The 72,089-nt window shown below is 41.8% G+C and overlaps 2 protein-coding genes across 4 annotated transcripts; one reads left to right on the top strand and one right to left on the bottom strand.

Moving 5' to 3' along the window:
- The first annotated feature begins 29,074 nt into the window (after nucleotides 1–29,074).
- On the top strand, nucleotides 29,075–36,981 carry LOC123445260. Of its 2 annotated transcripts, XM_045122225.1 has the most exons (11): nucleotides 29,075–29,276; nucleotides 29,366–29,476; nucleotides 29,847–29,912; nucleotides 31,397–31,767; nucleotides 33,201–33,337; nucleotides 33,465–33,594; nucleotides 33,683–33,980; nucleotides 34,077–34,198; nucleotides 35,495–35,567; nucleotides 35,653–35,750; nucleotides 36,625–36,981. In XM_045122225.1, the coding sequence occupies exons 3-8, from the start codon at nucleotides 29,865–29,867 to the stop codon at nucleotides 34,191–34,193; spliced, it is 1,101 nt and encodes a 366-aa protein (XP_044978160.1). In that variant the 5' UTR covers nucleotides 29,075–29,276; nucleotides 29,366–29,476; nucleotides 29,847–29,864; the 3' UTR covers nucleotides 34,194–34,198; nucleotides 35,495–35,567; nucleotides 35,653–35,750; nucleotides 36,625–36,981. The 2 variants fall into 2 exon arrangements, with proteins under 2 accessions (XP_044978160.1, XP_044978161.1); XM_045122226.1 differs by having other exon boundaries at nucleotides 29,075–29,476; nucleotides 35,678–35,750.
- Nucleotides 36,982–56,881: 19,900 nt separating this feature from the next.
- Nucleotides 56,882–62,625, bottom strand: LOC123440715. Of its 2 annotated transcripts, none has more exons than XM_045117265.1 (4): nucleotides 62,389–62,614; nucleotides 58,196–58,287; nucleotides 57,429–57,541; nucleotides 56,882–57,213 (listed from the first exon to the last, which is right to left on the bottom strand). In XM_045117265.1, exons 1-4 carry the CDS (start codon nucleotides 62,558–62,560, stop codon nucleotides 57,039–57,041), a joined length of 552 nt encoding a protein of 183 aa, XP_044973200.1. In that variant the 5' UTR covers nucleotides 62,561–62,614; the 3' UTR covers nucleotides 56,882–57,038. The 2 variants fall into 2 exon arrangements, 1 of the variants encoding a protein (XP_044973200.1); XR_006630352.1 differs by having other exon boundaries at nucleotides 58,196–62,296; nucleotides 62,389–62,625.
- Between the last annotated feature and the right edge of the window lie 9,464 nt (nucleotides 62,626–72,089).

The raw sequence follows: 72,089 nt of genomic DNA, 5'->3' as shown, positions 1-72,089 counted from the left end.
CCTAATCTTGGGGATGCCCCGGGAAGGCATCCCCTCTCTCGTCTTCAATCCATCGGTAACGTTACTTGGGGCTATATTTTTATTCACCACATATGTTATGTGTTTTTGCTTGGAGCGTCTTGTATCGTAGGAGTCTTTTATTTTGTTGTGTCACAATCATCCTTGTTGCACACCTAGATAGAGAGACATGCACACATCGTCATTTTGTCGAGCTTCACTTATATCTTTTGGTAGACAATTCAGCTCACATGTGCTTCACTTATATCTTTTGAGATAGATACTTTTGCTCTCTGTGCTTCACTTATATCTTTTAGAGCGCAGCGGTGCATGGCTTGGTAGTTGATCTATGCTTTGAAAGTAGTCTCAAAAGGGGTAGTTATCCAAAGGGATACGAAAACTTCCACCTTCATGTGCATTGAATAGTTAGAGAAGTTTGATTCATCTCAATTAGTTTTGAGTTGTGGTTATGGTAATATTGAAGTCATGCTAGTAAGGTGTTGTGGATCTAGAAATACTTGTGTTGAAGTTAGTGTTTCCCGTAGCATGCACGTATGGTGAACCGCTATGTGATGAAATCTGAGCATGATTAGTCTATTGATTGTCATCCTTTGCGTGGCGGTCGGGATCACGCGATGGTTTATACCTACCAACCCTTCCCCTAGGAGTATGCGTTGAATGCTTTGTTTCGGTTACTAATAAAACTTTTGCAACAAGTATATGAGTTCTTCATGACTAATGTTGAGTCCATGGTTTAGATGCACTTTCACCTTCCACCATCACTATCTTCTTAGTGACGCGCAACTTTCGCTGGTGCACAAAACCCACCATTAGCCTCCCTCAAAACAGCCACCATACCTACCTATTATGGCTTTTGCAAAGTCATTCCGAGATATATTGCCATGAAACTACCACCATGACATGTGCCACCATGTCTACATTGCCTTTGCATGATCGTAAGATAGCTAGCATGATGTTTCCATTGATGTCTATGCCATGCTAGATTATTGCCATGGTACACTACCAAAGGCATTCCATATAGTCATAATTGCTCTAAGTTTTGAGTTGAAAGTGTGATGATCATCATTATTGGAGCATTGTCCCATGTGAGGAAATAAAAGAGGCCAAATAAGCCCATAAAAAAGAGGCCAAAGAGCCCACCAAAATAAATAAAAAAATGAGAGAAAAAGAGAGAAGGGACAATGCTACCACTTTTTCCACACTTGTGCATATTGAGCACCATGATCTTCATGATTGAGAGTCTCTCGTCTTGTCACCACCATAAAGCTAGTGGGAAATTCTCATTATATAACTTGGCTTGTATATTCCAATGATAGGCTTCCTCAAAATTGCCTTAGGTCTTCGTGAGCAAGCAAGTTGGATGCACACCCACTAGTTTTCTTTAAGAGCTTTCACATACTTGTAGCTCTAGTGCATCATTTGTATGGCAATCTCTACTCATTCACATTGATATCTATTGATGAGAATCTCCACAGCTCATTGATATGCCTAGTTAATGTGACTATCTTCACCTTTTTGTCTTGCAAACTCCGCCACATTCCACACCATCTATAGTGCTATAACCATGGCTCACGCTCATGTATTGCGTGAGAGTTGAAAATGTTTGAGAAAGTAAAGGTGTGAAACAATTACTTGGCCAATACCGGGGTTGTGCATGATTTAAATTCGTTGTGCAATGATGATAGAGCATAGCCAGACTATATGCTTTTGTAGGGATAACTTTCTTTTGGCCTTGTTATTTTGAAAGTTCATGATTACTTTGCTAGTTTGCTTGAATTATTATTGTTTCCACGTCAATAGCAAACTATTGTTTTGAATCTAATGGATCTGAACATTCACGTCACATAAGAGGAATTACAAAGGACACCTATGCTAGGTAGCATGAAAGCATCAAAAATTCATTCTTATCACTTCCCTACTCGAGGACGAGCAGGAGTTAAGCTTGGGGATGCTTGATACGTCTCAAACGTATCTATAGTTTTTGATGGTTTCACGTTGTTATCTTGCCTTCTTTGTATGTTTTATGTACCCTTTTATATCTTTTTGGGACTAACTTATTAATTCAGTGCCAAGTGCCAGTTCCTATTTTTTCCGTGTTTTTGACTCTTTTCAGATCTGATTTTGGAGCGGAGTCCAAACGGAAGAAAAACCCCGAAATATTTTTTTCCCGAACGGAAGAAGTCCAGGGGGCTTTTGGGCCAAGCCAGGTGGGCTCGAGGGAGCCCACAAGCCCCCACTCCGCCACCAGGGGAGGCGGCGGTGGGCAGGCTTGTGGCCTCCCTAGCCGCCCCCTGACCTAGATCTTTGGCCTATAAATTCTCAAATATTCCGCAAAAAACCAGAGGAGCCTCGAAAATACTTTTCCGCCGCCGCAAGCTTCCGTTTACGCGAGATCTCATCTGGAGACCCTTCCCGGCACCCTGCCGGAGGGGACTTTGGAGCTGGAGGGCTTCTTCATCATCATCATCGCCCCTCCAATGACTCGTGAGTAGTTCACTTCAAACCTACGGGTCCGTAGCTAGTAACTAGATGGCTTCTTCTCTCTCTTGGATATTCAATACAAAGTTCTCCATGATCTTCATGGAGATCTATCCGATGTAATCTTCTTTTGCGGTGTGTTTGTCGAGATCCGATGAATTGTGGATTTATGATCAGATTATCTATGAATCTTATTTGAGTTTCTTCTGATCTCTCTTATGCATGATTTCATATCCTTGTAATTCTCTTCGAGTTGTGGGTTTTGTTTGGCCAACTAGATCTATGATTCTTGCAATGGGAGAAGTGCTTGGTTTTGGGTTCATACCGTGCGGTGACCTCACCCAGTGACAAAAGGGGTAGCGAGGCACGTATCGTGTTGTTGCCATCAAGGGTAAAAAGATGGGGTTTTCATCATTGGTTTGAGATTATCCCTCTACATCATGTCATCTTGCTTAAGGCGTTACTCTGTTCGTCATGAACACAATACACTAGATGCATGCTGGATAGCGGTCGATGTGTGGAGTAATAGTAGTAGATGCAGAAAGTATCGATCTACTTGTCTCGGACGTGATGCCTATATGTATGATCATTGCCTTAGATATCGTCATGACTTTGCGCGGTTCTATCAATTGCTCGACGGTAATTTGTTCACCCACCGTGATACTTGCTATTTTGAGAGAAGCCTCTAGTGAACAGTATGGCCCCCAGGGTCTACTCCACACCATATTTTCAGCCTTACACTTTTTACTTCGTTGCACTTTCCGCCTTCAGATCTCACTTTGCAAACAATCTTGAAGGGATTGACAACCCCTTTGAAGCGTTGGGTGCAAGCTTGTTTGTGTTTGCGCAGGTACTCTGGACTTAACGAGATCCTCCTTCTGGATCGATACCTTGGTTCTCAAACTGAGGGAAATAGTTACTGCTCCTGTGCTGCATCACCCTTTCCTCTTCAAGGGAAAAACCAACGCAAGCCCAGCCTCTGTCAACGTGTCAATTTCTGGCGCTGTTGTCTGTGGGATAGCAATTATCCTTTTATATTATGTTCCTTATTGATTCATGCATGTTCTCCGTTGCTATTTATTTCTTTGGCCGAGTAGTAGATTGTAACTCCAAGAGGGAGCGTTATGCATGATTGTGGGTTCATGCCCCTCGATGTCTAGCTTGAGTGACAGAAACATGAGACTAGGGGATGTGATGTTGCTACCAGGGAGAAAACAACGGTGCTTGTGACCACGGTTGCAAGGATTGTTTACCTTACGCATAGTTCGTTAATGCAGTTGTCCGTTGCTTTGAGTTTACACTTTGGGTGGGGCTCGCAACTTAATACCGGAGAGATGTTCTAGATAGATATCTCAAGGTGGATGATTAGTAAGTAGATGCTGATGAATAAACGGCCTACGTGTCTTGGCGTACTGCCCATTACTATTGGACCTCTAACTATCAAGTAGCATAATTAGCATTGCGGTGCATTCATAATTCTGTCAATTTCCCAACTGTGATTTGTTTACCCAAGCATAGTTGTTTATCATCTTTTGGGAGAGAGACATTACTAGTGAACATCATGTGACTCCGGTCCATATCACCATCATTGTTTACACCTCCATCATTTACCGCTTTCATTTACTTTCCCGTTGCAATCACTATTACCTTCCTGCTTGTGTTTTGATCCTTTGCAAACTACAAGGCCGGAGAGATTGACAACCTCTCTGTACTCGTTGCGGGCAAAGTTATTTGTTATGCATGTAGGTCCACGTCTTCTGCTAGCGCTAGGGTGGAAGACACCTACTTGTTTATCCTAGGATTCCTACTGGTTCGATAAACCTTACAGTCTTCGTGTGAGGGAAAACTTGCTGCTGACTACATCTCAACCTTCCACTTGGGGTAACCAACGAGGTGCGAGAAGTATGTACATCATCTCGTCATCACACCTAGGACAGGGGCACCAGGTTGTTGTCTAGCCATTTGCAAATGCGTCTTTCACAAACTCCTTTGTTTTCGTTAACCATTCTTTGGTCATCTCTTTTTGACTAGTGTGACTGATGTACATCCATGCATAATCACTCATATTGCCTAGCTACTAAACACACAAGAAATATATATATAATTCAGCACATATATTCATTAGTTAATCAAGTTTGTCACTTTTATTTTGTCCATGCAACCTACATGCTAATAGGTAAAGATAGGTTCTAATCCCACCCGAGTATATGTAGATCGGGTTCCTTTTCCCATGCTCTGCTCCGGATCCGACGCAAAATTTTGGCAGCACCTCCCCGCTATTCTCCTGATACATGTCTCAACAATAAACAGAGAGGATGTGTACCCGGAGAACAACAGGGAGGCACTGACAAAATTATGCATCGGATCCGGAGCAGAGCATATGGGAAAATGAACCCAATCTACACATACTCGGGCTATCAATGGATAATGTTGCACAATTTAGAAGAATCATGGTTATAAATATATGCAAATGCATGCATATTTATAATTGTAACCCTTTCGAATGGGAGACACATATTGGTCACGCATACTGGTGATTTAATGTACCTATATCTAGCAAGTTCCGTTGGCATGAAGACCGGAACAGAGCAAATGAAGGGGGAGGAGATGTCATTTGTGCTCACCCATGAATGCAAGGGCGGAGCTCGTTGAACCCACGGGGAGGTCATCAAACACACGACCCTCGCAGTGATGAAACAACTGCACATGTAAATCCACCCGATCAACACAATTATTTTGTTTTGTATAACAAAATCGGAAAATATATGAGCTAACTCATAATTTACAAAACTATGACCCCGTCGGCCTCTAGAAGAGGACCTTTTCGGTTAATAGGAGGTCGAAGCGATGTCGGGGGTCACGAGTGAGTGGCGTCAGGGGCAGCGTATTAACAGTTGTGCGGGGCATTGTAATGGCGATCAATCAGTGACATCTTTCAGTCGCCAAACGCATATGCAGGTGCCTGGTGTCGTGTTGGGGTGTTGGGGTGTCATGCCAGGGTGTCATGTCAGGGTGTCGGGGTGTCGGGGCGTCATGTCGGGGTGTCGGAGCGTCGTGTCAGGGCGTCATGTCAGGGTGTCGGGGTGTCGTGTAAAGGTGTCGGGGTGTCGTGTCAGGGTATCGGGGTGTCGTTTTCTTCTTCTTCATATTCTTCTTTTTTCCCTTCTCCTTTTCTTCTTCATCATCTTCTTTCTCTTCTTCCTTTTCTTCTTCTTCTTGCTCTTGTTCCTTTTTTTTCCTTTTCTTCTTCTTCTTCTTCTTCTTCTTCTTCTTCTTCTTCTTCTTCTTCCTTTTCTTCTTTTTTCCTATTCTTCTTCTTCATCTTCTTCCTTTTCTTGTTTTTTTCCTATTCTTCTTCTTCTTCTTCTTCTTCTTCTTTCTTCTCCTCCTCCTCCTCCTCCTCTTCTTCTTCATTTTTTTCCTTTTTCCTCTTCTTCTTCGCCTCCTCTCCTCTTTTTCTTCTAATCGTTCTTCTTCTTATTATTATTTTTTCTTATCCTCCTTCTCTTTTTCTTATTCTTCTACTTCTCATCTTCTCTTTTTTCTTCTTCTTCTTCTTCTTTTCATTTTTCCTCTTCTTCTCCTCCTCTCCTCTTTTTTCTTCTTCTTCTTCTTCTTCTTTTCCATTTTCCTCTTCCTCTCCTCCTCTCCTCTTTCTTCTTCTTCTTCTTCTTCTTATTCTTATTCTTCTTCTTCTTTTCTCTCCTCCTCCACCTCCTCCTCCTCTTCTTATTCTTCTTCTTCTTCTTCTTCTTCTTCTTCTGCTTCTTCTTCTCCTTCTTATTCTCATTCTTCTTTTCCTTCTTCTTCTTTTCCTTCTTCTACTTCTTATTCTTTTCTTCTTCTCATTTCCCTTTTTCCTTTTTCCTTCTTTTTTCTTCTTTTTCTTCTAACCTAACTAACTATCCTAATAAACTAACCTAATAAACTAACCTAACTAATTTGACAAAGAAAACAAAACAAAAAGGGGTGGTCGGCGGGGGTACTCACCAGCAGGGGCGGCGGCGGGTGGCGGGAATGATGGGGCGGTGGGCTGTTGGGGGCGGCGGGCCGTTGGGGGCACCGGGGCAGCGGGGCAACGGGGACGACGGGCACAACGGAGGTGATGGGGTGGCGACACGACGGGGGCGGTGGGTACGACGGGTCAGCGAGGCGGCCGCGCGACGACGACGGTGGTCGCGGCGGTGGCGGCGGCGGTGGGCATCGGGGAGAGAGGGAGTGAGAGAGAGGGGGGATGGGGCAGGGCGTCGGGGAGAGAGGGAGTGTGTGTGAGAGAGAGTGGTGGGGGCGGGGCATCGGTGAGAGAGGGAGTGAGAGAGAGAGGGGGTGGGGACGGGGCTGCCGTTAGTTAGGTTAGGTTAGGCTCTTTCTCGACTGGTGGCGGATGGCAAAGAGGCTAGCCTTCGATGAATTAGCAGGGCCGATAGAAGGAGGAAACAATAATGAACATGCGTTTGGAGGAGGAAATGATGAAATGCCACCCGAACATAAAGAGGACCATATCACCCACGATATGTCATTGGCTGAAATGTTGCAGGATCCCCATGTTAAAGAACTGCTTGAGAAGAAGGCAACAAGTGAGAGGGATATTAATGGACAAAAGTTATCTTATGGTGAGCCAAGTACTAGGAAATCAGTATTATATTTTACTTTTCCAAAAAAGACTTCAACATCTCTAACAATCCCAAATGGTCTGATGGTGTCTCTATTAGCAAGTTCAATAGTAACATCTATGTCTTCTATTTCAGCGGGTGCTATCTCATGCATAATTTCTTGATATAAGGTAAAAGGAATAACACTAACACTCGCACCCATATCACATAAACAATGATAACAATGATCTCCAACTTTGACTAAGACGACACACATTCCAACAGCAAGTTTATTTTTATCTTTAGTATCAGGTTTGGCAATTCCAGCAGCTTCATCATAGAAATAAATAACATGCCCATCAATATTATCGACCAAGAGATCTTTAACCATAGTAATACCATGTTCTACCTTGATTTTCTCAGATGGTTGGGTTGTTCTAACCTAACTTTTGTTAACCACAGTAGAATATTTAGCATGTTCCTTTATCCTAACATGAAAAGGTGGTTTCTCAACATAAGCAGTAGGCACAACTGGGTCAACATTGTAAATGATAGTTTCATCCTCAACTTTAATTGGTTCTTCAACTTTTTATTTAATAGGTGGATGATATTTAAACCATTTATCGTTAGGAAATCAACATGAGTAGCAAAGGTTTCACAAAATAAGGCTACTATCTCAGAGTCAAGTCCATATTTAGTGCTAAAATCATTGAAAGCATCAATATTCATAAAAGATTTAACACAATCAATCTCAAGTTTTATACCCTACTCTTTACCTTCATCGAGTTCCCAATCTTCAGAATTGTGTTTAATTATTTCCAAAAGATCCCACCAAAGTTCAATATCTTCTTCATAAAAGAACTAGAACAACAAGAATCGAGCATGTTTGATTATTACGAGAAAGCTGAGCATAAAAATTCTGAACAATAATTTCCCTCAGAAGTTCATGATTGGGACATGAATATAAAATTGACTTAAGCCTCACCCAAGCTAGAGCAATACTTTATCCTTCACGAGGCCAAAAATTATAGATAAAATTCCGATCACGATGAACAAGATGCATATGATATTTTTTTTGGTGAAACTCCAATTGCAATCAATTCCAGTTCCAAGATCTTGTATCATCACATAGAAAATATCATGTCAATGCATAGGATAAAACCTTATTCTTGACTTCATTTACGGATAAACCCTGAAGCTTAAATAATCCACAAACTTCATCCACATAGATTAGGTGCATATAGGGATGTTTTGTTCCATCTCTTGCATAAAGATTAGCTAGCAGTTTCTCTATCATACCCGAAGAAATTTCATAATAAATATTTTCAGTAGGTTCAGTAGGTTTGGGGACAAATCTTGGTGATTTCGGCGAGGTGAAGATACCCCGAACAAACCCCTCAAAGAATTACTTTCCATAGTGACAAGTGACACTAAATTTAAGCATGTAATACAATTTTTCCTTACCAAAGGAGCTTAACTCCCCGGAAACGGCGCCGAAAAAGAATCTTGATGACCCACAAGTATAGGGTATCAATCCTAGTCCTTTCGGTAAGTAAAAGTATCGAACCCAACGAGGATCAGAAGGAAATGACAAGCGGCTTTCATCAAGGTAATTTCTGCAAGCACTGAAATAGCGATAACAAGTTGTTTGATAGCAAGATATATAATTGTAACAAGTAACAAGTGGCAATAGTAACAATCTGTCCAGTAAGGTAGCCCAATCCTTTTGTAGCAAAGGACAGGCCGGAACAATTTCTTATAATAGGCAAAACATTCTTGAGGGCACATGGGAATTTCATCTAGTTACTTTCGTCATGTCGGGTTAATTCGCGTTCTGTACTTTGATAATTTTATATGTAGGTGGACCGGTGTTTTGTTCTTACTTGAACAAGCCTCCCACTTATGACTAACCCACGTGCAAGCATCCGCAACTATGAGAAAAGTATTAAGAATAAATTCTAACCATAGCATTAAACATAGGGATCGAAATCAGCCCCTTACGAAATAGCTCATAAACTGGGGTTTAAGTTTCTACACTCTTGCGACCCATCATCTAATAACTACTCTACAATGCATTCCCTTAAGCCCAAAGATGGTGAAGTGTTATGTAGTCAACGTTCACATAACACCATAAGGCAATCACAACATTTGTATCATCATAATATCGAACGAATATCAACTTCACATGACCACTTGCAACATGACTTCTCCCGTGGCCTCAAGAACAAAAGTAACTACTCACAAGTGATGAAGATGCTCAAGATCAGAAGGGTATTAGATAGCATATTGGATCTGAACATATGATCTTCCACCAAATAAACCATAAAGCATCAACTATAAGATGTAATCAACACTACTGGTCACCCCGAGGTACCAATCTGAGGTTGTGATACAAGATTGAGCACAAGAGATGAACTAGGGTTTTGAGAGGAGATGGTGTTGTTGAAGATATTGATGAAGATTGGCCTCCCCAAGATGAGAGGGTTGTCGATGATGACGATAGCCTTGATTTCCCCCTCCGGGAGGGAAGTTCCCCTCGCGAAATCGCTTCGCGGAGGGCAAAAGTGCTCGTGCCCAAGTTTTGTCTCGAGATGGCGGCGCTTCGTCCTGAAAGTACTCTCCTTTTTTCTAGCTCAAACGTGTATATATACCAGAAGATGGTCGCCAGAAGTGGGCTGGTTGGCCCACTACTACCACGGCGCCCCTGGCACACATTGGTACCTAGTGGACACCTGGCAGCCCCCTCTGGTACTTCTTTCTTACAATATTTTTTATTTATTCCATAAAAATTCTCCATGGAGTTTCAACCCATTTGGAGATGTGCATAATAGGTATCTCTGGCGTAGATTTTTCACGTCCAGAATTCCATCTGCCAGCATTCTCCCTCTTGGTGTAAACCTTTCATATTATGAGAAAAAAGGCATTAGAATTACTCCATAAAGTGGTATAATGCATAAAAATACAATAAATAGCAGTAGAAAATCATGATGCAAAATGGATGTATCAACTCCCGTAAGCTTAGACCTCGCTTTCCTCAAGTGAAAGCCGATAACGAAAATCATGACCACATGCTTTGAGAGAGAGGTGTTAATAAAAACAAAATACGGACATAGCAACATCATGCTCATTATTATAACAGCAAATAAACTTTATAAAATACTTTATCACATCATTTTCATCATATAACTTTCATCATAAAAACTTCTCATGAACAAGTAACAAATAATCACAACATGGAATTATGAAGCATAAACTCTATTGAAAACTAACAAACTATGTTTTCGGTCAACTTTGCAACACAATTCATCACATTTTCAGGAAGGGTCACATATCGGAGCTTTTAACCAAGTTTACATGATCAACCATCATTTAGTATTATATGATTGCTAACACTCATCGCATACATATGAGCAAAAGGTTTGAATCGGACACATAGAAAGATAGGGGCTTAAAGTGTCGCCTCCCAATGTATTCACCTCAAGGGTGATGTCAACAAGAATAACTCATGACCACCCACATTCAACTGGATATATATGCCTAGATCTTTCCCCGCCACATGATGCTTGCAAAAGAGAAAATAAAAAGGAGTAGAGAGGAATACTTTGACTCTTGCATAAATGTAAATACATAAAAGTAAAAGATAGGCCCTTCGTAGAGGGAGGCAGAGGTTGTCATGCACTTTTTGGTTGTATGCCAAATCCCTTAGTGTAAAGGAAGGTACTTTATATTGCCCCTTATGATAGAAACCTTTATTATGTGGTTTATCACTTTTATTATCGCCATCACAAGTTTGTATAACACTTAATTTCCCTTACACTAAATGATCGAACACGTTTAGAAGCGATTTTTATTGCCTTTTGCAACGATGACAACTTACTTGAAGGAACTTACTAAATCGAGAGGTAGGTATGGTGGACTCTTAAAACATGGGTTTGGGTTTAAGGTTTTGGATGCACAAGTAGTATCTCTTCTTAGTGCAGAGTCTTGGCTAGCAAAGATATTGGGCAAGCACCACATGTTAGAGCATCTATAACAATATAACTTCTATGTGAATGTGAACAAACATAAATCATTATGTCGTCTTCCTTGTCCAACGTCAACAGTTTTGGCATACTATAATTAATGGGGGCTCACAATCATAAAAGATGTCAAGGATAGTGTATTTTCATGTAAATCTTCTCTTCCCTTGTTAATTCTTTCATGTGTTGCATCACCGACCAATGTTGTGTTTGTCAACCTTCAACAAATTTTACCACTTATATTTTCCTTATGTGGTGTCACTACTTACTGTAAGATCATCATATGATATTTTAATTATTTTCCTTTATTTTAGATACAACAAGAAAGTAAAGAAGCAAAAACTCAAACTAAACTTTATTATATAACTCTCACTCGATTACATAGATAGATAGATCACGAAACTAACAATCAAAAAGATGGATTGAACTAAACTTTTATTTGACTAAATCACAAAATAATTAAAGATCGAACTAAGATGGATAAAGATAATAAGAGTGATGGTGATACGATACCAGGGCACCTCCCCCAAGCTCGGCACAAGCCAATGGGAGTGCCCATACCCGTGTACTCAAGTCTCCTTTGGTGATGAAGATGAAGGTGGTGGTGTATTTTTCTTCTCCAACTTGCATCTCAGGCTAAAATTATCCTCCCTCAGATCCTCATTCTCCAACTCCAACTTTAATTTCTTTTCACAAAATGTCGATTGGCTCTCGAGCAGAAAACGGGAAGGGATAAATTGGACCTTAGGCTTGTACTTGTTAGGGACACTTGACTTCTTGAATTCCACGTGCATATCTCTGGGTTGAGGCAGTGGATCTCCCTCTTCCTCGGAGCTATCCTCCTTTGCTTCCTTCATGTATTCGTCTTCCTATTCCTCTGTAGTCCACCCGTAGTGATCCACCTCTCCGTAGACCTTAGGGTTTGCGATGAAATCAGCGACATAGCTCTCTCCTTTCGAATCTTGAGACGACATAATTTCAGATCTGCAAGGAAAACAACATGAAACAAGAGCAAAGGATTTCTCTATGGTACTGGGGTCAAATCATTGTGGGATATATATAAAGAACTTTTATACAGGGAAATACTTGTCCTACAATAAAACGGAGTCGGGAAGGTGCCCGAGGGGCCCACTACCCACCAGGGTGGGCACCACGTTTGCCTTCCCATGTGTTTATCAATTTCCTAATTTTTGTAATATTCCAAAACTGACAAAAAATATTTTTGTGGATTTTTTGGAGTCCGTTTACTTACTGTATCACATACCTCTTCCTTTCAAGGGTGCTTGACTGTTCTGGAAGGTCTCCTTTATGTATTCCTCCGGTGTCATGGTTTGAATAATATTTGTTTCAACATTAATAGGTGTACCTGAAATATAGTGCTTTATTCTTTGTCCATTGACCACCTTTTGGTTAGTGCTTTCGGGATTATTGATCTTAATGGCTCCGGACCAATAAACTTCTTCGATGATATATGGTCCTTCCCGTTTGGAAAGAAGTTTTCCTGAAAAAATCTAAGACAAGAATTGTACAATAGTACATATTCACCAACTTTAAATTCTCACTTTTGGATTCTTTTGTCATGCCATATTTTAACCTTTTCTTTAAATAATTTGGCACTTTCATAAGCCTGGGTTCTCCATTCATCTAATGAGCTAATATCCAATAACCTCTTTTCACTAGCAAGTTTGAAAGCATAGTTGAGTTCTTTAATTGCCCATTAAGCTTTGTGTTCTAACTCAAGAGGTAAATGACATGCTTTCACTTAAACCATTTTATAAGGAGACATACCCATAGGATTTTTATAAGCTGTTTTGTAGGCCCACAATGCATCGTCTAATTTCTTAGACCAATTCTTCTGGGACCTGTTGACATTCTTTTGCAATATTAATTTTATTTCTCTATTGGTTAATTCTACTTGACCACTAGATTGAGGATGATAGGGAGGTGCAATTGTATGGTTAACATCATATCTAGCAAGCAACTTACGAAAAGCACCATGAATAAAATGTGAACCACCATCGGTCATTAAATATCTATGGACTCCAAAATGTGGGAAAATAGCTTCCTTAAGCATTTTAATAGAGGTGTTATGATCAGCACTACTGGATGGAATAGTTTCTACCCACTTAGTGACATAATCAACACCAACCAAAATATGTGTATACCCATTAGAGGAAGGAAAAGGTCCCATATAATCAAATCCCCAAACATCAAATGGTTCAATAACAAGTGAGTATTCATAGGTATTTCTTGGTGTCTACTAATATTACCAATTCTTTGACATTCATAACAAGAGAGTACAAACCTACGAGCATCTTTGAAAAGAGTAGGCCAATAAAATCCAGACTGTAATACCTTTTGCGCAGTTCTATCTCCCGCATGGTGTCCTCCATAAGCCTCGGAGTGGCACTTCTGAAGGATTTGTTCCTGTTCATGCTCAGGTATACAATGTATAATAATACCATCTACTCCCTTCTTGTAAATATGTGGGTCATCCCAAAAGTAATGTCTTAAATCAAAGAAGATTTTTTTTCTTTTGCTGATAGGTGAAACTAGGTGGTATGTAATTAGCATAATCAGCAAACAATGGTGTGTTATGAGAAACATTGACCAGAGCTAGTTGTTCATCAGGGAAGTTATCATCAATAGGTAGTGGGTCATCAAGAATATTTTATAACCTAGACAAGTTGTCACCTACGAGGTTCTCAGCTCCTTTCCTATCAATGATATGCAAATCAAGTTCTTGTAGCAAAACAACTCACCTAATAAGTCTAGGTTTAGCATCTTTATTTTCCATAAGATATTTAATAGCAGCATGGTCAGTGTGAATAGTTACTTTAGAATCAACAATGTAAGATCTGAATTTACCACAAGCAAATACAACTAGTAAGAATTCTTTTTTAGTGGTAGCATAATTTCTGTGGGTACTGTCTAGAGTTTTACTAGCATAATGGATAACATTTAATTTATTCTCAACTCTTTCTCCTAGAACAACACCAACATCATAATCACTAGCATCACACATAATTTCAAAAGGCAAGTTCCAATCAGGTGGTTGAAGAATAGGTGCAGAAGTTAAGGCTTTCTTAAGTATTTCAAAGGCTTCTACACAATCATCGTCAAAAACGAAAGGAACATCCTTCTGTAATAAATTGGTAGGAGGTCTAGAAATTTTAGAGAAGTCTTTAATAAACCTCCTATAGAAACCAACATGACCAAGGAAACTATGGATACCTTTAATATATTTAGGACAAGGCATCTTCTCAATTGCATCAACTTTAGCCTTATCCACCTCAATACCTCATTCAGAAATTTTATGACACAAGACAATACCTTCATTTACCATAAAGTCGCACTCCTCCCAATTCAAGACAAGATTAGTTTGGTCACATCTCTGCAAAACTCGATCAAGATTTCTTAAGAAATCAACAAAACCTCAACAATCTTTTCACAAAAATCAGAGAATATAGGAGTCATACATCTTTGAAAGGTAGTAGGTGCATTGCATAATCCAAAAGTCATACGTTTATAAGCATAGGTTCCAAAAGAACAAGTAAAGGTGGTTCTCTCTTTATCAGGTTGTGACACAGGTATTTGAGAAAACTCATAATAACCATCTAGAAAGCAAAATGTGTGTTCTTCAATAATCTTTCTATCATTTGGTCTATGAAAGTCAAAGGATAATGATATTTTCTAGTAGCTTTGTTTAATTTTGTAAAATCAATTACCATTCTATAGCCAGTCACAATTCTTTGTGGAATGAGTTCATTTTTATCATTAGGAACAACTGTAATACCTCCTTTCTTAGGAAGACAATGAACGGAACTTGCCCATCTACTATCATCTATGGGATAAATTATACGTGCTTCTAGAAGCTTTAATAATTCATTTCTTACCACTTCTTTCATTTTGGGATTCAGTCTTCATTGGTGATCAACAACGGGTTTAGCATCTAGTTCCATATTAATCTTGTGCTCACAGAGAGTGAGACTAATGCCCTTAAGATCATCAAGAGTATACCCAATAGCATCTCGGTGCTTCCTTAAAGTGTCTAACAATCTTTCTTCTTCATGCTCTGTAAGGTTAACATTGATAATAACAGGATATATCTTCTTTTCATCAATATAAGAATATTTCAAATGTTAGGTAATTGCTTTAATTCAAACACAGGATCACCCTTTGGTGGAGGACCTCCTAGAGTTTCAACAGGCAAGTTTTGTTTAAGGACAGGTTGTTGCTCAAAGAACATTTTATCTATTTCATTTGTTTCAAGCATATGCATATCATTTTCATGGTCTGGCAAATATTGTTCTAATGTATCAGTAGGAGGAATGGTAATAGAAGCAAGACCAATTATTTCATCATTAATAGACAATTCTATATGATGGGGTTTCTTATTAAACTTGGAGAAATTAAACTCATGAGGCATACCACCAAAATTAACACTAACAGTTTCCTTTTTGCAATCTATTTGAGCATTGACAATATTCAAGGAGGGTCTACCAAATATTATGGGACAAAAATCATCTTGTGGTGAGCCAAGTACTAGGAAATCAGTAGAATATTTTACCTTTCCACAAAAGACTTCAACATCTCTAACAATCCCAAGTGGTGTGATGGTGTCTCTATTAGCAAGTTCAATAGTAACATTTATGTCTTCTATTTCAGTGGGTGCTATCTCATACATAATTTATTGATATAAGGTAAAAGTAATAACACTAACACTAGCACCCATACCACATAAACCATGATAACAACCATCTCCTATTTTGACTGAGACGACACGCATGCCAACAACAGGTTTATTTTTATCTTTAGTATCAGGTTTGGCAATTCTAGCAGCTTCATCATAGAAATAAATAACATGCCCATCAATATTATCGACCAAGAGATTTTTAACCATAGCAATACCAGGTTCTATCTTGATTTTCTCAGAGGGTTGGGTTGTTCTAATATAACTTTTCTTAACCATGGTAGAATATTTAGCATGTTCTTTTATCCTAATAAGAAAAGGTGGTTTCTCAATATAAGCAGTAGGCACAATTGGGTCACCATTGTAAATGATAGTTTCATCCCCAACTTTAATTTGTTATTCAACTTTTTCATTAATAGGTGGATGATATTTAACCATTTATCTTTAGGGAGATCAACATGAGTAGCAAAGGTTTCATAAAAAAGGCTACTATCTCACAGTCAATTCCATATTTAGTGCAAAAATCATTGAAAGCATCAGTATTCATAAAAGATTTAACACAAGCAAACTCAAGTTTTATACCCGACTCTTTACCTTCATAGAGTTCACAATCTTCGGAGTTGCCTTTAATTCTTTCCAAAAGATCCAACCTAAGTTTAGTAGTCTTCTTCATAAAGGAACTAGAACAAGAAGTGCCAAGCATGGTTTGATCATTACGAGAAAGCCGAGCATAAAAATTCTGAATAATAATTTCTCTTAGGAGGTCATGATTGGGGCATGAATATAACATTGAATTAAGCCTTCCCCAAGCTAGAGCGATACTTTCTCCTTCATGAGGCCAGAAACTATAGATAAAATTCCGATCACGATGAACAAGATGCATATGCTAAATTTTTTGGTGATACTCCAATTGCAACCGATTCTAGTTCCAAGATCTTGTATCATCACATAGCCTATACCATGTCAATGCTTAGGGTAAAACCTTCCTCTTGACTTCATCTACGGATAAACCTGCAAGCTTAAATAATCCACAAACTTCATCCACATAGATTAGGTGCATATCGGGATGTTCTTTTCCATCTCCTTCATAAGGATTAGCTAGCAGTTTCTCTATCATACCCTAAGGAATTTCATAATAAATATTTTCAGTAGGTTCAGTAGGTCGAGGGAGAAATCTTGGTGTTTCCGGAGAGGTGACAAGTGACAAACCCCTCAAAGGATTATTTTCCATAGTGACAAGTGACAATAAATTTCAGCATGTAATATAAATTTCCCCTTACCAAATTCCGCTTACCAAAGGCACTTCACTCCCTCACAACGATGCCAGAAAAGAGTCTTGATGACCCACAAGTATAGGGGATCAATCATATTACTTTTGATAAGTAAGAGTGTCGAGCCCAACGAGGATTAGAAGGAAATGACAAGCAATTTTCAGCAAGGTAATTTCTGCAAGCACTGAAATAGCGATAACAAGTTGTTTGATAGCAAGATAATTGTAACAAGTAACAAGTAGCAATAGTAAAAATAAGTCCAGAAAGGTAACCCAATCCTTTTGTGGCAAAGGACAGGACATAATAGTTTCTTATAGTAGGCAAAGTGTTCTTGAGGGCATATGGGAATTTCAGCTAGTCACTTCGTCATGTCGGGTTAATTCGCATTCGGTACTTTGATAATTTAATATATGGGTACCGATGCATGGGTTCTGTTCTTACTTGAACAAGTCTCCCACTTATGATTAACCTTCATGCAAGCATCCGCAACTATGAGAAAAGTACTAAGAATAAATCCTAACCATAAGATTAAACATAGGGATCCAAATCAGCCCCTTACGAAATAGCGCATAAACAGGGGTTTAAGTTTCTGTCACTCTCGTGACCCATCATCTAATAACCACTCCACAATGCATTCCCTTAAGCCCAAAGATGGTGAAGTGTTATGTAGTCGACGTTCACATAACACCACTAAGGCAATCACAACATTCGTATCATCAAAATATCGAACGAATATCAACTTCACATGACTACTTGCAACATGACTTCTCTCGTGGCTTCAAGAAAAAAACTAATTACTCACAAGTGATGAACATGCTCAAGATCATAGGGGTATTAAATATTATATTGGATCGGAACATATGATCTTCCACTAAATAAACCATAAAGCATCAACTATAAGATGTAATCAACACTACTAGTCACCCCTAGATACCAATTTGATGTTTCGATACAAGATTGAGCACAAGAGATGAACTAGGGTTTTGAGAGGAGATGGTGTTGTTGAAGATATTGATGAAGATTGGCCTCCCCAAGATGAGAGGGTTGTTGGTGATGATGATGGCCTCAATTTCCCCTTCGGGAGGGAAGTTCCCCCGAAGGAATCGCTCCGCCAGAGGGCAGAAGTGCTCATGCCCAAGTTCCGCCTCGATGCGGCGGCGCTCCATCACAAAAGTCCTCTCCTTTTTTTCAAGGTCAAACGTGAATACATACCAGAAGATTGTCGCCAGAGTGGGCTGGGTGGCCCACTACCCATTAGGGCGCGCCAGCCCCCCCACACTTCTTTCTTCCAATTTTTAATTTATTCCATAAAAATTCTCCATGGAGTTTCAGCCCATTTGGAGATGTGCGGAATAGGTATCTCTGACGTAGCTTTTTTAGGTCCAGAATTCCATTTACCAGCATACTCCCTCTTGGTGAAAACCTTGCATATTTTGAGAGAAAAGGCATTAGAATTACTCCATAAAGTGGTATAATGCATAAAAACACTATAATTAATTGTATAAAATCATGATGCAAAATGGACGTATCAGGTACCTTTCATTGATTCCACGCATGGAGCGTTATTTTGGTGACGCGAAGGAAGCAAAGAACATGACTTGGCACAAGACGAGAAAATCCAAAAATGATGGTATTGTGAGACATATTGTAGATGGTTGTCAGTGGAAAGCACTCGACTACATGGAACCAGAATTCGCATCAGAACCAAGAAACCCAAGGCTGGGTGTGAGTAGTGATGGACTAAATCCATTTGGCAACCAAAGTAGCACACATCATACATGGCCCGTGTTTGTTTGGATGTACAACCTCCCGGCTTCAAAAGTACATACACATGGTAATGGTAATTCAAGGGCCGGTCCAACCAGGCAACAATATCAACACATATCTTGAGCTATTGAAGGAGGAGTTAAAGATATTATGGAAGGATGAAGGGATCAAAACATGGGACGCTAGCACTAGAAACTATTTTCCAGTGAGAGCATCATTGCTCACGAGTGTTCATGACTATCTAGGTTACACATATATTTCTAGACAAGCGCGTCATGGGCATCACAGATGTGTTAAATGTATGGATGACACATCCTTTTATCAGCTACCAAAAAGGGCAGTTGCAAAATAGTGTTCATGGGCCATCGAAGGTGGCTTGACAAATATGATGAGTGGAGAAGTCATGGAGATCTGTTCGACAACACGAATGAAGCCCGAGGGCCACCACGTAGGAGGAGTGGATAAGAAATCCATGAGATGTTAAACAATTGGTAAGATTGCCTGAAGCGAGGAAGGAAGAAAAAGAAGGCCATTGAGAAAGTGTTGCTAAAAGTATGGAAAAGAAAGACTGTTTTCTGGGGCTTGAAGTATTGGGAACTACTCAGTTCGCCGCGTTCTCTTGATATGATGCATATCACAAAAAATATTTGCGAGAGTTTGCTTGGCGCACTCTTTGACATGCCAGAAAAAAGTAAAGATGGTACGAGGGCAAGACAAGACGTGAAAGATATAGGTATTAGGGAAGAGCTCCAACCCGCATCCCTTAAAAGAACAAATGAGATGGCCAAAAGAAGAAACATTGCCATAGTTGACTAGAGAAAGAAGGGAAAAACTGTGTCGAAAACCAGAGAAGATTATTGCCCCCAACTTGCTTCACGCTCGACTAGGATGAGCTTCATCAACTTTTCAAGTGCCTTGACGGCATCAAAGTTCATTCTGGTTACTCGAGGATCATACACAGATATCTTGACACAAAAAAGCAAAGGTTTAGCAACATGAAGTCTCATGATTGTCATGTGATGATGACAAAATTACTTTCGATAGCTCTCAGAGGGATAATGGATGGTCATGTCCGCAATACACTTCTTGACTTCTGCAACATTTTTGACATTCTCTCTCGAAAGTCGATTTGTGTGCAACACCTCATGCGGCTACAAGAGGAGATCATCACAATACTATGTGAGCTTTAGATATAATTCCCACCATAATTCTTTGATGTGATGGTGCATCTCCTAGTTCATATTGTTTCTGAGGTTAAAGACCTTGAATCGACATTCTTGCATACCGTGTTCCCGTTTGAAAGGATGAATGGAACTATGAAGGGTTATGTTCGTAACAGGGCCCGTTGGATGGAAGCATTGTCCAGACCTATCTGACTGAAGAGTGCATATCATTTTGTAATAATTATATAGATGATGATCAATCTCTTAGTTTGCCCATGAGGAAGCATGCCGATAGGCTCGAAGGAGTAGGTCACTCGTAGTTGAAGCACTATTTAAATGTGTATATACAAAACCACTGAGACGGTTTCGACAGAGCGCACAAAGTGGTGTTACAACAAGCAGATATAATCACTCCTTGGCACCAGACTCACAAGGACACCTTAAAGAGAGAGCACGCAGTGACAGGGAGGCAGAGAACTGAAGCCCAGATCATTAGAGAGCACAAATCCAAATTTGCATCTTGGTTGAAAGAGCGAATTCAGGAGAAACCACTACCAACATGTATTGCCAATGCAAATCTCATCTATGCATTAGCAGTAGGCCTCACATGCACTGTCGCCACCTAACAATCATATGATATCAATGGATACACATTCTATACTGAGGCAAAAGACAAAAACTCTGATTACTAGAACACATGTGTCACGATAATTGCCTCCACCGAGAATGAAAATAACAAATACTACGGAAGGATCGAAGAGATATGGGAACTTGAGTACACCGAAGATCACATGGTGCTACTATTCCGGGTCAGATGGACGAAGAATGTCGAGAAGGAAGATAGTGGTGTTGTTACCATGTCTCTTCCCAAATCACAGCCTACTGGTTCAAAGGGTGTCAAAGGAGTTACTACCAAATATGAGCCTTGGGTATTCGCTAAGGACGTGTCACAATGCTTCTACATAACTGACCCGACAAAGCCGAGTCATGTTGTCGTCACAAGATCCAAGAGATGTATCTTCGGGATGGATGGAGTGGCCAACGAGGATGACTATCATAAGTTTGGTATGGACCCAAAAGAAGAAGATCACTATGATGATGATGGAAATTACACCTCCACAAGGAGCAGAACTATCTTGCCTCAGAGAGGACGTCCCTTCTTACGAAAGAGTCATAACATAGGCCAGAAATATTCAAGCAAGATTGAAAAGACCCAAACCGTCATTGAGAGGATTGTCAAATGACGTCGTACTACATGATTCGTGTACTTCATTATTCATGTTGTACTTTTGTGTACTTTTCATATTGTGTGTAATACTTCACACATTAATTTGTATACTTCATTTGTGTGTACCTCCTAAATTGCATTATTATATACTTCGATCAACACTTCTTATGTAATATGTGTTTTCGCATGCCATCTGTCAATTAGAGCAGCCCTAACAACACAACACTAATTATTGCTGGTCTTGACCACGTCACTGGCGCCAGCACTAACAACCAATCAACACTTGAGCTACACTACGCTATGAGAACCACTCATTTTCCCTTTCCCCCCCCCCCCCCCGTTGTTGTACAATGTTCTCCGCCGTTGCCCGCCTAGTTGTGTCCCCACCCTACGGCAGTCGTGTCGCGTGCTGCATTGCCCAGCCGTTCCCCTGGACCACCCACTCATCGAAGATCCTCTCCCTTCGTCGTCCTGTCTGGCCACTCTCTCCCTCAGTCTTCACAGGCGCCCCCACCCCCCTCGCGCCCTCTCGACCCGGATGGTACAATTTCTTTTCTAACCAATTGATGAAATGTGTTATATGTTGCATTGTCTGTTCTTGCAAATTGTCTCGCGCTACGTTTCTTTATGCATGGAATGTCGAAAGAGTTGCCAATGTTTTGGCGAAGCGTGGATTCAATTCTGTTTCATCAAATTTCTGGCACTCAATATGTCCATTTTTGTTAACATTCATGCCGATTTTTTCCATATTTTGGTAGATCACACATATTTTGGTTGTGCTAATTGGAAAGGATTGACCAAAGCTTGTGGATGCACGATACATGCCACTAGTCCATACCTTAAACAAAGGCAACATTTGTAGAAAATGCATGTGGTAAGAGTTTCGACTATATAGCACGCCTTTCACATATATACATTCTCTTACACAAGTCAAGTGTGGGTTACTACATTGCTTACTATGTTATTATTTTGTTCAAGGACAGAAGCTCCCAAGATGTGTTGTTCCTCCTGTGATGGATGATCATCAGGGTGATATGACAATTATTTCCGCCGACAGTATCTATTTCATAGGTACATATATACTTGATTGCACCAAATGGATGGCTCGAAATAAAAGAATGGAGTCACCTACTCAGTGTCTGTAACTTGAAGATTGAAGATCGCTGGATCTCTGTGCTCCACCATGGAGATTCAGGGTTTTTTCTATTCTTCAAGATTGTTCGTAAAGAAGAAGAGTTTCGTACTAGTAGTTACGATGGTTAATGTATGCATATCTTATGTTATACATGTACATACGTGTTGTCATATCTTATCGGAATCAATGTGGGACGCTGTGACGCCCTCGATTTAATCGTACGCTAATCATACACACAAATGCGTATGATCAAACTCAAGGACTCATGGGAAGATATCACAACACAACTCTAGACACAACTAAAACATACAAGCTTCATAATACAAACCAGGGGCCTCGAGGGCTAGAATACAGAAGCTCGATAAACACACGAGTCAGCGGAAGCAACAATATTTGAGTACAGACATAAACATGGGGTGCCTTAGAGAAGGCTAGCACAAAAGATACAATGATCGAACGAGGCGAGGCCTCCTGCCTAGGAACTTCCTAACTACTCCTGGTCTTCAGCGGCCTCCACGTAGAAGTCACCATCGGGGTGGCAGGCGTCGGCAGGAAACTCCATCTCCTGGGCTCCATCATCTGGCCGCAGCAATAGATCACGGGGAAAAGAGGTGAGCAAAGCAACGGTGAGTACTCATCCAAAGTACTCGCAAGACTTACATCAGAACTATGCTAAGTATGCGACAATATCAAAGGAGGGGGTGTATATGTGGACTGACTGCAGCAATGCGAGAAGAGAGAAAGAAGGCCTAGTCCTATCGAAGACTAGCATCTTCAAGGGTCTTGCAACAATAGACGAGAGTAGAACAAGGTAACACAAATATTAGTCATATTGTTGCAGCAATATTAATATGAGGTCACGCCTAGAGATCCTCCCTCGACTCCCTGCGAGGAAGCAATCCCGGGGCAATTAATTCCAGTTAAGTAACAATTGTAGTTGTATAAGATCAGGGCACAACTCCAAGTCGTCCTATAACCGCGGACACGGCTATTCGAATAGATAAGTTCTTACCTGCGGGGTGCACAACATATTCCCCGACGCGCTCGATAACACTCTAGCCGAACACACTTTTCTGGGTCCTGCCCGGCCTCGGAATATCGATACGTTGCAGCCCCACCTAAGCTCAACAGAGAGGCCAGCCCGCCGGTCTAACTCCTAAGCACAGAGGGTTCACGGGCCCACTTGCCCTCCGCACACCTGCACGATGCGTGGGCGGCCGATGTCAGTCCTAGCACCCCTTAATACAAGAGCGATGCATCTTGGGACCACTCAGGCGCGCACCGCTCCATCGTTGACGTCTGAAGAGCTTCGGTTGATACCGCGACGTCGAGTACCCATAATTCTTCCCACGCAGACGGTTAGTGCATAATAAGGCCTTCCGACCAACCCAGATCAAATACCCAAATCCATTATCATTTTAATTAAGTCAACGGCACAAACACGCGGGAATCCACCCGCCTAATATCTATTCATCAGACGATCCCACTAACATGGTCAAGTAATTGTGTGGTTTGTAACATCAGGGGGGTCCGAGGCATCACCCTCATTGGATTCCGAACTATGTAACCGTCAAGGTGGGCCTAGAGGAATCACCCTCGAGGGTCCCACACTTGAGGGGTGCACGACAGAGCATCGTCGGGAATGGTGAAAGAGGAATCACCCTCGATAACCACGACCGACTAGTTGTACTACAGAGATATCATCAGGAGTACTTCGCGAGGTGTCACCCTCGGTACCCGATAGTATCTCTGTAGCGTCGTACAACTAACGGGGTGTAAGTGTTGTGTCGGGTCTGGCTCGTCGATCAGGGATCGAGACTTGATAATTAAGCGGGGCAACTGCACTACGGGGTCAGAGGGAAAGTCTGCTCCACCTATACTAAACAGTTTTAAAGTATAGGTACTGAAAGTAGCAGTTCATCAAAAATTAGGCTATGCATCAGATATAGGAGCTAACTACAACAGTGGCAAAATTCTAATGCAAGCAGGAGGAAGAAAGACATAGGCGATATAGGAATGATCAAGGGGGTTTGCTTGCCTTGTTGCTCTGCGGCAAAGGGCTGGTCGACAGGGTCGTAGATGTATCCGGCAACAGCGTCAGTCTCGGGGTCTACCGGTAAGAAGAGGGGGAGAAACAATAAATAATAGCAACAGGTGCAACACTAAGCATGACATGGCAATATGCACACTAGGCATGAGCTAACGCAGTAACATCCGTCATAGACGGGTTCTCGGGTCTCTGGGTACTACCGGATAGACTGAAACGATGGAAAAGTTCCACATTTGCTATGCTAGGGACGCATGACAGACGAATTAACCGTGTATCCGGGTTCGTCTCGTTCTGCTGATCAACTTTCATGTTGAAAATATTTTCATCTCAGCTACGGCTTATTTAATATTAACTTTTAAAGTTTTATTAATTATTTAGGAATTAAAAACAAATTTAATTAATTCAATTAAATACTATTATGACATCGGCATGATGTCATGCTGACATCAACAGTTGACTGGTCAACTGACCAGTGAGTCCCATGTGTCATTGACACAATTTATTAATTAAGTGTAAATATTAATTAATCAGATTAATTTAGTGGGGGATCCATGTGTCATACTCTAATAGGATAATTTAATTATCCTAATTAACAGATTACCTAATTAATCTATTTAATTAATTAACTATTTATTTATTTTTATTATCTATTATTAATATTATTTAAAAACAATTTAGGGGGGTTGGCCCCACATGGAAGTGAGCCAACGACCAACCACACACATACGCATACATTCTATACATATACCATATGTATCCTTTTTCTACATACATGAATGCATACGCAAGACATACATACATACATACATACATACATACACATATACATTATCTTTTTCTTCTTATTTTCTTTTCTCTCTCACATCTCTCTGCTAACTCTGTGCTCAACACAGAGACAGTAGACAAAGCTCCATCTCCTCCTCTCACAGGAGAGGTCAACGACGCCGGGACGAGGCGGTGAACGCCGGAACGGAACCGGAGAGGAGAGGAGTGTTCTCACCGAGCCCTGTAGATGTGCAAAAATGGGCTCGGGGAGGCTCGACGGCGCAACAAGGGAGGGGTTGGCGGTGTGGACGTCGGAGGAGGCGCCGACGGTGTGGATGTCGGAGGAGGCGCCGACAGTTGTGGCCGGAGAGGCCCCCGGCGAGGCAGGGCGGCGTGGGGGCGATGAGGGGATGCCAGGCTGATCCAGTGGAGCGGGGGGGGCACCGCCGGCTCGGATCCGACAGGAGGGAGCGACGAGGAGCCGGGGCGAGGTCGACGACGGGGCGCCAGCGGGGCGGCTGGTGCCGGCGCCAGGGAGGCGACGACGCGGTGGCGACGGTGCGCGTTGGCGCCTGGGAGGCAGGGAGGGACGAGGGAGGCACGGGGTGAGGGGGAGCAGGGGCGGCAGTGCGCTGGATGGGGGGACGGGGCCAGGTGACGGCGCTCGCTTGGAGTGGGGCGGCGAGCGGGATCCAGGGGATGGGGCGGGAGGCGCGGCGTGTGGGGGGCTTCGGTGGGGGGAATCTGACGAGGAGGGGAAGGTAGCGACGGGGAAGGAGCGAGGCCAGGGGTGTCGTGGGGGTTGGTGGGGTGACAAGGGGGGACTCCCTTGTCCCCTGGCGGCGCGGCAGGGAGAGTGAGGAGGGGCTGTGAGGTGGGCTAGGGTCAGATGGGGGGTTTTATACCCCCCGCCCCCCAATTTAGGTGGGCCAATTTAGATGGGCTGGCAGGCCCAATTTGGGAAGGGGGGTTGTTCTTTCATTTTTTTCTGTTGTGTTTTCTTTTCTTTATTATAGTTTTAGATTTACTTTATTTCAGTGCACTAAATCCTTTCAAATGTAATAATTCTTATAGGACAACTTACTAAGTATTATTTGACAAACACCAAACATTTTTATTTCTATATTTGAAAAATTTTATCGCTTGATTTTATTTTAAATTTAAATACGAACTGTTTTGAACTATCGCGAGATCAATGATAGAAAAACCAGGTGATGTGGCACCATTAGCATAGGTTTACTTAGTTTAATTACCGAGGTTACTGTAGCATCCGATGAGGGTGTCAGAGACGCAAACGTCATTATGTATATACTCATACAAAATTGCACTACCGTGGCAACATTTTTTGCTGTCGTGACAGCGTTTTTTTGCTGTGTTTTTTTCATTATCAATGGCGTGCGGAAAAGATACAACGTCAGTAATTTGCCTATAATGTGTGACGTGGGGAAATCCCGTATGCCATAGATATGTATGATATTGTCGTCGTTGAGATGTAGCCCACGCCATAGGTATTACGAATACTGCCGGCGTCGGCGCCAATGCCAGCACTATATTTTAACTGTGGCGCGATATTGGTGGCATTGGGTGTCCACACGAGTAAGGCCGTTTTTTCCACGCCATAGCTAAACTTTTCTGCACTATTGTGGATGGGTGTGTTGAGAAACTAGGCGTCTTTGGGGTGATCATAAGAAAGAAGCACAAGCTTTGTTAGTTGCGAGTAGGCAATGGTTGACAATGTGAAAAACAAAGGGGTAGTGAGCCAACCGCGACATGGTCGGTGGAGTGCTCTGCCTCAAGAATGATAGAGCAAGTGCTTTGATCCCCATGAGGAGCCGCTAAGGTCTTCGAGCTTGGACACTTTGATCCATCGAGCTCTTCATTTTCTGAGATGGTTGTACACCTAGATGGCGGTCACCTTTTGGCCCCAAAACTCGAACACCTACTTCGCAATGGTGCTCAAGTGCACCTCCTTGAAGCCCTTGTCAGGCTTAACCCCAACATAGATAAGCTCTCACACCTTGTTTAGCACGAACGTGAACACGAACGGGTGCCACTTCATGGTGTTCCCCCTACCATCCTTCTCGATCTTTGTTCCTGCCGTCAGTCCAGTGATAGTTGGCTCAACGAGCACAACTTGCATAAAAAGAGAAGCATCGGTTGATACCTCAAACACCTCTGAATCAGCATGCATGTGCTCATCGAGGAGGGGTTACGAGTCCTCGACATAGGACGCAACAAACTAGCTGTCAGACAGGACAAGAGCGTGACTAAGGTGTTGCGTCTGCTTGGTCATGTCCTACAACCATAACACACATTGACAATACGCATAGCACACACAGTAGCACAACATCGCAACCAGATGATCTATGAAAGGAGGAGCATACATGACAACTAGCTATGAATCCATCACCAATAGCTGCCACACACATCAGAACTAGCTACGAATCCATTATGTTCATCAGAAATAGCTATTCTAGCATGCTACAAATCCTACACAACTAGCTATGAATTTGTAGTGTTCATCAATATCTTACTATTCTAGCATGCTACAAATCCACCACAAATAGCTGCCCAACATCACAATCTACCATCTGCTCACAGATCGACGCACAAATCACCCTATCACATGCATGCACATCTAACCCTACCACCACAACCTCTCAGATCTAGCTACAACGAACACATAGAAAGGGGTGATTGAACTCACATAAGGCATGGCTGTAGCTCAGAGGGACACATGAACAGTTAGAAAAGTTGAGGAAAGGAGTCAACGTCGTTGTGGACCACCGACCGATGAAGGAGCTTCGCTTTCTTGCTCGTCGGTGTCGATGCGCATCGGTGAAAAAGCTCGAAAGGGAAAGAAGTGTGGCATGACTTGGCCAGTTGGGGTGGTGAGAGGAGGGGGGCTAAATAGGGGCGACCGAATCAGCGGGAGGTGAGCCAAAATCTCCCGCCAATTTTACGAAGACGCACGGGCATCTCCTTGGCCGCACGAGCTCAGCGTTGCGTTCTCCTCCTTTGCTTCGTTCGAGTCTGGCTTTTCAAAAACTGCCAATTCGAATGTAGCTTTTGGACCTGACATGAAGCTGCTTTAAAGTTCATGCGATAATGCCAAACAATATACGCGGGTAATCAAACATCAGGTTCCGCTCCCTCGCACTCGCAGACCTGATCGGGCCGCGGGCAACCAAACACACCCTATATCTTTCTTTTCCAAAAAAAATCCGTCCTTGTATCTCACTGTTTTCTCTAGTGGAACGGAGTGGGCTGGGACATATCGGGCCGGCCAAATTACCCACGTGTGTTGGGCTCCAGTACCGGAAGCGTATTTCAGAAGCCGTCTGCCCGGCTCTCAACCCCCCTGCCCGCTCCCAAAATCCCACGACATCCTCGAGCACGTCGACGCCGCCACATTCCATCACCGTCACCGGCCGCCGCCCGCCGCCCGCCGCCGCCCCCGCCCCGGCTTCCGTCGCGCCGCGAACCTTCAGCCTAGAGCGTGCGTCGCGCCGCGAACCTTCAGCCTAGAGCGTGCGTCGCGCCGCGAACCTTCAGCCCGAGTCCGTCCCTGCAGCCCCTATCCTCCCCCGTCTTTCCTCGACCCGTCATCTCTCGCCGCCGCCGCGCCGCCGGCAGATCTTCTCCCCCGGCCCCCACGTTTTCGTTTTATCTTGTCTAGGATACCCACCGTCTATTCATCGACCGACCGCCGTAGTCGAGGAAGCCACCCTGCACGGAGTGAGCCACCTCGCCCTCGAGGTGTTCGATCACCGTCCTGTTCTTCGTCTACACGCGGGGATAACAGGCAAGCAACTCCTCACCTCAATCCTCATTTTCTGTAGTGCTGCATAGTTTGTAATCGCCGCTGTCACATCAAGTTTCTCCCTTGTCTTGATCCAGCTGCCGCACCATCCCGTCTCGTCTCCGGCTATCCCAAGTTCTATCGTCACCGGCCCCGTCTCCTTCCATCGCCGCCCTAGGGTCCAAGGAGGACCAGCCGACCGGATCAAGGTTGACGTGGCGAAGGCGAGGTGCGAGCCGGTGACGCCCTGGTCCCGCCCCGAGATCTGCCGCTTGCAGGCCCGTGGCTTGGAAAGGTGCGCTGGCATTCTCTTCTGGGAACTCGGTGGCACGGAAGGAGGAACAGCCAACCGTAGCGAGCATTGATGTGCCTAGGTGTGAGCAGGTGACGCGTACTGCCCGGAGCGACCGTGCAGGGATCTGCCGCCTGTAGACCCGTGGCTTCGAAAGGGCCAACAGTGGTGCGAGCATTCTCTTCAGTGGACTCGGTCGCACGGTAAGCTTTGCTTCATGACTTTCTTCAGCTGAAGGTGTATCATGAAGTTGCTTTTATGAGTTGAGTTTATTAATAATAGGCTGGGAAAATGCATCTAGGAGCTAAAATGTACTTAAAACACTATCAGCATTAGCAAGAGTCCACGAGCACACCTTCAGCAGAAGTTGTTAGTAATATCCACACGCTGAATGATTGAGACACTGGTGTATGTAGTAATGAGGTCCATTGTCCATCTTCAATCTGTTTTTATCATGAAATCAGTTCTGTGAAATATGTGTCAATTTTAAGATAGTGATAAGATATCTCTTCCTTTTCCGCAAAAAATAAGAAACTGAATTGTCTATATAACATATATGGTGTTTATTTGTAGGTTTCAGAATTCTATAATATGAACACAGATGAAGCTAATCCTGTTGGGTCTGCACTTACCCATCAAGTAAGTAGCTCTACTTAAAGAGTATCATTTGAATTGAAAGGAACTTCGCAAGACTCCATAACATCCAAATTCCCTTTTGGGGTCTTATTTAACCTCCTAAAATTGTAACAGTGAACCACTTTACTCTGCACCGATCTTGTTAGGTTGTTTTTAGGACGTGGATGCGAATTGGCTCCTAGTCCAAAACACAATGGTTTGTGTGACATGGAATCCAGTTGTGCGTTTACCTATCAGTGGGTCCCTTATGTCATATCCAACTTAAAAAAATACTTACTTTATTTCGCAATGTTTGTACAAATTATTTAGCTTTGGCCAAGAATGTTGACAAAAAAAAAACTACATTGTGAAAAAGAGTATGTAAATACATAAATTGTGAGCCACATGGCATACCCCCCCCCCCCCCCCCCCCATCACTTAACTTGTCATTGACCGGCCCAAATCCATTCCTTATCTCGATTTTGCTGGACAAGAGGCGCCTCGCTCCTCCGGGAGGATGAACATTGATCTCCGACGCTGAATTACTCAATATATGATACCATGATTGAGCAATTTTTCAAAGGATGGGCATGACGACTTGGCTCATATCCTCCTTGTCAACTATGAAATTAATGGAGATGAAGCCTTTGCTGTACTTTTTTCTTCTGTTTGCTATGTCATTGCCGTGCCTGCCACACCACCCGCCAGGCCGCCACAGTGGCAAAACAACCATGGTTATGTCTCAGAAATAATGACCATGGTTCCAATAATTTATGTTGTGTTTGAAGATTGAAATATTATCTAGGACAGTAGTTCAGAAATGTAATATGGAGCTTTCTTGTCCCTAAAGAACATCATCTGTCGGTGTTGCTAGGCATGAATTTCTTATGCCTTTCATGGATGGAAATGTGGGATGCTTAGGTCTACGTGATGCCATGAAGGAGGAGGTGATGGATGTCATGACCTGGGTGATAGTAAGAGAGGGTTAGAGAAGATTGATGTTTGATGCCGAGCACTTCCACCCCCTGGTTTATTGGCCCTCTTGTATTTTAGGTCAAACTTTGACCTTAGATTTGTCTAACGAAACATAAGTTATGTGCTAGAAAATTATATTGTTGGATTCATATTTGAAAGAAGTTCCTAACGATAATATTTTTTGTTGCATATAACTTCTTTTTTGCTAGTCAAATTTATGGTCAGAATTTGACACAAAATACAAGGGGACTAATAAACCTGGATGGAGGATTTAACATGATTTGTTAGATCCCAATGGGGAAAATTGAGGACGTGACAATATATGTGGTGATACCACACATCCACATGATGGAAACCACTTGGCAAAAATCATTTAGGAGCTAAATCAACAAGTATTCAAGGTTAAATAAGATGAAAAATGTTTAGCGTGTTACATGAGCTTTGTGAATATTTGGACAGTGTAAAAGTACATTTTCGTATTTTATAATGTTGTTAATACTATATTCATCACGATAAACTATTATGTATTTCAGGTTGATGGCATAAGTCAGATATTTGTAAAAGATAGTGTTGCTCAAAAAATGAAACATCCCTCTTCTTTGCACTATTACAATGGATTTATCAAATTGGGTAACAAAACTGAAAATTTGGAGTCAACTGTTGTAACTGTATTGGGCTTCTCAACTACAGAAATTGGGAAGATTCATTATGACAATCTTGCAAATTTTGATCATCCGGGAATAATTGAAGCTTTTGCATATGGAGTTGGCACAGGAAAACACTCGAATAACTCCTTTCTGGCCGTGACAAAATTTCAAACTACATTTGAAGGATACCTTCGGAGAGATGGTCTGGCTGTTGACCAGCAAAACCGATTTACGGAAAACTTTATAAACTTGTTCAGGTATAATTTTTTATATATTTTTATTTGTTCACTAGATATGTCTTACCAGTTGTGTGGTTGCTTGCAATCTTTTATAATGGTAGTTTTTTTTATGCTTCCTAATGGAAAGGGTTGATGCAGTTTATCATCAGCGATAAATTAGCGATTTTCTAATAATGTGTTTGGGCTACCGCAAGACAAGAGACCTGATTGCCAACCTGCAGCTGATGGGGCATTATAACTGTTGGTACCGATTCCTGAAAATTGTGAAATGTCTTCAATATTGAATAACATACTCCGAGTCTCAATGACAAAATCAGTATTTTGTCTTTTAATCTTTATGAGTTGTGACTCCAGGCTCCTAAGCTTCTTAGGCTTTAATGTTGTATTTAATTTTTTTGTTATAAGGTTTAAGATATTATCAATTTGAGAGAACATAAATTCGCACTTATAAAATTGTTGATTCGCTGTTATGTTTTTTTTTCGGGAAAACGCAAACGCTTGCGTTTCTTTTCATTGAAAAGGAAGAGAATATGTACAGTACATGCCTTCGAGAAGGAGGCTACAGGGGCTCAAAAGAAAGAAAAGAAAAGGAAAAGGAAAGAAAGGCCTGCACAAGACTAGTGCACGTCCCAGGTAGGCGGCACAATCGTCCCAAGGCCGGTGGCCCCAGCCCGAATCCAAAGGGAGGCTTCCTCTCTGATCTTTGCCGAAAGCACGGCAGTGGAGGGCCGTTCGCCGTCGAACACACATGAGTTGCGGTGCTTCCAAAGCATCCATGCTGTGAGGAGGGTTGCCGTGGCGAGGCCTTAGGCCTGTCCAGCTTGGTTTGCATCCACCAGTCGTTTAGGGAGGCCTCTTGGTCTGGCGGCCGGCATGTCAAACGCAGCCAGGAGAGCGTGTCATGCCACACCTGCCGCGAGAAGGGGCAGGTGACTAGCAAGTGGCGCATCGTTTCATGCTCTTGGTCGCAAAGGACACAGCGTGGATGGTGTTGAAGGCCGCGGCGGCGCAGGCGGTCCGCTGTCCAGCACCTGTCTAGATTGGCAAGCCATTGGAAGAACTTGACGCGGGGTGGCGCCCAGCTTTTCCAGGTCAGCTTCCATGCATCGCAGCTAGTGGAGCCCTGGAAGGTGACGAGGTACGCACTGCGCGCAGAGTAGCAGCCATTTGAAGTCCACCTCCAGATTAGCTGGTCCGGTCCCTCGGTGAGAACAAAGCCTTCGGTTTCGCGCCACAGCAGCAAGTATTGGCCTATTTCATGGATGCCTAGGTGCCGTGGATGTCTCTAGCCCAGGTGTGGTTGAGGAGGCCTTTTGCAATGGTGCTATTTTGATTGCTTTGATTGTTATGTTATGTTCTCACCTTTGATTGGCCTATTTCATGGATGCCTAGGTGGCTGTTATGTTCTCACCTTTGATTGTTCAAAATCTGTTTTTATGCTATTTTGATAGGGATGTCATTGTAGCCATGGAGGAGCTGCATTCTCAAGGCTATTATTGCCCAAAGCTTCATGGAAGTCATATTGCAATCATCAGCGAAGGCGATTCACAAAGGGCGAGATTGTGGAGGTTTGGTAAAATCAAAGGAGGTACAAATTGACAACAATAAAAAATATAAATTACAAATTATATTGGTCTGTTGAATTCATTACAATACAAATTACATTTATAAGTTGTATTTTAATCATATTCTAATCGCGAATCTATTTATTATAGATACTGAAGCAGCAATAAGCAGGTCCAAAGCTCTTGATTGGCTTAGATTGGGAGGCCTGATTGTGGGTGTATGTTTAACCCCAGAGTCTAATGATCTTTATCTGAGAATTACCAAGAACGGACTGCAAGGGTGAGAATATAAATTCTCATTGTTTAAAGTTGTTTCATTAGTAGAGTTGTACTAACTAAGATAAAAACTGTTTTTGTTAAATACGCAGGACAAACATTCTGAAGCATTATTCCTTGTTAACCGTCAGAGAAAAATTTCAAAATATTCTGTGCTTGCAACAATATGTATCACTCAATCTGAAGGTACCACAAACGGAATCAAGATATTTGATAGCATCTGATCTGAGTTTGCAAACATTGGAGGAGAATTTGGATAGAAAACATCATTGGGCCATACTTCCCTTTGTGAATCGAACAACTGAAAAAGGTACCATCAAAACATTAAGGGGCTTCATATACTCCTTGAGGACAATTATTGAACATGAAGTTCGTTACCTTACGCCCGAGGTAAGTGTTCAGAACATTGTAAGCATCAACTTCAAAATTACCGGTTCAAATGTATTTATTTTCTAATGCTTACTCTTATTTGTAAATGTTCCATAGTTACTGAAAGAATCTGACGGAATATTCAAGGATCTCGAACACCATATGCAACAGGAATGGGAACCATTGTACCGGACATTGCAAGAGATTGCAGTGCAATTGAATTTGGAATATTGAACGTGGTAAGATGTTTCTATTTTTATGCTTTATTTTATTTTTCAACTTAAGATGTTTGTATTGCTGTGATGCCAAATGTGAATATGCCACACAAAGTGTATCTGAAGAATTCATGTCGTCCTTTTTGTGCTTATATTCAGATTCAAATTATCCTTATAGACTGAACAAAGAAATTAAACCAGTCAAACTAAATTTTTTTATTGTCATCATTAAGTTCTTATCATCAGTTTCATTGCTCTTCATTGTTAAAGTGTCTTCCAAACTGCTAATAGGTGTTTGAGTTCTATTTGGCAGGAACATGTGGCAAAGGTAAATTGAATTATGCATAGCCAAAAACTATAATATCTGGAAAATTAATATTTTATATTTATTGATTCTCAGAACTCTCTAATCAAAATGATTAAATGGTCTCAATTTTATGTTTTGCTATTGTTAGCCGTGTAGTATTTGGTACATTTTATAGGGGGGTTCTTTGCAAGTTTACCTTGTGCATATCGGCCCTTAGCCTCTTATAGCAATATAAAAGCTCATTCACTGTCAGCCAGAATTTATCTTTTGTCTCTCATGATCTGTCCACACCTCAGTCCCTGAGCTTGTTCCTTGTGTCAACTGTCCAACCAGTGCCAAATCCTTCGGTGGAAGATCACTCCGACGTCATCTCTACCCTCGTAACACCCCCTTGCGTCCGCTTTCCTGCTCTCCCTTTATAAATGCCTCTTCATTCTTCCTCCAGCTGCATATATTAACAAACAGATATAGTAACTGGCGAACGTTCGCCAGGGAGAAACTGCCAGCGACCGCCCTAATTGCCACACGATCTTGATCCTACGGTAGAGTTGGGATAACTTTTTTTACACTCAAAATAAAAGAAATGTCATGGCAGTTTTGCAAAAAAGCCACCCAGGTTCTCCAAATACACTGAAACTGCCAGGCAGATGTTCGCAAATGCCATCTCCTGTGGCGAACGTTCACCAGATATGCGAACCCTTGATAAATTTAACAATAGCAAAACGGTGTGATGACTGTTGGTATGTGAATATGAATGAAATTATATGTTTATGTGGATTTCCTTTGCAGCTGCATATATTTATGCTTTAGCCTTTATGAATCCCTTGGCCTTCGGTCACTGCATATAAATCTGCTTGTGTTTGTGTTTGTGAGAAATACTGTAGATCTATTGTAATGGTTGGTATCATTAAATGTGGACCTATATTAATATTGCTGACGGTAATAATGATATGACGACAGTGTACCACAACAAATTCAGTTACTTTTCTTATAACAATTCTCTTTCCATGCAGAATGATTATCTCAAGTTTCTTGCTCAGAATAGGCCTGCTCCTGTACAGATCTGATCAAGAGATGTGATTACTGGTGAGTGACGGCGAAACTAGCTACAATCACCTTTATTTTTAGCAATTCCTTGCTGATAATACTTTGGTTCTTACTTTATCTACAGAGCTCTAATTACATTCTCCTAATAGTTTTGGCGGCCTTTAGATCATTCAACGTTGATGATGTACCAAACGCCGACTTCTTTAGTCTTCTCCGAGGCATGTCAGTCCCTTTCCTTTTCTGCTAATTTCTTCCATGTTTTTGTTTATCCCCATTTGATTTGTTTGGCTGTTCACTAGGGTGGGATAACTTAGAAAGCTGTTACAACAGCCCATTCTACATCTTCGATGATATTTAGTGCGAAATAGACTGGGCATGGATTAGTTTTCCCAAGTATTTTCTATATATACTTGAGTCTAGAAAAAAGTGTGCTAGGTCTCAGGTTTGTCCATTTCACCATGTCCCAATAATTTGGCCTGGTGTACAGACCTATAGCTCTTAGATGCGTTCATGTCAGGGATTTTCCACTGGTTGCCAAGCATAGATAACTGAGATAGAAGGCTTTGTTTATCTTTGTTTCCATATTTCATTAGGTCATCATAAAAGCTATTTCTTTTGTTTCCCAAATCCCAATGCAAACAAAAGATGATCTACCGACCAGAAAGTCGTGGTACAGTTGCCTGTTTTTACTCTAGGAATATTAGCTTATGAACTGTGACGCAAAATTAGGATATCGATCCAATTGCAGTTGCTTTTCTCTTGCATCAGCAAATTTCACCTTCAACCACTATAACTATGGTGAAAAAATAGGATAGTCATTTAATCAATACTGAAGTTTGTGAATGTTTACCAACAATTTCGTCTTAGTTACTCTCGGTGGCTGCAGGTTGCAGACAGTTGGTCTGGTTTTGTATATTTCAGGTTTTGCAAACTGACAACCGAATTTCCCTGAAAAGGAGGGACTGAATCTGAATAGACTAAATTGCTCCTAACATCAATCTCCATGTGTATCTTCCCTTTTTTATTCCAGTACTTCGTATTGCTAATAATGCTTACTATACTTGCTGCTAAGTTTGTAATCTTACCTTCTCAACAGTTCTGCAGTCTGGCGGTATTTTGGGTGCCCTATCTGAATTACAGGCGTCTTGCCTAGGTTTTCTTGGACCATGTATATGCTCAACCTATTACTTGCCGACGAACTTTGGTGCTTAGCAAAGAATCACCAAAATTGTGGAGAAGTTTCCAGTAAGCTGTCGTAGAATTCTGTTGCCGAGTCGTTCTCCGGAGTTGACTGTAACATCTGGGTTCATATTGGTTGTTTCAAACTTGTGAAAGTAACAGTTATTCAGAATGGCTCTAACACGTGATCGTGACCGGCTAGAATTGTAAATGCCAATATTCAAAGGATGCTTCTACTTTGGTTTATGATTTTATTGAGACTGTCAGGTGTAAACCACTTCTTCCGTGGAATCCTGGAAATTTAGACATAGCCCTTAGAGCAACTCTAGCCGACCCCGTATCCGTCCGGCCCGTAAAACGTGTTTGCAGTTCGCGGAAAAATGCCTTTGCGGGCCGATGCGCATGGCCACGGATGCAGACCCTGTATAATGAATCCGTAAAAAAGCATATTCGTGGAATATGTTTTTTTACGGGTTGGTTTTGCGGGGTCTAATCTGGCGCAGCTCGTCCCGGCCTGAAAAACCTAAATTTGCATCTTGATTTGATCAAACATAATGCATTTCTTTGTTTTTTCAACAACATTGGATACATAAAACACCACCACATCTTTGCTAGAATAGCAAGATCAAAAAAAACAAAAACCACAAATATTGAAAATCCGTTTCTGAGTTTGGGCTCACCTGAGCTCGAAATCCTGACCGACGCCCCGCATGTGGATCAGCGCGCTGGGTTGTATTTCTATATCGTACATGCCGTTTTTTAGTCCGAGCGCAGGGTGCAGTTATTGGAGAGCAGCGGCGCGTTATGCTCCTGTTTCTGGAACAGATGCAGGAGGATGGCTCGGTAATACTCCTGAGCTGCCCTGAGCCGTGGCCACCGTCCAGCACAAGCTGCCATAAATGCCAACAATCTTCCGCTGGCCGCATAACACAGGCATTCACCCTCTCAGAACCAAAAAGATCATCTCATCCTTGCTCATCCATCACCATCTCCATCCTCATCTGAACCTTCAAGGCACCGAAGGTGTCACTTTCCTCCTCCCCCAGTAGCGCCACTCATTGCCGATGTAACCGACATCGTCACGCATGCCTCCAAGGTTAGCTCACAAGCTTTTCTAGGTGAAAAAACAAGGATTTACCACAAGGACGTGGAGAAAATAAAATATGATTTTTCAATAGACATCACGCACGCATATCATTTTTTTTTCACCTGGTTTCAATAAATGCAGCGAACACAACAGGTTCAGATCCCCAGAAATCAAAGTATTATCTCAGCACAACAAGCATACAACAATCCACAATGGATGAAAAAAGCTAGCGCTCAAGTGGGACAGAAACAGTTGCTACGCTGCCTGGCTAAAATTACAGGTAAGTTTCTCACGAGCATGAAAAAAAATGTATCTCACTTATCGATGATCCCGACAGGCCTCTTGCATGTATTTCGTCGATGCCCTTCCATACCGCAGTTCTTGCATTTGCCTTGTTTCCGTGGTTTCTCTGGCACATCACCTCTTTCTGGGTATGTCGTCCCCTTGTGCCCTTCGCAGCGACAAATGCTACAGAAATCTGGTTCGCTTACTCATACGGAGCTTTCTCCCTGCTGTTTGTTGGCCTCCCAGGCCCACGATGTTTATCCGGTGCCGCCAAACCCTGGAGGGCGTTCACACTAAAAGAATGAACACCGCTGGCACTATGTGCAGCATCGGCTTCCACACATGGAAGCTCATTTGTACCAGGTAGCATAACACCTGGCTCAACGGATCGGTCCTCAAAAGCCAGTCCGTCCCTCTTCTCCGCTAGCTGCGCTCCACTGATGAGCAAAGCATCAAGCCCAGCATGCATGTGGTCATAACACACTTCACTTGCGTCCCTCTTCTCCGCTAGCTGCGCTCCACTGATGAGCAAAGCATCAAGCCCAGCATGCATGTGGTCATAACACACTTCACTTGCGTCCCTCTTCTCCGCTAGCTGCGCTCCACTGATGAGCAAAGCATCAAGCCCAGCATGCATGTGGTCATAACACACTTCACTTGCGTCCCTCTTCTCCGCTAGCTGCGCTCCACTGATGAGCAAAGCATCAAGCCCAGCATGCATGTGGTCATAACACACTTCACTTGCGTCCCTCTTCTCCGCTAGCTGCGCTCCACTGATGAGCAAAGCATCAAGCCCAGCATGCATGTGGTCATAACACACTTCACTTGCGTCCCTCTTCTCCGCTAGCTGCGCTCCACTGATGAGCAAAGCATCAAGCCCAGCATGCATGTGGTCATAACACACTTCACTTGCGTCCCTCTTCTCCGCTAGCTGCGCTCCATTGATGAGCAAAGCATCAAGCCCAGCATGCATGTGGTCATAACACACTTCACTTGCGTCCCTCTTCTCCGCTAGCTGCGCTCCACTGATGAGCAAAGCATCAAGCCCAGCATGCATGTGGTCATAACACACTTCACTTGCGTCCCTCTTCTCCGCTAGCTGCGCTCCACTGATGAGCAAAGCATCAAGCCCAGCATGCATGTGGTCATAACACACTTCACTTGCGTCCCTCTTCTCCGCTAGCTGCGCTCCACTGATGAGCAAAGCATCAAGCCCAGCATGCATGTGGTCATAACACACTTCACTTGCGTCCCTCTTCTCCGCTAGCTGCGCTCCACTGATGAGCAAAGCATCAAGCCCAGCATGCATGTGGTCATAACACACTTCACTTGCGTCCCTCTTCTCCGCTAGCTGCGCTCCACTCATGAGCAAAGCATCAAGCCCAGCATGCATGTGGTCATAACACACTTCACTTGCGTCCCTCTTCTCCGCTAGCTGCGCTCCACTGATGAGCAAAGCATCAAGCCCAGCATGCATGTGGTCATAACACACTTCACTTGCGTCCCTCTTCTCCGCTAGCTGCGCTCCACTGATGAGCAAAGCATCAAGCCCAGCATGCATGTGGTCATAACACACTTCACTTGCGTCCCTCTTCTCCGCTAGCTGCGCTCCACTGATGAGCAAAGCATCAAGCCCAGCATGCATGTGGTCATAACACACTTCACTTGCGTCCCTCTTCTCCGCTAGCTGCGCTCCACTGATGAGCAAAGCATCAAGCCCAGCATGCATGTGGTCATAACACACTTCACTTGCGTCCCTCTTCTCCGCTAGCTGCGCTCCACTGATGAGCAAAGCATCAAGCCCAGCATGCATGTGGTCATAACACACTTCACTTGCGTCCCTCTTCTCCGCTAGCTGCGCTCCACTGATGAGCAAAGCATCAAGCCCAGCATGCATGTGGTCATAACACACTTCACTTGCGTCCCTCTTCTCCGCTAGCTGCGCTCCACTGATGAGCAAAGCATCAAGCCCAGCATGCATGTGGTCATAACACACTTCACTTGCGTCCCTCTTCTCCGCTAGCTGCGCTCCACTGATGAGCAAAGCATCAAGCCCAGCATGCATGTGGTCATAACACACTTCACTTGCGTCCCTCTTCTCCGCTAGCTGCGCTCCACTGATGAGCAAAGCATCAAGCCCAGCATGCATGTGGTCATAACACACTTCACTTGCGTCCCTCTTCTCCGCTAGCTGCGCTCCACTGATGAGCAAAGCATCAAGCCCAGCATGCATGTGGTCATAACACACTTCACTTGCGTCCCTCTTCTCCGCTAGCTGCGCTCCACTGATGAGCAAAGCATCAAGCCCAGCATGCATGTGGTCATAACACACTTCACTTGCGTCCCTCTTCTCCGCTAGCTGCGCTCCACTGATGAGCAAAGCATCAAGCCCAGCATGCATGTGGTCATAACACACTTCACTTGCGTCCCTCTTCTCCGCTAGCTGCGCTCCATTGATGAGCAAAGCATCAAGCCCAGCATGCATGTGGTCATAACACACTTCACTTGCGTCCCTCTTCTCCGCTAGCTGCGCTCCACTGATGAGCAAAGCATCAAGCCCAGCATGCATGTGGTCATAACACACTTCACTTGCGTCCCTCTTCTCCGCTAGCTGCGCTCCACTGATGAGCAAAGCATCAAGCCCAGCATGCATGTGGTCATAACACACTTCACTTGCGTCCCTCTTCTCCGCTAGCTGCGCTCCACTGATGAGCAAAGCATCAAGCCCAGCATGCATGTGGTCATAACACACTTCACTTGCGTCCCTCTTCTCCGCTAGCTGCGCTCCACTGATGAGCAAAGCATCAAGCCCAGCATGCATGTGGTCATAACACACTTCACTTGCGTCCCTCTTCTCCGCTAGCTGCGCTCCACTGATGAGCAAAGCATCAAGCCCAGCATGCATGTGGTCATAACACACTTCACTTGCGTCCCTCTTCTCCGCTAGCTGCGCTCCACTGATGAGCAAAGCATCAAGCCCAGCATGCATGTGGTCATAACACACTTCACTTGCGTCCCTCTTCTCCGCTAGCTGCGCTCCACTGATGAGCAAAGCATCAAGCCCAGCATGCATGTGGTCATAACACACTTCACTTGCGTCCCTCTTCTCCGCTAGCTGCGCTCCACTGATGAGCAAAGCATCAAGCCCAGCATGCATGTGGTCATAACACACTTCACTTGCGTCCCTCTTCTCCGCTAGCTGCGCTCCACTGATGAGCAAAGCATCAAGCCCAGCATGCATGTGGTCATAACACACTTCACTTGCGTCCCTCTTCTCCGCTAGCTGCGCTCCACTGATGAGCAAAGCATCAAGCCCAGCATGCATGTGGTCATAACACACTTCACTTGCGTCCCTCTTCTCCGCTAGCTGCGCTCCACTGATGAGCAAAGCATCAAGCCCAGCATGCATGTGGTCATAACACACTTCACTTGCGTCCCTCTTCTCCGCTAGCTGCGCTCCACTGATGAGCAAAGCATCAAGCCCAGCATGCATGTGGTCATAACACACTTCACTTGCGTCCCTCTTCTCCGCTAGCTGCGCTCCACTGATGAGCAAAGCATCAAGCCCAGCATGCATGTGGTCATAACACACTTCACTTTCGTCCCTCTTCTCCGCTAGCTGCGCTCCACTGATGAGCAAAGCATCAAGCCCAGCATGCATGTGGTCATAACACACTTCACTTTCGTCTCCCATCCGTACGACTTTCATGGCTTTCATGTGTTCCGGAAGTATGTCCCTTGCGTCTCTCGTCCATCGCTTCACAATATGCATGATTCTTAGGTATCTCCTCGAGGTGAAGAATCTCCATCGCCTAAGCAGACAAAAATCTTGTTAATGCTTGCAAACCATTGTAACTATTCCTCTTAAAGAGATACGTAGATAGCTGGCCAGAAGAAACCCACCCTCAGGAAGTGGCTGCACAGCATGCCAGTGTGTTCGAAGTGGCCACACTCGCAATGGAATACTGTCTTGTCTTCATTTATCGAAACCTCATACACAACTTTGCTCCACTTTTCTTCCTTTGCGGAATTGTTGTGAGTTGTAATGTATTTCGTCAGCTTCTCAACCTCAGTGAAATTATACGAAGTCGCTTTAATTAACAGCCTGCCAAAATTCCTCAAACATATTCCTGGTGCATATTTTGCTTGCGTGACGTTCTATCGCAAGGTTAGTCCTCTTTACAGCCCCGTCCTGTACAATTTATGCAGATAAATAGTGTTAAAACACCACCGGACATGTGGAAAACGAAGAATGCATAATAAAAATGGAGTGTGACACATAAGTTTTTGTAAAGGGTAAATAATTTACTTACAATCATTGTCCTCTTCTCCTCGTAACTTTCATCCCGCTCACGATTAAATTGCAGCCTCATGTACTGCCGAACAAAAACGTGCATGGGGCTCGCGCTTTCACTGCGCTGAGTGCTTGTCATTTTTGCACAAAACACGTCTTTGAAATATGGTTTCGCCTATTTTTTCCTGGTTTCAAAAGTCTGTGTCATGTAAGATGGTCCCTTAGACTGTACTTGTCCAATAATAAACACCAGGCTGCCTCAAACTCATCCTCTGTTAGCATGTGATTAACAACTTTGTGGAACTCAGCTTGAATATCGCTCTTCTTCGTGAGAGCGGTCTCAAGGTTTCTTTCGCCTTCTTCAACACATGCCATTTGCACCGCCGGTGAACAGTATCCGGATAAACCATTTTAATTGCGAGCTCCATGGCTCTGCATTGGTCTGCAATTGAATAACGGGGTTTTTGTCATATGAAACTGAATCAAAACCGCAAACGCAGACTTTTCCCGCAATACATCTGCTATATGAAATATAAACATTGACCAAAATGTGAACGTATCTTTTTACCTGCGAGTATCGTTCTAGGCGCTGGCCCGCCCATCATCCACAGAAATTCTGCAAACACCCATTCAAAGCTCTCTTCTTGTTCATCATGCATCAAACCCCCTGCAAATATGATGCTTTGATAGTGATTGTTGACCCCAACAAACAAACCAAATGGCATGTCATACAAGTTTGTCCGGTATGTAGTGTCAAATGTCACCACATCGCCAAAAAACTTGTACTGCATTCTGCTGCTTCCATTTGCCCACATAAGATTTTTCACGTTGCTGGAATTGTCTGCAACACTACATATGTGAAACCAGGGTCATTGGAACGGATGTCCGCAAACACTTCTAGTGTCTTACGTACATCGTCATCAGCTTGCTCGCGGCTTAGGCCCTATTTGGAACCATAATAGATTATAATAATCTGGTTTATGAACATAGATTATATAAACTGGTTTATAAAAATAATTTAGGTGGGCATGTTTGGAGGCCAGATTATATAAACTGTAAACCAGCTTTTAAATTGTGCAATGACATGTTTGCCCTCTGGTTTTTTTTGCAATGGTCATTTTTTTAATTCATCGTGCCATTTGGTTTGCTTGGCGCCAAGTTTGAATAGATAGACATTTGTACTAGCCATGTACGAACATGTTATTTCCCGGCAAATTTGAACTGTACACTAATCATTGTATGAAAAAATACGATGGGCACACATCGTTAACTTTGAAGGAAAATCTCATCCGAATGAAGAACATAGTTACATTGTCCATGAGAAATTAATAACTACATTATTAAATTATCATATAATATCAAATCTACTCTACTTCGCCGATCAAAGCATTACATATAGTGTCACGGAAGGCATTCATGTCGGTATCTTGAGTGCTATCACAGCTTTGTCCAAGATGATTTTGTGGCGGCATGGGCATATAGTTTTCATCTTCATCACACTTATCAAACTCTTGGTCACTCAACGCACTCTCTCGGATGAAATTATGTAGAGCCATACATGCCAGAATGATTTTACTTTGCTTCCCTAATGGGTACGTCGGTATGGCTAATAAAATCCTCCATTTCATATTCAAAACTCCAAAAGACCTTTCAATGACATTGCAAAGAGACGAATGGTAGTAATTGAATAGTTCTTTGCTACCTTGTGGTCTTGGACCTTGACGAAATTCTGGCAAATGGTACTTCGTCCCCTTGTAAGGTGCAAGATAGCCTTTTCTGTTCGGATACCCCGAGTCGACAAGATAAAATTTACCTACAATGTTATGAGCTGATATGAGCATGTATCAAAGATAAGTAAAAATAATATCAACATGATTAAAATTTCTCTAGTTACCTAGTGGAGGATGAGGAAACTTGTCATCATATTTGTTTAAAGCATCATTGAATACTCTCATGTCATGTACGGAACCCGGCCAACCAGCAACAACAAATGTAAACCTCATATCAAAGTCACATATTGCCAACACATTCTGACTAGAATAACCATGACGCCCGACATATTGAAGCACTTTCGCAGCTGGCACTTGGACAGGTATATGTGTCCCATCTATTGCTCCAATGCAATTATCAAAGTGTGGTGAGAAGCGTGCTTCTTGCAGTTTCGCATGAATTGTACTATATGTTGGATCTTTCACTTTAATAATATCAACAGATAGCCTATACACACTTTTCAAAACATGATCAAACCTCCTACTAACTGTCTCAAGTGACCTTCTGAATCTATTTTTAGCTTGTCGAAAAGATTGTGGGGCACCAACCATCCATAAGAAAATCGCCAAAGATTCTAGAGTGCACATCTTTTCTGATGACTTCAGTCCATATATTGACCTTAACAAATCATGGAGCTTGTAAAACAGTTCTCTACTCATTCTAAACATGTTATAACACTCAATTGGGTCTTTTAAAGTTCGAATAGTCCAATCATAACCAGACTCACCTTCTTCTGCATGTACTGACCTCTTTTTATTTTGCAAGAAAGTCACTTCATAGTACATACCAATCATGCACGCTACAGCTGCATGCCGCTTCAAAGTTTGTCTTGCAAATTGAACTGTGTCGTCCTCCACATCACTCTCATGCAAGCTAACCACTCCATCATCACTTGAAGAATATTCAAATAAATCATCACTTGACCAATTCATCTACATTAAATTCAAACAAAATAGAGTCATCAATGTTGTGCATTTATGTGAAAGGTAGGAACAATCCAGTAAATAAAATAGAGTCATCAATGTTGTGCATTTATATTAAAGGTACGGACAATCCATATAGAGAAATATGACATCATTACATGAAGGCCTATGATAATAAATAAAGAATAGGAACAACCCACTAACAAACAAAACATGTAGCTATTCGACATTCTTTGCCCGACACCACCTCTTCAAAAAGGCTAGCCTCCCAGGACTAGTAGTTATAGTGAGGAACACTTGCTGGTGTTCTTCCTTTACGAACAATGTACCAACCATGAAATGCTCAGCACTTCCCTCTAATGCCCCACTCTCAACAGCCAAGGACATGCATTTGGTAATGGAATCCTTCTTCTCCTGCAATACCTTCTCCGCTTGCACAACCTTATCCTGCATTGCCTTTTGTGCTGCTGCATTGGTTTCTTTCATCTCTTCATACATTCCCTTCATTATTCTCACCATAGGACTTTTGATTTTCTTCTTTGGACTAATGACTGTTGCAGTGTTGTTGGAGCTTCTTTTCTTGTTGCTAACACTCAAGGGAGTCACATCGGCTTCATCTCCTCCCTCCTCTCCAATATCGACTTCATCATCTATTTGTTCTCCTGCCACACAAGATGTTGATCCATCTACAACAGTATGTTCGAACATGATCTCAAGCTCAGAAAGGTTCTCTGGTGGTCCATATTTAAGCTTCCTCCATGCAGCATGTCCCTGCCCAAAGTAAAGGAGAATGATAAGTATTATGTGCATGATACACCAATATGAACCATCAAAATAAAAAATTGCAACAAATGTACCTTAGTATGTCTCTTCCAAAATTCATCACTTGCCACAATTCCCCCACTAGGGGATCGACCTAGTCCAGTTTGTTTGTTAAGCCACAACCAAAATGAGTAGAAGCGTTTTAGTTCTTCCCATCTGTTCTTAAACTGTATCCTAGAGTGTCGTAGCCCTCTGTTCTGTTCAAACTTGATAGCAATATTTTTGTAACCTCTAGCAGTCATGAATCCATTGCTCCTGTTGCCAGCTGTGATCTCCTCAACACAGAGTGAACAAAATGCAGCAGTGTTTTCACTATTGGTCCATTCAGCCTTATCAATATCATCGTTCTAGTACACAAGCATGTTAATGTTATACATAGCATGAACTGCTGGTACATAAAAACTAAGAACAATTTTACTTTTAAATTAATGTTCTATCCTGCTCACATAACATTGACCAAATGGCAGAAATTAATTAAACGTTGAGGAAATATTACCGATTCATCATCTCCAACACCATCATAATACTGATCATGGAAGTGGGAGTCGTCTGGCTCATCCTCTGTACCAGGAACACCTTCAATCTCCATTGAACCGCTGCTAGCACGGGGCACTCGATACGGCAGAGAGGATGAACGACCGGTCTGCCCACTGCGGCCTACGCCACGCCCACGTCCAGCACCCCAACCACCAGCTGCCTCTTCTAATCCCAGAACAGGGACGCGGCCACGGCGTCCACCGCGACCAGCACGGCCAGTACTGCTGCGCCCCCCACGGCCAGCAGTCGAGCGTCCAACACCACGGTCGGGCCTGTGCCCCGCCCCTGCACCACGGTCGGGCCTGTGCCCCGCCCCTGCACCACGGCCACCGCCTCTGGCACCTCCAGCCACGAACTCCCGTAGCCCTTCTTCGTACAAATCAGTTGAAGTTGAATGCATCAGGTCCATGAAAGAAGTCTGCGAATTGAGGTCCAATCCTCCAAACATGCTGGATCCATGGGCAGGGAGGCAACCGCATTCGCCGACGAAGCTCGAATCGAGGGGATTGCCATGGACACAGACCTGGTCACTCCTCCTCGCTGGGATTGAATCCCGCTGGTATTGTTGCTCCACCTCGTCCTCTCGCTGCGACGCCATCTCCGTGCGGTGGTAGTGGCGGTAGTGGCGGCGGTGGTCTCCGGCCGCAGGTCTGAGGGGGTACTGGCGGCGGTGGCGGCAGCCTAGGGCGCGATGGGGAAGAAAGACGGGCGCGACGGGGGAAGAAAGACGGGCTCGATGGGGGAAGAAAGACTGGGCCGCGCTGACCAGGAAGATGCGATGGGAAAACGGTGCGGTGGCAGTACCTTGTAAATAGCTCAAAGTTAATAAGGGTAACATGTCTTTATTAATCCATAATCTGATTTTAGCTGGGTTAGAGTAGCTTATGAGTTTTTAATAATCTGATCATCTAGTTTTTAAAATCTATAGTATAAACTGCCCTGTTTGAAAACATAATAGCTTATAAAAATCAGATTATATAAACTGGATGAATCCAAACAGGGCCTATATCGGTCCGCATATGTTCCTGAGAGTCCTTTTAGTAAACGGCACTTTCTCAACCGAACCAAAGAAACTACCAATTATGCTGTAGACTTTCCCCAGGTTTACATTGTTTTCCCGTAGCTGTCTTATCAAATCTTTAGTGTACACATCAATGTTCTTGTGAGATGGCCAGTGCACTTTTTCGCCATCGTCAGTGACATGGAATGATTGTGGTTTTCACGAGCTCTGTGATATACCAACCATTGTCGGAAGACCGGAGGAGCCTGATGAGAGCGGGGCATTCACACCTGCACGACATGCTATTTTCCGCTTCAGGTTTCCCCTGCATGGGCAAAGCCAGAAAAAGGAGAAGGTTGAGTTTTATACGTTAGGCACAAAGAGGCTTGTTTTGGTTCTGTTATTTCTCTTTGTTTTATATGCAAATATTTGAAAATACTCACCGAGTAACCACACACAATTTCCTGCATGCTTTTTTGTCCTTTCAGCATTCAGCCTGCTCTTGTCGTATCTTATTCCAAAACCAATCTCCCAAGAATACAGATTATAGAAGTCGTACGCCTTGCCCAACGAATCAAAACTGAGACCTATAGCTGGGCGTACAACAGTCTTTGTCAGGTTGCTGTGCATACTTCCGGATCGATGTCTCGAGCGCGCTCATCCATGAGGGGCATGGTATTCTATCTGGCGGCGCACAGCCCAGCCGCAGCCTATTTTTTTTAATAGCACAGACCATAACTTAAGTTTTTTGTTTTCACATACTAAAATGAAAATTAGAGTATATCACTAGTTTACATACCCAGTTATTATTTCACAATTATTTTCTTGCCCCACGGATGCTTTTCATTTTTGTTTTTCTGCTGAACATTTTTTCGTGAATTTTACCGATTGAAAAGGCGTATAAGGAGTTTTAGACCACCTTCATGTGTCACTATGCTGGTTGCTGAGGATTGTAAGTCTGTTACAGTTTAATAAAATCTCCCTGTTCTCCGAAAAAAAGAAAAAAAATAAAAAAAAACAAACAAACAAAAAACAAATAGGTAGTGGAACGGAGAACAAACCTCTTTTGTCCTTCCAGGTGCTTCCGGGTTCACCCTGTTTGTTGACTGGGCAGATTTCGTCGGAGACGCATCTCGCTGTCGCCGGAGACCCCGAACGGCACCAGATGACACTTCTCCCTCAACATTTTGAGCTACAGCAGACACACCATTAGACTGAGCAGCTGCCGAAACCCGAACTCTGTTCTCTAACAGAAATAGGAGCGGTATCGGATCTGGTTGTTCAATATTGTCTGTGAATCCCTCCCCAATAGGGAAACTGTGGAATCAATGGTGGGAAATAAATCGATTAATCCTCATCTGAGCATAATCAATCACAAAATCGGGTGCAAATCTTCGGCATTTTTTCTACAAAAAAAAAAACGGATCCATTACTATGGAGGCCTAACGTGTCGACCGCGTCAAGCAGGAACTCCATGCCGGACTCGCTCATCGCGCAACTCCGGCGAGTCGATTTGGACGAGCAGCTCCGTCGTTTTCATTGCCCCCAACCCCCTCCGACCTGCCGTCGCACCTTCAGAAGCCCAAAAATTTTGTTGGCGGTGGTGAGGGTTCTCCTAGGATGTGTTTGGTTTGAGGACCAAAAGTCATGGAATGTCATGATTTCATTCCAAAGTCATGAGTTGGTTCCATCCTTGTGTTCAGTTGATGATAAAAAAAAATCATGGGTTGGTTCCGTCCCGGTGTTTAGTTGGAGAGATGAAATGAGAAGAATCTGTAAATGGTGAGATTACTTCTCTGAACAAATAGAGTTCTTTGCATTTGATAAGCCTATAATTTAAATTTTTAGAAACATTTTCATTCTGTTTTCAACACATGCAAATAAAAATATATGATCATGAGTACATACCAAATATTTACGAAAAAAAATCACAAAAATGAAAAAATAACCACGAAAAAAAAAATCACGAAAATGAAAAAAATAACCACGGAAACTTTTGTTTGGGTGCGGGGGCGAGCGCGGTGAGAATTGCTTGGTTATTTCTTTTTTTCCTTGCTTTCATGGACGAATAACGAGTTGGTTCCTCCAAATCGGCGGAATCACTTGATGAAGCATCTGGAGGGAATATTCCCTGCATGCGGATGATCCAATTCCAATTCCTAATCCAACTAAACACGAGAACGGCTGCTAGGGATGGAACCAACCCGTCCGATTCCACCTCATCCTGAAACCAAACACACCCGAGTGCGACAGTAGAGATGGGGAAAGGCTGCATCCTTTTCTCACCACCGCAATAGACTGCACGTGTCTTGGCGCACCAAACTGACCGAAAGCGGATCAGACAAGCAGCAGACGTCCTGGACCCTTTATCTGGTCCGTGGCCCAGGCAAAAAAGCAAACGTCCTGTCCCCATGGCTCACCATGAGGAGACCGCACCGGCCGTCGGTCCCAGCCCTCGCGCACGACGCCGTCGTCTCTGGCCCTTTTTGATACTCTAACTCGGTTAGAGGTTAGAGTTAAATTCTAACTCTAGACTAATCCTGAACTAACTCTAACTAAAAAGTGTTTGAATGGAAGGGTTAGATTGTCAATAAATGCATTTTTTTTTTCTAATTATTTGGCTTTTTTATCTAGAATTTTGTGTGGTGAAGGGAGAGAGAAAGGTAACTTTTTCTAGGCTCCACCTAACTCTAACCCAAAAAAGCACCTCTTGAATGGGTTAGACTTTTGGGGTGGGTTAGATGCATCTAACCAACTTTAACCCACCTGTTTGGATTTTTAAGAGTTAGATGAGTTCAATCTAATCAACTCTAACTCTAACCCTAGCATCCAAATAGAGCCAATGTTGATCCCGTATTCATTCGTATTCGCGATTTTCCAGCGCTCGATTCTGACACAACAGCTGGACTTGTTCAGATCACGAGACAGCAACAAACGATGCGGATTTCGGGCTAAGCTCGAGCACCGAAACACCGCTATTCACAAGGTGTAACTTGTACTAACATGCATGACTTGCTTGTGTGATATGTTTATATGTATAGCAAAACTAGATAGTGGATTCTAATTATTTAGAAATAGAAGATTCTCTTTCCTCCACCTCATCGGTTATTTTATGTGACACTCTTAAGATAGTATCATTATACCAAATATAGCTATTCCAAGCTCATTGCGCGCGCAACGACTATCACATCCATTGCTTCAACATATGGATCCGGGTTGTTTTGCACGTGCATGACCCCTCTTTCTCCCTTTTCTTGCTAACACGCTGACACATGCATGCATGCCTATGTCATCTTTCCTCTCTCCTCAAACTCCATTACTTTTAGTTGTTTCTTAACAGTTTAGATGCTTGATATCTTTAAAATTAAAATTTTGTTTTTAAAACTTTATATACATTTGAACTGCTGGTGCTAAGATCTTTAGAACAAGATCAGTCATGGATAACCTTTAAACAAACTTTTGTTAACTGCAATTGAAATATGGAGTTTTAAAAGATTAGCAGTGTTTTCTGTAAGGAACTTTGCCGGGCATAGTGAAGAACTTTTTTATTTTCATCGCAAAGTGCTAAATAAGCAGAATCGGGAGATGAAGAACTTCCTGAATAGCGGGTCTGCACTTTATTAAAAATATTAAAGAACTTCCGTAGAGAATGTATTTGAAACCGAAGAATTTTATAGACAACTTGTGTGAACTTTGATGAAAAGTGTATGAAACTTTGTTAGAAATATATCGATATTGGACTTGTTTCGTAGAGCTAACCGTGAGAAACTCCAATACATAAACGAATTTAAATTTGCATAATTTATTTAGAAGTTAGGGCGACATATAACTTTTTCTAGCAAATACTAGTATGGTGGAGTAGCGTGGCATTAAAGTATATGACATATTGATTTGACCTGCATGCATGGGACCAGCTGCATGTCGATTTGATGTCCAAGATGATGAGTGGTCCAGATATAGGTTGCGCGGGCAATGAGTTAGGAAAAATCCACTCTCTCATTGTACATGCCTTTATGCGATCCAGGCAACCGAATACGCCCTAAAGGTTTCAATTTTTGTTTTCTTTGTCTGTAATTGTTTCTTGTCAAGCTAACACGAATGTGTTCTGAATCTGCTGCGGCTGCAGCAGAGCCACGAGAACAACCAAAAGGACGGTGAGCGCCATGAGGAAGACGTTCACCAATCCGGAGATGAGCAGTAGCGGCGCCTCGCCGTCCTCGTCATGGACCTCGTGAACGAGTAGCATCCTCGTGAGGTTTGCGATGAGCGAGACAAAGATGAAGAACACGCAGGCCCTGTACAGCTTGCTGAACCCGGGTCCTTCGCCGCTGACGCTCCTGGAGTAGGACGCCATCAGCGCACCAAACATGGCCGGGCAGAAGCCGAACCAGACCAGCGACCGCCGCCTGCGCGCCACCACCCCTGCCGTGTCGCCTTCTCCGGTCCTCCTCCCCGTCCCCGGTGGCCGCGGCGCTCTGTTGACGTGCCAAAACAGGCCGCCGAGGAAGGCGCCCAAGACGAGCACGAACGCCAGCACGATGTACGCCTGCAGGACCTCGATGGCCGCCAGGAACGCGACGGCGGAGAGCAGCGCCAGGAGCGCGTACGTCGAGTACCTGATGAACACCCTCACGAACTTCTCCCTCGTCTCCTTGAAGTCCGCCGCCAGGGGCACCGAGCACACGAGCATGATGAAGAGCCCGAACAGCACGGTGTACATGGTGAGCACCTCGGGCGCCCTCACGCCCACGCTGTGCCTGCACTCGGTCCGCCTCAGCTGGCTGAAGAGCGTCGCCGGCAGGCCCAGGAACGCCGCCTGCGTGGCCTCCGACGACAGGTCGAAGAAGTACCTGATGTCGTCCTGGAACTCCTCGTACTGCACGATGCCCCAGGTCACCGTGTTCCGCGTCGACGCCTCTATGTGGCACGCGTACGGCGCCACGACGAGGAACACCACCGCCGCCGCGAGGTAGAGGTAGATGACGTTCAGCACCGCCGTGAGGCAGGCGGCGGTGACCATGAGGAGGACGTTGGAGGCGAAGACGGCTATGCAGAGGCACCGTATTCGGTGGCGGTGGCAGTCCTCGACGAGCTCCTCGTCATGGCCATGGCCGACACCGCCAGGGGTGGCGCAGCACTTTCGGCACATCTTGTCGGCGAAGAGCAGCGGCGTGGTGTTCACCACGAGCGAGAGCAGCGCAGAGAAGCTGAATGCGATGGTGGCGTTCCTGGTGCTCCTGCAGAACGTGATGGGAAGGAATCCTACCATCATCGGGAAAATGATCCCCGATGCGGATCGCTTGAAATACTGCAGGAGCTGCCTGTCAACAGTTGAGTACTGCGACCGCTTCGTCAAATCTAACGGTCCAGACTGCTGCACGACAAAGGGAATAATTTTAACCGTATGTAGTTTGGTCCATGTATACTTAGCTTCCTTCGTCCCAAAATTTTTGTCTTAGGTTTGTCTAGAAATAAATTTAATATCTAGACAAAATCTAAGACAAGAATTTTGAAGTAAGTACAAGTGTGTTGTTTTTGGGATGAAGTACAAGTCTATTCTAATTATAAGTAGTATTACATTTTTTACATATGCACACAACTAAATACAGGAAAAATCTACAGCGCGAAAGCCTTTTTCGGTAATATAGGACAAAGCTAAAATAGGCAAACTCTAATGATGCAAACGGGATTACCATGATCCTCCGTAAGGCCAAACAAGACCATTCCAATTAAACAGTTTGGGGTGTGCTTAATTGTGTGGTGTGCATCAATCGATGCAGAAACAGGTTCTACTTTTCTTTCTGAAAAATGCAGTTCTGAATGTGCCAACATGGCGCACTACGGGAAATCCGAAAATGAAACGAAAGATCGTACTTGTCTCTCCGGCATTGCTTTCCTGTGAAGAACAACACTGGATTACAGCGATCTTTATAGAGGCCCCGGACCTGCACCATATATCAAATCAGAAGATTATGTGCCTAATACTAATACTTGGCACCCATTGGCATATGCATATACCAACAAAGCATAGGAAAAAACTATCAGAATAGCAGGGGGCTCTACCATACTAACCTTGTCAGTTATGTTGATCACAGTTCATCCCTTCCGAATGTCTCAGTTGCCTCTCGGGCAAGATCATGATGATATTGAGACCTTCACCGTTCCTGCCATATATATATGCAGCATCGATCAGTTCGCAAGAGTGCAGCATTTTAGGCAGCTGGAGGATTAGCATATGGTCCCTATTCTTAGATCTTTAATATAACTAAACCCACGACTATAATTATTAAACGATGGGAGTATTAAACATATTACTGCTAGGAATGCAACTCGATCATGTCGATCTTGTTGATAACAGGACGAGGTCGTTCACCTATTAATAAATATCACCACTAGTGTTCGTGCCCACAACCATCACATACGATATACAACAGCAAACCGATGTTGTATGGCAGCACCTATGAGCGCAGTGCAGCACCACAACAATCAACTGAAATTGTCAATGGTCTTTGCAGATTGAACAAGCTGGAATAGAAATAAATCAAGCTTCGAGAAGTCCTATATTAAGCATCATGAATAAAAAAAAATGAGTACAATATATCAGAAGTCCTAAAACTATGTACAGTCTGCCATTTTGGTCCTATAAGTATGAATATTGACACCTAGGTCCTTATGAAGTTATTAAGTGGTTCACCGTGGGTGCTATTCCGGCCTGACCAAGCCGCGTGTCTCATTGCTGCCACGTGACCTACTTTGAAAAATAAAATGCAGGTATTTGAATTAATTTGAATTCTCAAATGGGACATACCTAGGTTCAGCTTCTCGGGTGCACATGACATCGGATGTAAGATTGTTTTCTATGTAATTCTGTGTGTAGTATACTATATGAAACCCCATTTTTACATGAAAATTGTATGTGGTTTTACACCGTGGAACCGGGTCATTTTCGTTCTGTGTCCGGCATTGTTCTCTAGTAGTTGTGCTCTAGTGGGATAGAAGAGGACAGGGGCACAACCAATGGCATACCATTGTATATAAGCAACAATTTTTTTTTTCGAAAAGGAGGCATCGCCCCGGCCTCTGCATCGAGTGATGCATGCAGCCATTTTATTAAGTACGAAGTAGTCTGAACGAAATACAAAGAAGTCCGAGAAGCCAAAGGAAAAAAACATGAAAAAGAGTTACACGGCGATCGTAACGCCAACACCGACGATACCCATCGGTATACATGACTATGGTCCAATTCTATTAGCATGCCGCCATCCATATCGGTTGAAAATAACCTGAGCTATCATCTCCCATCGGACACACCCAGTAACCAAAGGCTCCCTGGTTTCCACAGGAGTGAGTAAGGACCACATGCGGATCAAGGCGGTAGCCCTGAAGATGACCTGCAAAAAATTAATTAATATAGTGTATTCTGTTAAAAACTAGATCATTTCTGCAGTTTCATATAGCCCACAGAATAACACAAGTTCCAACTCGAATTAGTTTGGCGTAAAGTACATTAACCCCGTCCAACCACGTCCCAAATAACATGTGAATGCTAGTAGGCGGGGCAATGTTAAAAGTAATTTGGATTGAGCGCCGTAATAGTTTAGCCATAGGGCAGTCCAGAAAGAGGTGCTTAATCGTCTCATGCGTCTGACAGAAGCTACATCTTTTATTTCCATTCCAGTGTCTTTTAGCCAAGTTATCCTTAGTTAAAACAACTCCTTTGTGAAGAAACCACATGAAGATTTTTATCTTAAGGGGAACATTGACCTTCCATATATTCATGGACTTTGGAATAGGTGACGTATCAATAATATGGTCATACGTCGATTTCACTAAGAAAGTACCATTGGTGGTCAACCTCCAACGGATACTATCAGGAAAATCAGACAGGAAAATATCCATTAGCCTTCTGACTAGATGTAACCATCTAACCCATCTATTTCCGATCAAGGCTCTACGAAATTGAATGTTGAGAGGAGTCTCTCGTAACACTGCCGCAACGGATGTCTGTTTTCGCTGTGCAATATTATAGAGTTGCGGATACTGGGAGCCAATGGTTGCTCTCCTAACCAAGTATCTTCCCAGAATCTAGTATTTTCATCATTGCCAATGACGAATCTAGTCCTGTTAAAGAAAGCGGCCTTTGTCCTCATGAGACCCTTCCAGAAAGGTGAATCGCCAGGTCGCGCAGTGACCTGAGCTAAGGTCTTTTGCTGTAGATACTTGTTCTTTAGAATGTGTATCCACATCCCTTGTGATTCGACAGACAGTCTGAATAGCCACTTGCTAAGCAGACACCTGTTCTTAACCTCTAAATTTTCAATCCCCAAACCTCCCTGATCCTTGGGTCTACAAATAATGTCCCATCTAGCCAGTCTATATTTAGTCTTTACCTCGTCACTCTGCCAGAAAAATCGAGATCGATAAAAATCCAACCTTTTCCGCACCCCAACAGGCACTTCAAAAAAGGATAGAAGAAACATTGGCATACTTGTCAACACTGAGTTGACAAGAACCAATCCTCCTCCGTAGGATAATAGCTTGCCCTTCCAGCAACTTAGTTTTTTCTCAAAACGATCCTCGATACATCTCCACTCCTTGATGGTCAACTTCCGGTGATGAATGGGGATTCCTAAGTATGTAAACGGTAACGTACCACTCTCACAACCAAAAAGTTGATTACACATGAGTTGTTCAGCTTGTGCATCCCCAAAGCAGAAGAGCTTACTTTTGTAAAAACTAATCTTCAACCCAGATAGCTGTTCAAATAAGCATAATATGAGTTTCAAGTTTCTGGCTTTTTTGAGATCATGTTCCATGAAAAGGATCGTGTCGTCCGCGTATTGTAGGATTGAGACACCCCCATCAACTAGATGAGGTACTAGTCCCCCTACTAAGTCTTTGTCATTAGCCCTCCTGATCATTAGCGTCAACATATCCACAACAATGTTAAATAAAATAGGTGACATAGGATCTCCTTGTCTAAGTCCCTTAAGTGTCTGAAAGAAATGACCGACATCATCATTTACTTTAATACCGACACTATCTTTTTTTATAAAACAATCTACATGTTTTATCTCAATCAACAATCTTAAGTGAGTTCATGTCAAAAGAAAAACAATCAAGTGAATTTGAATCCAGAAACAATTTAATTGGATTAGCTCAACGCGGACATGAGAGAAACTGTCGACGCGTTATCTCAATGCAGACATACACTTGTATGCGGTCGCAATGCCAGTACAATCAACTGTCCATGCATTATCCCAAATTCTCAACGCGAACATAGAAAACACTTGCAGCCCGGCCACAAACACAGCATCTCTCTCTCTCTCTCTCTCTCTCTCTCTCTCTCTCTCTCTCTCTCTCTCTCTCCCTCCCCCTCCCTCTCCCTCCCTCCCTCTCTCCCTCCCTCTCCCTCTCTCTCTCTCTCTCTCTCTCTCTCTCTCTCTCTCTCTCTCTCTCTCTCTCTCTCTCTCTCTCTCTCTCTCTCTCTCTCTCTCTCTCTTAAAAAAATGCACACAAGCCGTGGACACCACGGGAACTGCGTTCCGGGCACATGCTCCACGGGAACCAAGTCACAGAACCTAAGATGAAAAATGCTCCCGACTAGTAGATTTCATCTGGGACTTGGTTCAACCCTAGCAGCATTTCCTCCGGCACCATGAGACGTCTTGTAACTGCTGAGGATTGATTCTGCATGGTGTACATCGACGAAGTCGCAGGACAGACCACGGCCGTCCGGCCTAGCTCCTCTGATTGTCAAAATCTCCACATCGCTTTTACCAGAAAAGCTGCAAGTCCAGTAAAAGAAAGTTGAGCTGGCAAGTCCAGTAAATTGACAATGAACTAAAATACCAGCCAGTGTTAACAACGACACAGAGATATACTCATTCAGATGAGACAGCCAGTCATAAGCATTCGTAGGTTTTGAAGACAAGCAGGGAGAACGTGCTTCAATGGTTGAATGAATGTGGTAGAAATAATACAATACAAGAATGATGCCAACCTGTGGTAGTTGATATCGACTAGTTTAGATATCTTCGTTTCAAAACCATTCTTCATCGCATTTTTTGCGGCACCGGGTAAGTCTCCCGAGTACAGCAATGCGTAGACATTTTTCTGCAATGATCAACGACACAACGAATATTCTTACATGAGTCAGGATATACCATTGCTTAGGATAACAGGTGGTACTAATCAACAGGTTCAGATTCAAAATTTTAACTTATTATACAAGGACAGCACCATGGGTGATTCAAATTCACAAAATAAAACAGAGTGAATACCACTTTTTACCTTGTAGTTGTACATTTGGAACACACATTATCCCAATTAACGGAACTTCTATTTAAATATCAGATTTTGTAAACTTTTAACACGGTTCTACCCTAACTTTACATTTTCCTTGTTTATGATAGATAGGATCGGCATGGTGCGTTATTGATTCGTAAAAGAATCTATAAGAATTGGAGGGCATCATTGACGAGCATATACAAGCTTCTTTTGTCTATCCGTTCCATTCCTCGTGTCCGTCCATATATTTTTGGACCTCGGACGTCACGTCACACCTTGCCTGATGGACAAACATCAGAAAACAAGGGTCCAGAACTTTCAAAAGGTGTATTCTAGACGAATTTTCACTCGATGTGGGTAATTAGTGTCACAAATGTACAATTATGGGGTAAAAAATAAAATTCACTCAATAAAATAATCAAAGGAATTCATGTACTCCACTCACAGTTTATCTACAATTCAGAGGAAACAGGTTATCACCTTTTTGTGCCGAAAAATGATCCTGTGCTTCTCCTTCCAGTCCACTTCATACATCATTTTGAGTTTATCAAAATCCTTTAGGGCAATACAAGCTGCACAACAAGAAGTCATTAATGTGAGCCCATTATTCTTGGAAGTGAATCTTCTATATTATAATGGCGATCAAATATCATCCTTTACCTACATGTCAGATTCATGGTAGAGCACAGTTCAGTAACTGAAGTAATCTAGATGACTCGTCTCCATAGGAAACTTATATATACTCTTGCTGCCTTGCTTTTATTTTTAGAATGGAAGCCCCTAAAGGCCAGAACAGAATCACTTTCATAATGTGTAGTAACTTATCTTGGCATCTAAGATTGACAAATAAATTCCGCTTTGTACCTTTTATTTGTTCTCAAGTGACAACAATCATCCCCCATTTAAGAAAATTTGGGATATGTAAGGTACGTAGGCGCTTGGAGAGATGTTTAGGAAAAAAAAAGATAGACAAAACTTAGACAACACAAAAAGTTAAGATAGACAAAATAAGGATAATGGATCCTGAAGCATTAGTAAGACATTCCCACAGCTCATAACCATAGGTACAATACAATTGATATCGGTGAGGATATACACAAACAAATAGTCAGAACTCATTGACATATCAGTCATAGTAAGAGCAATGTTCAGATTCTTTATGAGGCAAACATGAAAATAAGTGTTGAAAGGATATTTAGTTGTATACAAAATAATTGGGAAAATAAATAATTAATGTCTTCTGCAATATATTTCTCTCTGGACACTAATGAGAATTAAGTGACCAACTCATACTCTTAGCCATTGTTGAGGAAATTGTTAAATGGTAACTGCTCGGTTGGTTGGCGAGTAGGGGAATAATGGGCTAATCGACAAGTTATCGGCCATTTAATCAATTAATCGGGCAATTTTTCGGTTTATCGGGTACTCGGTGACCATATGAGTGGGGATTAATTGGCAAGTTAACTGGTTAATCGGATGAATTCTTGAACAGGGCTCTTAGCTGCATTTGACTTTTGGTGGATCATGTTAAATTTGATTAGTTAAATTGTTTTAACATGCTTTCTGTTTCAGAATATGGTCTTAAAATAATCGATCAATAGAAGATGGCTTTATAATCTCATTATTGCTACTAGAAAAATGTTTTTACTGTGTGGTACGATGTACATTGGTAGCTTTTTAAATAGTAACTGATTTTTTCAAACATGACACTAAACTCACAAGAAAAAATCATCATAGCATAATTTCGCAAATTGGCTCTTTGGCCAAAGAGCATCGACTTAATTTATCTCAGTCTCGTGATTTTGTTCATGAATATGAGCCTGATGCATGATATAGTGTTGATATATCACTAGCAATAGGAAGACTAGTCATATAAATAAACATTTGTATCCACATTTCCCCATCCAATATTTCTGGAATGGTTTTGGATGAGCTCATGATAGTAGTAGCTTGGAAAAATTAAATGCATGAAAGTAGTAGGTTTATGATGTTTTTTTTCTTTCGAAAAGGAGGATAACCCCCGGCCTCTGCATCAGAAAGTAGTAGGTTTATGATGTGAGGATTCATAAGTGGCAATAAGATTCTGCGTTGTTAATCATATGAAGATATAAGAAATAGGACACAAGCAGATATTAGTGATAAGGAATGGTGCAGTGAGGATACTATTAGTCGCAAACAAGTGTAAAGAGATTGTACGCTTGATCGATGTTCTCTCTTCAGTTGTTACCGCTAGGATTGTGTACAATGTGTCAATGCCATTGCTTATCTTCCAACAATCAAATTAATTTAACAAGACTTTGTTGGCGTCTATCACACATCCTATATGAACAAGTCAAGGAGAAAGAGGAGGGCCAAGGGATTGGAGTCCACTTGCAAAAAACAAAGATGAGCATGATTAATGATACATTTTCTTAACAGGACAATCTATATCATTCAAATACTCATCAACTTCATACAGCGGACTACACCTACCGCATGGTACGATCAACGAGAAATTAATTACATTAGATCCCTTCTATCACTGCAATCAAGGATCATGGTCAACCGAATACAAGCCAGGATAAGAAAGGTAAGTTTATACTGATATTACTCATTATATGCACCATGCATTAATATATGAAGGCATATTCCATGAAAATACAGTCATGCGTAATGTGATTTCCAGTGGGCCTACCATTGCCCTCGAGTAAAAATAATGTTTCGTAAAAAAGAAACATGAAATTTGCTCAAGCAAGTGTTTGTGAAATAATATGATTATTTGTGACATGGGTAAAAATAAGAAAATGATAGTGATACAGGTTAGGATTCCGATTTCCTCATTTTTCATGCAGGTTGCAACTCATCGTATTATTTTGTAAAATTTATGTGGGTAAGTCTTCAGTGGATATCTATAAAGGTTCATCATAAGTACAAAACATCCTAAATATAATAAAATTTACGTCGAGGTCTCTAGACCACATAACAACCACTATCGTCGGCAAAATAAGTCACTATCCCTGCTCTCGTATTGGAGTCAGCTTGACCTTGCTAATGACAACCAAAAGTCTTTGTGCACGTATCCATAAAAAACAGCGCACGGGGCGTAGTCATCATTGTTGAACCCTTGAATCGGCCTGAAGAACCAGGCACCAAATCTCATTGTTGTGTGTAGGATCAGAAATCCTAACTTCATCGCCCGAAGGTGCTGGCAAGAATTTAAGTCAGAGGTGCATCTACTCCGCCCCAACGGACGCACTCAAGGAGGATTAGAGCACGAAAGACCGACTTAAAGATAAAAACAACATCCTTGTGAGAAAACCCTATAATATCGACTAGCCGAAACTGAGACACTAGGATTCTCATTCTTCTCTCCGCCACCGACCGCCGGAGCGACGAGCAAAGGAGAGGCAAATCCGCGGGTTCACCGGCAGAGATTGAGGAAGGAAGCCTTCCTCCTAGAAGAGAAAGGAAGATTGTGTACATGGAGTTTACATTAATTTTGTAAACTCAGCCAGTTCTTTTTTGCTAAGTTATAGAAAGTTGGTATGCCAGACCTATGATCATTCTAAGTATTCCCTTCGTCCTGACTTACTTGCATTAGATTTTTCTAGATTCAGATGTATCTAGACACGTTTTAGTGTTAGATACATCTGTATCTAGACAAATGTAAAACAAGTAATTTAGAAAGAAAGTAATAATATTTTGTGTGAAAATAAAAGTGTTTCTTTCCTAACACACACACACATCATCATCATCATCATCATCAAACTCTTAGCATAAAACACTCAAAAAAAAACTCTTGGCATGAAACACTAAAAAAAGAGCTCTTGCCATAAGCTGTCTGTAAAGGGATCGCATGCATCGTATTGATGCACAGGCCGGAGGTAATCCTCTTTTTAGAAAAAAAGCTGTCTTTAACAAGAGTTTATTTTGACTTTTGTGACCGTATACAAGGAGAGTTGCCCCGGATGAAAAAGGAGGGTTGAACTGGATACGCACGGATCTCCACACGATCTCACCTCACCAACATCGTGACAGCCTCACCGTTCTAGTGGCTTGCCGTTGACTAAGGCCCTGTTTGGTAATCCATCAGCTCCTAGAATCTGCGAAACTGAAAAACCTGAGCTCTCTTATTTTTTAACTGTAGATCCGGAAGGGAGCGGAAGCGTCTTCGAACAGGGACCAAGTCGCTGGAGTGGAGTCTGAGCTCTGAAGCTCGCGATCACCACCGCACGGCCGCGCCATACATACGTGATATTTTCTTCTTCACGAAGAAAAATCCCGACAGCCAAAGTCGATAACCGGAAGAAATGGGATTGAAATTGGATGAGATCATGAGTTCGAACTGATCTCGGCCATGAAGAACTTCTCCCAGTCAACTACTAAGAAACTAAACACCTCGCCGTTGCAATTTGTGTTTGGGGTTAAGAACAGATTGAAGTTTCTGGAGACGTGGTTTGGGTGCACGGGCTTAAGGTGAGAGTGATGTTAGGAAATTACACCAACAGCAAAAGAGTTTCTAGATAGCCAGCCATGTATCCATACCTACGTACCATTCCTCTGCAGAAGTACTATGTAAGTAGAACTATTTAGCGTCAAGAACTGAAAAAAAAACGATATTTAGAGGAGAAAATAAGTGAACAAAAATCCCTCGCAAAAAAGAAAGTGAAGGCACGGTGACAAGAGAAACTGACCGTAACCAGAGATCTTGATGCTTTGGTGCACACGTTCTTCCACATAATCTCCCTGCACGGGTGGATCTCCCGGGCACGGGACGCTGAAGACGACGCAAAACAGCTCCGCCTTCCCCTCCGCTTCCACGGGCATCTGCATCGACCTCCTCATCTTCATCAACCAGCTGCTCATTTCTTTCGGTCGGTTGGCTCCTTCGATCTGCGTACGACAGTTTCAGAGGGTATATACAAGGCTCAATCGGGAGACTTCTGCATGAAGTAAATCTGACCGTGTCTTCCTTTCTTGAGGGTGAAGACAAAAGGAACAACGCGCTATCAACATATCCACGCGGGCTTCGATGTGGACAGCCCAACTGGATCAACGCGGTGCAGAAGACTCCTGGGCAGCGGCAAATGCATGCCAGAATCTTGTTGCTGATGTTCAGCAATATCGGCTGAAGCACCAGCTCTCTCCCGTGGTCTCTTGACCTCTAACAGTTCCGGTGGGGTGAAACAGACGGAGCCAGCATTCATGCATAGAGGGGGCAAAGTTTATATGAAGTTAATTTTTTTGGCTACAACAACCATAATCATAGTAGAAGAAACCCCCCCCCCCCCCCCCCCCCTAAATTCGTCCCTGATAGAATGGTCGTCCATTCGGACTCTCATAGAGTGATTCGGATTATGCGACGGGGCGGTCAATGCCCGGTGGTATGGCGGCAGTGGTTTATGTCTTTGGTGAATGTTTCCATCTAGACAGGGAACTGGTGAGGCAGCCTGCTTCGCAATTTTCTGAGCGATGGAATATCTTCTTTAAGAAATGGTATCGGTTAGAGATCAGTTGACTGAAAACAAAATTTGGGTCAGTTGACTGACCAAAAATTTGTTTCACTCAATTTGCTCTCAACCTCATCTCTCTTTTTTTCGGAAAAGAACCTCGTCTCTTTTTTCAGACTAAAAAAGGCAGTGTGCCACGATGAGCACGAGGATCCAGGCGAGCTTGTTCTTTTCATATTGTATATTCTATTTCAGCCAGTCTTTTATTTAAAAATGTTCACTAATTCGAATAAGTATTCACAAATTCTAAATATGTCCATCTGTTTAACAAATCTTCACAAATTCAATAAAGGTACATGGATCCAAAAAAAATCATGAACTCAAAAATTGTTCGCCAACTCAGAAAAATGATTGAGAATTCAAAACAAATCACAGATCCAAACAAACATCAATATAAAAAGTGTTCATGAATTTGAAAATATCTCAGTGAATTCAAAAAATGTTCACAAAATTTAGAAATTTCGTGAAGTCAAAAGATAATCATGACTTTCGAAATGCTCATCAGTTAAAAAAAATGTCTGCAAATTTGTGGGTAACAAGCGCAATGCATGGGCTTGGCCCGGTTGATCTATCATGACACAAGGCATACCCAGATTAGGTGACTACAACACCCATGTTATAGATAAATCGATCGGCTCTGCTTCGTGCGTATGCTATTTAGTGTGCTTTCTAGGCATCTGCGATAGAGAAATAAAATTATCTGTTTCACGAGATAATCTTGGGAAAATAAATAATTGGAATACCCACTCATGAAGGAAATACCGTACTAATATTTGCCAATTATTATGGTAATTCACATTTTAGTATTGATATTCCTTTATTTCACATACCATGGTATAAATTATTGTGAGTTGTTAACCTGATAAACAAAAGAAGAAAAAGGGACAGTCGACTGAAATTCTAATAATTTGGATGGAGTCACATTAAAGAATAAAGAACAAACATAAATTGAACAAAAAAAGATTTCTAAGGAAGAATGAGTTTGTGTTGATATTAGCCTTTAAGAGGAAAGAAAATAAAAATAATTAAAATGAACAGAAGGTAAAATTGGCAGAAATTGCAATTTTTATAATATGCATGAATAAACATATAATACTCGATTTTTTTGCAGACCAGAAGTTTCTTGAGAAAGAATGAATTAGCAGATTTGGTATTATCCTTTAAAAAGATACAAAATAAAAATTAAACTAAAATACATACTAATGAAGTATCTATGGAATAATGAATTTTTGGCATTGGTATTACTCTTTAGGAAGAGAGAAAAATGGAAAAGGTTCAAAACATAATGACAATATTTGCCCACAATTTATACATTTTTTGTGCTTTTAATAATATGCGAGAAAAATCATGTAATAGTGGAATTTGATTTAAAATGAAGTTTTTAAGGAATAATGAATGAGTGACATTGGTATTACCCCTTAAGAATAAAAAAAATAAAATAAACTAAAAATAAATCAAAATAAGGAATTTTCTAAGAAAAATGAATCAGCGACCCTGATATTACCTTTTAAGATGAAATAAATTAAATAAAAACTTAACCAAAATCAAAATCATATTTTTCTATAAAAATTAATTCATGGCTTTCTTATTACCCTTTAGAAAGAAAAAAATAAATACAAAACAAAACATCAAAATAATGAGGTACTCTATGGAAGAATAAATTAGTTGCATTGTTATTACACTTTAAGAAGAAAGAAAATTTAAAAACAATGAATTTTTTTGCACATAATTTACACAACAAATATGCTTTCGAAATATATGCAAGAATAAACGGACAGTAGTTGAATTTTCACAAAATAAAAGTTTTAAAGAAAAACAAATTAGTGGTATTGGTATTACCCTTAGAAATAAATAAAATAAAAGAATAACGAAAACAATTGGACCTATATTGCATTAACTCGCACCATTCCACTGTATGCAAAAACAACCATGTAGTTAGCTAACTTTCATAAAACAACATGATTTACACAAAAATTGCATAGAACTTGCATCTGCGCATGCATATTTTAGAGTTGATGTTAAACAAAAAAATGGCCAACTATTAAACATGAATCTGACACCTTTTTTGGTTTCAGTCAAATCGCTCTCTAATATCCGAGCAAGATTCATAGGCCGAACTGTCTTCTTCTTCTCCTATACTAAAACTAAAATTAAAACTAAAACAAAATAAAATAAAGTTTTAGTTTTGACACATGTTATACAGTACTTTTTCTTTTGCGAGATCAACATATATTTATTCCATCAAGGTAGAGTTACAATCCTTTGGCAACAATTCCTCAATGCAAGTAGGTCCTCTGCCGAGCCACACAGCCGTAGCCCAAATACCCTATCAACCAAAAGGGACTTAACTTCAGCAACTAAATGACCAAAAAGTGAACGGTCTAAATTAGAATTAGAAAGACAAGATAAAGCAACCGAAGAATCAGACTGAACCATAACCGGCAGCTCAATATGTTGTCGAGCAAGCGCCATACCGATCATCAACGCATGAATCTCAGTTTCCAAAGCGTCATTGCTATTGAGTATTATACAGTACTTGTGTGTATACTTACACAGACCCACGTATGGATTAAAAAGGGTAAAAAAGACACAAAAAGAAGAAAAAAACTGAAGCAAACACACATGAAAAAATAAAAAGAAAATGACCAAACCTTTCTTTCCAGGTGAGCTTCCAGGAGCAAAAGTGAACAAAAAATAACAACGTCGACAATTAATCATCTCTCAACATGGCAAAGTTGAATTACTGACACATGCACACATAAACACACAAAGGAGAAGTATATACAAACACATATATAAAGGGAAAAACATCACAAACACAAAAATAAAGAGGGAGCAAAAATATAGAACAGAAACAAAATTTGACTATATAGTTTTTTATTGAAGAAATTCAAATTACTAAAACAAATGCTGGAGAGTAAATAGTCTCACGCTAAATTTAAAATAAATTGTTTTATATAATGGTGTCACCTTCCACATCTCACATATACACACTGGCGGAGCTATGTACAATGTTGCAAGTGCCACGCCCCCTCCCCCTCCCCCCGCCCCCACCAGAGTAAATTGTCTCAGGACAAATTTAAAATAAATTGTTTTATCTAATAGTTTCACCTTCCACATCTCATATATACACATTGGTGGAGCTGTGTACAATACTGAAGGTGCCACGCCCTCCCTCCTCCCTCCTCTCAGCCTTTCCTAATTATGTCAATAACTTTTTTTGAAAATGAATGAATTTTTTCTTCCCAAAATGGATGAAATTTTCAAATTTGTGTGAAAAAAATGACCTTTTTCCCAACTCGACTGTTGTTTTTCAAATTTGAGAACTTTGTTGGAACATCAATGAACTTTTTTTATAACCAATGAACTTTTTTTCTTAAATTTGTTAAGATTTCAAACTTCTACAAATCTTTTCAAGTTTGTGAATTTGAAGTTTATTTAAAAATTCATGAAAAATATTTCGAATTTATGAATTTTTTTTGTATATTTTTTCATATTCACAAACTTTTCTCAAACTCGCAATTTTCCAATTTGTACTAACATTTTCAAATTATGAGCTTTCTTCAAGTTAATGTTTTATTTTATTGTGAATTATTTTTTTCATTTTTTTAATCGGAAAATGGGTATAAAATAGCGAAAATCCAAGTCGGCTCCCAGGCTCATCTGCTCCCGCTGACAAAACAAATAAAAAATATTTAAAAATTAAAAAAGAAATCAATTTTTTGTGTTGTAGATATTTTGATGCGTGAGGTCCGCTCTAAATTTCAACTTATTTGGACATCTGAGCAGCTCTCGGCAAAAAAGATAAATCGGGTCAGAACAGCTCATGAACAGTAAACCTTTTTTACAGACCCCAATTTGTCTTTTTTGCTAAGAGCTACTCAGATGTTTAAATAAGTTGAAATTTGAAGCGTTCCTCATGCAAAAATTTATCTACCACAAAAAAAAGTTTGGATGTTTTGTTTGTTTCTAGTATTTTTTTATTTTTTTCATAAGCGCGGGTGCAGATGAGCACGAGAACAGAAACAGCTAGTCTGTATGTTAATGGTCTATGAATAGAATGGTCAAATAAAGTATTTTCCTGAAAGTGGATAACAAAGGGAATTCGGCCTAGGAGAGTGGACATATGCACTCGATTTTAAAAAAACGCATTTCAGCATGTTTTAAAATTTTAAAAATTTGGAAAGAAAAATTACGCATACATGTTCGTAGATGTGTGTGCGTGACACACTTTTGTGAAAAAATGTCCTTTTGTTTTGTCTCTGTAAAAAGAACAAATTTCAGTGCTTCTGAATAGCGTTTCACAACATATCTTTTGTCTTTTTTGTATAGCCTGCAAGAATTTTTTTTTTTATGAAACTTTATGCATGCACGTAGAACATGAACATGTACTCATGCAACCTTTAAAAAAAAATAGCATTTAGGAATGTGTTTTTTGAAGTGGGTTCATATGTAACCGGATTTATCCATGCATCTCCCTTCGGCTTAGTGGTTAGTTTCGAAGATTTGCTGCTCACAAGCAGAGATAGAATCATCTTTCTACCAGAATTACGTGTGTGTTTTGCCGTACGGACATAACAATGCTGGGCCGGGCCGCTATGTGTGGCGTACGAGCGCCAGTAGCGGTAACCGACGTGTTAAGCGCCGAGCAGGAGCTCTGAGCCTAAATTTTATTCGGTCAACTAACAAATAAACAAGGTGAAAATGTGGACTATATATAAAGGAGAAAAGTAAGTTACTCAAAATAAAAAATTAGGAAACTTACATATATCAAAAGTGTTTAGAAGTATGGAAGTTTACCCCCTGTTTAATTTATGTTCAAACGAAACCAGAAACAAGATTCCTCTCGTAATGTGCCTCTGCTCCTATAAATGACCCGGTTAGTGATGATATTGTCCGACATATCTGACTATCTAATCTACATCGAACGCATGTGTGGTAAGCCGTGATACTTTTGTATATTCCTCTGTAAACCCCCCTTAGTCTGACAAGTACATGACCACCCCCCCCCCCCCACACACACACCCCTTCCTAAAAAAAAACACACCTCATCAAGTCAAATAAGTGGAGTAATATTTTTGTTGGTCGAAGCTAACATATTCTAAGTGGCATATACTATCACACACAAAAATTAGGGTTTGTTGAATTTTTCATGAACGGGGGTGCAGATGATCCCGGGAGCAGAAATGTCGCTCCCGAGTTTATGAGCATATATTAGCCTATTTTAGATCTCTTGCAAGGCATGAAAACTTTATGTGTCCGTATAAAGTTTACATCCACCCGAAGATTAAATGGTACTAGTACGGTACTATCATCTAGAAACTAGCCCTAATACAAAGCATGAACCGGCGAGCCTCCTTGTGGGGGTTGCAACTTTTAATCTTCACCCAACGGGGAACATTGCCATGGATTTTTTATTCAAAGGACTTCCATAGGATTTTTGAAGGATCTAGATCCTTAGAAATTATATGTTTATCATTTTATTCATGGAATTGGATCCTATAGGATTTGTTTCCTAAGGAATCGTTTGTACTACATTCCATAGTAAACCTACCATCCACTCTAAGTTTTTGCGAAAATTCCGTTGTTTTTTCCATGATGCAATTAAACAAACTCAAATTTTGTAGGATTCGAGTGAGAATGACATTCTGTTCCTATGTGTTTTACTATTCTTGCATTTTTTTTAGTTCCACGATCAAAGAGGTCTTAAGGGCTTTCTGGATTCAAAGGATCTTCACAGGGATACTAGAGAATTAGAATCCATAGGGTTTTATCCCCATAGTGTATAACACTATTCTCCCTAGTTCTGAAGAGCCCACGTTCAGTTGAGGTCTGTAATTAAAATTTGGTCACCCAATTTTTATGGTGTCAACAATTTCTCAAGGAAATGAAATTGGGTCACTCATCTATATGTGTAATACATTATGTTGTCTAAGTTTAGAGGCCTCTTAATCAATTGAGATCTTCAATTTAAATATGGTCATTCAATTTTGACGAGGTAAACAATTTCTTAATGAGCTCTCTCATTTTACTTTTTAATTCACTACACTCTAATATTAAAGCTCTCCCATTTCATTAAGGTACTCGATTCTAGATTTAGTTCATATTTTAACCGGTTCAATGGTTTTACAAATCAATTGGCAACAACCAGCATATAAAAACATATCAACCCCATGCGCCCTCTCGACACCTAGAAAAAGAAGCACAAACATGTGATATATAGTACATGTAGCAATTGATGTAGATTTTTTCATATAAGTATGAGTTGGTTAGCACATAACCCACAATCACACCATAAAAGGCCCACCAAAAACACCACATTATAAATTTAAATAAAACACACTCCATCATTTCTCTAACTTGCCAAACGAAATACTCCGTCGGTTCCAAAATATAAGGTGTATTATCTTTTGAAAAGAGAAATTCCTTTAACATTGACCAAGTTTAGAGCGAAAAATATCGACATCCATAATATTAAATAAATAAAATATGAAATTCATCTCATGATGAAACGAATGACACCGGTTTGATATTATCGATATTGATATATTTCTTTATAAATTTAATTAAAATTAAAGAGGTTTGGCTTTTCAAAAAACAAATGCATCCAAAATTTTGAAATAGAGGGAGTAAATATATTATGAAAACTCAATAACACCAAGCGCGCTCAACTCTTCTAGTATATTCCATTCCCATTGTTCGATTCCCATCGAAACTTTTCCTAAGGATCCATTTCCATTATAATTCATAGGAATTCTAACATCCACCCCAACCTCTTTGAAAGATTTATTTGTTTTTCCTACTAGGCAGTTACACAATCAACAATTTTGTATGATTCAAATATGCATGACATTCCAATCCTTTGTCGTTTCCTATTCCTGCATTTTGGCCATAGGTTTTTTCCTCTTAGAGCTCAACTATGACTCAGTCTCTTTGTATCAACGCTATCCTCATATTGAACGAACTTGCCCAGAGAAATGAAGGAATATTACTTGGAGAGAACAAATATGTTTGAGAAAAAGTCGACGAAGGGGTACTACTTGGAGAATAGAGATAAATCTGGCAAAAGTAACCATGGATTTAGTGACTTGGAAGTGTCAATACAAAAATAGAACCACTCGCATTCATGGACATAGAGCATACTCACAGATAATAACACCGGCGTGGTAGTTCCAACATTCAAAAGGATGGACTTGGCGCTACTCGAACCTTGCCTTAATGTTCCAACTTAATAATCTTGGACATGTCAACATCTAAAGACTAGCTATTGGGAACTCTGAAGGTGTCACGTACTCAAACTCACCACATAGTAGATATTAGAACTTCCTAAGCTAGTGATGATGTTTTGATCCGCATTCACATAAAAGTGTGGATTTTCAGAGATTCCAACATTTTTATATATTCAGAAACACGTTACTTATTGAGCATTAACTAGATTATCTAGCCATCTTTCAGATATTAGTCGTTCAGTGGTGCATCTTTTCTCACACTCAAAGTGATTTCGTGGACAGTCAAAATAGCTATAATCTTCACTACTTAAAGTTGTCCTTTCAAAACATTTTTGGGGTCGTTAGCATTTTTGAACCCACATGTTAGGAGTAAACACATTACCACCGTCAGTAGTCATTATCTCGTTAGTGATTTTGATATCAATCATAAAAAACCTCTTAAAATTGATGCAATTTTGCCTTTCATGACATGACACCATAACTTGTAGTTACACCATAATCATTAGATCACCATTCTGGGAATAACTAATCCTATCCCAGGTTCCACCTAGTCTTATCATCTACATGATAAATAATTAAATCAAGTCAAGTCAATGAAAGTTCCAAGCATGATCGACAAGTAAAAAAAACTAAAATAAAAGGTTGAAAGACCACAACCCAAATAAAGAAGCCCAATAACAGGAGAGATGGATGTGCCACTTCACTATAGGGACATGTCTCAAGAAAAACTATAGGGACCATACACCACCATTAGTACGAAAAACCTTATAGATAAGACCCTATTAGTAGCGCTGGATTATAACACGCGATGCTGCTATTTAGCAGTAGTGCTGGCTCAGCCAAGCGTTGCTGCTAAATACTTAGCAGTAGCGATGTAACTGAAAAAAGCGCTACTGCTAAACGGGACCCAACGAGCCCACCGACGATAGCAGTAGTAGCAGCGCGCTTTTGTAGAAAACGCTACTGCTAAGGATAATAGCAGTAGCGCTTGGCGGGAATCCGCATTACGGCTAAGCATAATAGTAGTAGCCCCACTTAGCAGTAGCGCTACCCCAGAAAACCGCTACTACTAAGACCAATAGCAGTAGCGCTTGGTGGAAAGCAGCGCTGCTGCTACGCGTGGCTAGTGGCAGATTTTAACCCACACCCCCTCTCTCCCCTTCCTCCCCCCTTTGCCATCTCCCCTCCTTTCTCCCTCCTCTCTCTTATTTACTTCTCCACCATTGTTGCCTTTCTTCCTTCTACCTCTCTTCTCTCCCCATGAATGCCCCCTCCACCCTAATTTTCCTCCGTAAATGACCTCTTCTAACTCTATGTTTCAAATTTATTTGGCTTTCCCTCCTTCCATACATATAGATCTAGCTAGATCATCTCTCTCCCTCTCCATTAGTTAGCTAGAGTCATCTCTCCTCATAACAACTTGATCTAGCTATTTGTTTAGCCATGCACAATCTCTCTAGGGATATAGGTGAGTAAAAATCTGTACATTTCAATAATGGGAATATGTGTGTTTGCGATATGAAGTGATTTGTGTGAGTGACGTGCCCCGTGAGTTGCTTATGTTTTGTCGAAATGTAGATTTATTTCCGTTTCGGTGAATTTCGAGCAAACTCGATATGTCCTATTTTTAGGCAAGGTCATGCCAAATTTTTATAT

This window comes from Hordeum vulgare, chromosome 3H, assembly GCF_904849725.1.
Source record: "Hordeum vulgare subsp. vulgare chromosome 3H, MorexV3_pseudomolecules_assembly, whole genome shotgun sequence".
NCBI lineage: Eukaryota > Viridiplantae > Streptophyta > Magnoliopsida > Poales > Poaceae > Hordeum > Hordeum vulgare.
This window is presented reverse-complemented; position numbering and strand designations above follow the sequence as displayed.

Coding starts and splice junctions, on each gene's coding strand:
- LOC123445260 (XM_045122225.1), top strand. CDS start 29,865: ATGAACACAGATGAAGCTAATCCTGTTGGGTCTGCACTTACCCATCAA. Junction 31,768..33,200: donor AACTTTATAAACTTGTTCAG/GTATAATTTTTT, acceptor CTATTTTGATAG/GGATGTCATTGTAGCCATGG. Junction 33,981..34,076: donor TTCGTTACCTTACGCCCGAG/GTAAGTGTTCAG, acceptor AATGTTCCATAG/TTACTGAAAGAATCTGACGG.
- LOC123440715 (XM_045117265.1), bottom strand. CDS start 62,560: ATGAGCAGCTGGTTGATGAAGATGAGGAGGTCGATGCAGATGCCCGTG. Junction 57,542..58,195: donor TCATTTTTCGGCACAAAAAG/GTGATAACCTGT, acceptor TGATCATTGCAG/AAAAATGTCTACGCATTGCT. Junction 57,214..57,428: donor GTCGATATCAACTACCACAG/GTTGGCATCATT, acceptor CTGGACTTGCAG/CTTTTCTGGTAAAAGCGATG.